At 38.4% G+C, this 72089-nt stretch overlaps 1 protein-coding gene across 2 annotated transcripts; it reads left to right on the forward strand.

The window, feature by feature from the left end:
* Nucleotides 1-5379: 5379 nt before the first annotated feature.
* UTP25 (UTP25 small subunit processor component) lies at nucleotides 5380-52042 on the forward strand. Of its 2 annotated transcripts, none has more exons than XM_031937297.1 (12): nucleotides 5380-5707; nucleotides 7725-7764; nucleotides 9258-9528; nucleotides 11675-11860; nucleotides 14856-14944; nucleotides 16545-16958; nucleotides 25164-25383; nucleotides 28377-28579; nucleotides 30142-30324; nucleotides 30794-30906; nucleotides 37379-37624; nucleotides 50917-52042. In XM_031937297.1, exons 1-12 carry the CDS (start codon nucleotides 5595-5597, stop codon nucleotides 51158-51160), a joined length of 2322 nt encoding a protein of 773 aa, XP_031793157.1. In that variant the 5' UTR covers nucleotides 5380-5594; the 3' UTR covers nucleotides 51161-52042. The 2 variants fall into 2 exon arrangements, with proteins under 2 accessions (XP_031793157.1, XP_031793158.1); XM_031937298.1 differs by lacking the exon at nucleotides 5380-5707 and adding an exon at nucleotides 6274-6443.
* The last annotated feature ends 20047 nt before the right edge of the window (nucleotides 52043-72089 follow it).

The raw sequence follows: 72089 nt of genomic DNA on the forward strand, positions 1-72089 counted from the left end.
TCTAGGCCCTCAAGCTAAAATTTAAGTAGGGCTCCCTTATCCTTTGTTAACCATTAAAAAAAAAAAAAAAAAAAAAAAAACACACACACACACACACACACACACACACACAAAAACACTTGATCATGTTGGGGAGGGAAGGGGTAGCTTCTTAAATCTGCTTAGGTGGTATTTATTCTTTTCCCTGAGGCTGTTCTCAGACCTCAGACAGGAAGTCCAGAGATGAGAAAATTAAGAATAAGCCCACCTCCAAGGATGCTGAGAACTCAGTTTAAAAAAAAAATATATATAGATATATTTTTTGTCATAGCTCACTTAGTCTGAGGGTTATAGCCTAAATGGCATTAGAGAAAATAGCCAGTTCCTAATTTATCAGATTGGATTTTAAGATGCTTTTCAAGGGAGAATTTCAGAGACAGCATCCTAATGGAAAGCTCTGATATCCAAGTGCTTTTAATTAGATTTTCAGTGATGTGAAGTGAAAAAAGCTGCCTCCTTGGAATCAGAACACCTAGGTTCCAGATCTGGCTCAGATATTCACTAGTTTTGTATATATCCTGAGCAAATTACTGTATTTCTCTGGACCTGGTTTCCTTATACATAAAAAGGAGAAAATAATACATCATCTGCCTCCTACTTGGGAAGATATAGGTTAGATACTCTGTAGCTGTGTGACCTGGGCAAATTACTCAGCCTCAGTTTCCTCATCTGTAAATGGGGCTATTAATAGCACTTACACAGGGTTGTAGTGAGGATCAAATAACACATGCAAAGCACTTTATAAAACTCAAAGCCTACAGAATTGCTGGCTAACTAGTGCAGTGGAGTCAGCAAGATTAGAGGTCAAATGTGACCTCAGTTACTTGCTAGCTGGGAGACTGCACAAGTCACTTAAACTCTGATTTGTCTCAGTTCCTCCTCTGTAATATGAATTGGACAAGGAAATGACAAACCATTCTAGGATCTTTGCCAAAAATATGCCACGGAGTCATATAGAGTCAAATATGACTCAATAACATCATTTATTATATGTTTTTCACTTGATAGATTTATCAGAACAACTTCCTTTTATTTATTTTTTATTTTTATTTTATTTTTATTTAATAGCCTTTTATTTACAGGTTATATGCATGGGTAACTTTACAGCATTAACAATTGCCAAACCTCTTGTTCCAATTTTTCACCTCTTACCCCCTCACCCCCTCCCCTAGATGGCAGGATGACCAGTAGATGTTAAATACATTAAAATATAAATTAGATACACAATAAGTATACATGACCAAAACGTTATTTTGCTGTACAAAAAGAATCAGACTTTGAGATATTGTACAATTAGCTTGTGAAGGAAATCAAAAATGCAGGTGGGCATAGATATAGGGACTGGGAATTCAATGTAATGGTTTTTAGTCATCTCCCAGAGTTCTTTCCCTGGGCGTAGTTGGTTCAGTTCATTACTGCTCCATTGGAAATGATTTGGTTGATCTCATTGCTGAGGATGGCCAGGTCCATCAGAACTGGTCATCATATAGTATTGTTGTTGAAGTATATAATGATCTCCTGGTTCTGCTCATTTCACTCAGCATCAAGAACAACTTCCTTTTAAGAGATATATACAGAAGTGACTATGTCTATTTAACTAAGAGAAGGATAAAGTTTCATTATAAATTTATATTTATAAATTTTTCCCATAGGCATGAAAATTCAGAGTTGAACTAGGTCAGGTAGGACAGTGGGAGAGTACAGAAGCCCAATTGTAATGTACTAAGACTTTTGGACCACTCTATATCACACACACACAGACACACACACACACACACACACACACACACACATGCACAAAATCCTATAGTAATCCCAGATGACATAATCCATATGTCTGGACCACACATATCTCTATCTCATACACTCCATCTTCTGGCTTGGGGCATTTTTACTAGCTGTATCCCATTCTGGGAATGCTCTCTTTCCTCATTTCTGCTTCTTACAAGTCCAAGCTAAAATCTCACTTCCTACAGAAAGTAATTCCCTGATCCCTCTTAATTCCTGTGCCTTCCTTCTGGTGGTTACCTGCAATTTATTCTTCATATAGCTTGTTTGCACAGAGTTCTTTGCATATCCTCCCCCTTATTCACACTAGACTGCACTGCTCCTTAGAACTTGGGATTGGCTTTTTGCCTTTATTAATTTTTTCCATTACTTTTAGTTTTTAATTTTCCCCAGTTACATATAAAAACAACATTCTCCCCCCACCCTTTGCCATGTTTTTTTTAATTATAATAACTTTTTATTGACAGAACCCATGCCAGAATAATTTTTTACAACATTATTCCTTGCACTCACTTCTGTTCCGATTTTTCCCCTCTCTCTCCACCCCCTCCTCTAGATGGCAAGCAGTCCTATATATGTTGAATATGTCGCAGTATATCCGAGATACAATAAATGCGTGCAGAACCAAACAGTTCTCTTGTTGCACAGGAAGAATTGGATTCAGAAGGTAAAAATAACCTGGGAAGGAAAACAAAAATGCAAGCAGTTTACATTCATTTCCCAGTGTTTTTTCTTTGGGTGTAGCTGCTTCTGTCCATCATTGATCAATTGAAACTGAATTAGGTCTCTTTGTCAAAGAAATCCACTTCCATCAGAATACATCTTCATACAGTATTGTTGTTGAGGTATATAATGATCTCCTGGTTCTGCTCATTTCACTCAGCATCATTTCATGTAAGTCTCGTCAATCCTCTCTGTATTCATCGTTCTGGTCGTTTCTTACAGAACAATAATATTCTGTAACATTCATATACCACAATTTATCCAACCATTCTCCAATTGAAGGGCATCCTTTCATTTTCCAGTTTCTAGCCACTATTGCCATGTTTTTTTATGCATCATATTGGGAGAAAAAAATCAGAACAAAAAAAAAAGTCAGGAAAAAAAAAACAAAAGAAGAAAGAGTGAACATAGCATGTATTGATTTACATTCAGTCTCCATAGTTCTCTGTAGTTGGATGGCGTTTTCCATTCAAACTTTTTTGGAATTGTCTTGGATCACTGAATCCCTGAGATGAAATAAGTTCATTTGTCATAGTTGATCATCATACAATCTTGCTTTTGCTGTGTACAATGTATTTCTGGTTTTGTTTGTTCCCGCTCAGCATCTGTTTATATAAATCTTTCTTAATAAATCTAGCCTTTCTAAAATAGCTTGCTCTCATTTTTTATAGAACAATAAAATTCAATTATATTCATATACCACAATTTGTTCAACCATTCCCCAATTGACACCACCACAAAAAGGGCTGCTACCAACATTTTTGCTCATGTGAGTCTTTTCCCCTCTTTTATTGTTATGCCAAAGTTCCCTTTTAATGGGGTGACCAGTTCCTCCAATTGTCCTATTTCATAATTCTGCCTTAGGTTAGAACCATCCCCTCTTAATGGTTGAGATAAAGGTGGTATAGACATTTCTTAATGTCATTAGAATATCAGTAACCTCTCTCTATCAGGTTATCCCCACCTAGGTCCCTCCATTATGTCATTGTTCTTGTTATTCCATAAAAGGCTCCTAGCCCCCGATACTTGGGGCTAGACTCTTTGAGATGATAGTCTCGTCTAGCCCTGGGATCCACTAGTCTCAGTATTTCTCTCCATTTAATAAACTATTGAATTGGTCTCTAATCCCTGTCTTGCTCAGTTTCTTTGGTATTACATTATGATCTCTTTGGGATACAGACCTAGTAGAGACTCTGCTGGATCAAAGGGTATGCACAGTCTATAGCCCAGGAGTATGCCTTTCTTTAAATGCCCATCTCAATACAGAACTAATTAGGTGCTTTGTAGAATTAAGCATATAGTAGGCTATGTGACCCCTTCTTCCCTTTTCAAGTCACTTAACCCTATCTCAGTTTTCTTATCCTTAAAACGAGCTAGAGAAGGAAATGACAAACCACTCCAGAATCTGACAAGAAAACCCTAAATGGAGTTACGAAGAATTGCATAAGACTGAAAAAACGATTGAAGAATGACAACAAGGTGCTTAATAAATGCTTGCGGCTGACTTGACAGGGACATTTGCCGGAGCCAATGAAATGTCAGGGCAAGCATACATATTCAACCAGAAGTATACACATTCAACCAGCTCTCACAAATGGGGGGAGGGGCACATAGGATACACTTTAAAGTTTAATTTGCATTATTAACATTTTCTCCATCACTTTTTTTTCTTTTCTTTTTTTTACTCAGATTTTATTGACTTTTTGACTCCAGGTCCAACAATCTTAATAACCATGTCATTTAGCCCATTATGAGTCAATGAGTTTGACTCTGATTTCTGGAAAAATTTTTAAAATTCTTAAAGAGGGTAGTTAGTGAACATCTAGAAAGGCGAACAGTGATTATCTAAAGCTATCATGATTTATTTATTATTTTTTAAAATTAAAGCTTTTTGTTTTCAAAATATATCCACGGATAATTTTCCATATTCACTCCTACTAAATCCTGGGCTCTAATTTTTTCCCTTTCTTCTCTCCGCCCCCTCGGTAAGTGATCCAATATATGTTAAACATGTGCAATTTCTCTCTATGTATTTCCACGAATATCCTGCTGCACAAGATAAATCAGATCAAAAAGGAAAAAAAAAGATGAGAAAGAAAACAAAATGCAAGCAAACAACAGCAAAAAGAGTGAAAATATTATTGCAGGCGGCTTTCTTCATCCCAAGACCATTGAGTCCCCGTATTGTTGAGGAGGGTCACTTTCCATCAGAATTGATCACCCTATAATCGTTGCCATGTACAATGATCTCCTCCATCTGCTTATTTCATGTAAGTCTCTCCAGCCCTCTCTGAAATCATCCTGCTGATCGTTTCTTATAGATTAATAGTATTTCATAACATTCATAGACCATCACTTATTCAGCCATTCTCCAACTGAGGAGCATCCATCTGCATCAGTCTCTTTTGATTGACACTTCCTGACCCGATGACCCCGTGGACCATTGCAGGCCAATATTATTATGGGATTTTCGCGGGAAAGAGAGAGCCGATTTGCATTTCCTTCCCCTGAGGTAAGTGACTTGCCCAGGGTCACGTGGTCTGCATTTGAATTCGGCTCTTCCTGGTTCCCCGTCCAGTACTCTAACCACTGAGCCACCTGACTGTCTTTAGCAATGCACACGCACACACACACACACACAAATCAGACCCTGATTTTTATTTAGCATTGCGGACTCCCCCTGAAAACGAAGCCATCCGCCTGACTGCGCAAACTCCCAAACCAAAACAGACTCCGACCCAGCGCCGTAGGTTCTGCGCAGGCGCACATCAATAGAACGGAGGCGGGGCTGAGGGAGGGAAAGAGGGCGGCGCCACTTCTGCGCAGCACCCCCCCCGTATCGCGTTCCCAGTACTAACTGTCCGCCAGGGGGAGACGGCGACTCCGGAAATCCCCGCATGCCCTTCGCGGCGTCGCAAGATAACGCCAAGCGGGCTTTACGGTAGCCTCGCTTCCGCCGCCGTAAAGCGGCGGAGGAGACTCCACGTGGGGATGTGATTGGGCTCCGTTTCCCGCTCGGAAGTTCTGGAGGGAAGCTTGTAACGATGGGGAAACGTCGGAACCGGAGTCGGAGCCAGAGCCAAGTGCTGAGTAGCCTCAGTAAGAAGCAGAAGAAGCATCTGCGGGACTTTGGGGAAGAGCATCCGTTCTATGACAAGTACGCCTGGGCTCCGGGAGGTGGGGGTGGGGAGGGGGGAGCTCCCCTGACGGCTTTTTCTTCCGGGCCCCCGCCTTCCTCTCAGAGTTTTATACAGAGGACCCTGAGGCCGTCCCGAGAGAGGGGGCGGCGCTGCGCGCGGACTGGCTTGGGCGGCGCTTTCCCTCACGCAGTCGGGCCTCCCGCCGACCTTGGCGCTGCGGGCACGGCCTGGGCGAGCTCCCCTGCTGCAGTTTCCTTCCTGACCAGACTAACGGGGTCCCGAGCTTGCCGCAGGCCGCAGTTTGTCGCCCCGCCCCGAGGGCAGCGCCTCGTTTCATTGGCTGGCGCGTCCCCCCGCCCCCGGGCTCCCGCCGTTATTTTGCGTTTGCTCTGCTAAGGGCATATGGTTGGGGGTGGGGGGGGGCGTTGGAGATTAGGGGTTTGCCTTTGGCTCAAGTCCTCCCTTTGATGCCCGTTCTTGTCCTCAGACTTTTTAAATAGGGGCCAGTTCCTGTCCCTCAGACTGTGGGAGGGCCGGACTAGAGTAAAAACAAAGACTTTGTTCTGTGGGCCTTTAAATGAGGAAACTTCCTCGCCCTGGGGGAGGGGGATCATCGTCCTCAGCGCCGCTTCTCGTAGCGTGAGGACCTCTGTGAGTGTCAGCTGGAAAACATTTATGCGACAGCTTCTGCTTTCAAGGCGCTCACAAGCTCATGAGAGAGAACGTGCGAACCGCGGTCTATAAACTAGCTAGGTAAACATAACGTAAGGTAAACGTAATCTGATAGATATAAATAGGAAATAGCAGAGGGAGCGCACCAAAAGCAAGAGCCTGAGAAAGGCTGGCTGTGAAAGATGGGTTTTAGCTGACATTTGAAGGAAGCCGGGGCAACCCTGTCAGATTCCTTTCAGTTGCTGGAGACAACTTTCTAGGCTGTACACCCGGCAGAGAAAGTGCAAACCTACTTGGATAATGGGAGTTTCCTTATGATAGTGGTTCTTAAACTGAGAAAATCACAGGTTCCACCCCAATCCCTATATTATTCTTATGCGGTTATTTTTTTAAAAAAATTTTCTCCCAGTAGAATGTAAGCTTTTTGAGGATTTTGTCTCTAGCGCTGTCTACCACTGTGCAGGTACCAGTAATTATTTAACGGGAATGGGATAGGAAAGATATGAGTTTTTATTCAAAGCAATTTGTACTACTTCTGAGAAAGTAATGTATGCTAAAAGTGTCCAGCTGGCAGTCAGGAGACCTGTTCCAGAGGCCCCTTCCACCTCCCATGGAAGGTATTTTTTTTGGGGGGGAGCAAGACATTTTACTAGGTGCTGGTGATAGAACCATAAAACAAAGATGCTCCTTTTCCCAAGGGGTTTGCATTTTTGTGGATCTGGTACCCAGTCATTTTGATCTGAAACTGACAAGGGTTTCTTTCTTTTCTAAATTTCCATAAGACATTTTGTGTACTTTTTCTGTGGTACTTATCATATATTGCTTTGTAAATGAATTTGGTCATATTGCTTTGTAAATGAATTTGGTCACTCTATTATTATACCATTTGTACTTTTTCTGTGGTACTTATCATATATTGCTTTGTAAATGAATTTGGTCACTCTATTATTATACCATTTGTACTTTTTCTGTGGTACTTATCATATATTGCTTTGTAAATGAATTTGGTCACTCTATTATACCATTTGTACTTTTTCTGTGGTACTTATCATATATTGCTTTGTAAATGAATTTGATCACTCTATTATTACACCATTTAATCAGTCACAGGGCCAGTTCCCTTTTTATTTCTCCTCTCTTTGTTGATAATTATTCAAGTCGGCACCAGCCCTGAAATCAGGAGGATCTGAGTTCAAATGTGATCCCAGACACTCAACACTTCCTAGCTGTGTGACCCCTGGGCAAGTTACTTAACCTCTAATTGCCTCAGCCAAAAAAAAAAAAAAAAAAAATTAATTGTTGGGAAAGTTAGGTAGGGCAATGGATAATCATTTGAATCTTATGTCAGCTTTCTTTTTATAGGGTTTCTGGAAAAGATGCAAAGCCTCAAATCTGCAAGCTGGTAATGTTCTTTAACTTTTTATTTTTTAAAATAAGTATAGGGTTGGTTATGGAGGGATTTTGTTTGTTTGCTTGCTTGTTAATTTAATGATTATATAGCTGATTAATGTAGTTTGGCCTGTCTGTCCATATAAGATCAACTGGATGAGTAACATCTGTTGTCCAAATTTCTAAATACAGTTGGTTGACCATCCTATAGAGCTTGCCCAGGGTTGTGTATGTTTGAGGCAGACAGCACAGATGAACATGACGCAAGTATTGGCCTGCATTGCTTTTAGGAAATTATAAAGATCTTTACTGACCCCTGTTTTCCATGAAACCAAAGACTTAAAAAAGACTCTAAAATTTTGTTAGTGTCTCTGAATTGCAGCTAAACACGGAACATCACTGTCTCCAAAGAATTAAAAATTAGTTATCACACAGGGGGCCAGGAAGAGAACATGGAAGGTTTGAACAGACAAACCACATCTGACTAATACAAAATAAAGTTGTCTAGATAATTTGTTATCTACAGATAGAGAAGGATGTCAGGTAACAGCCAGAGAGTTCAACCAGTACCCTTGAGATGTCATGAGAAAATGAGGGAGGCACCTGTCATGCTGGATGCACCCTCTGTGGTGAGCCCTTGGAGTTTGAGCATGGACTTGAGTTACACAACATGTCTAGCTCTGGGGTGGAAATCTACATTGTTGGAAGGAATTTTCAACCAATGAAATCATGTGAATGTGGAAATGTTTATGGGATATTAAAGAAAACTAAAGTCTCAGTTTTCTGAGATTGGATTTCAAACCACCCTATATAATAGCCTGACAGGTCCTCTGAAAGACAGTGGATCTGCTTCCTGATCACTGGTCTCATTTATAAAATAACCATTGAAGGAATGTAGAGATGACAGGAGAGTGAGAGTTGGAGTTTTGGAGTTTGAAGTATAATTCTTTTTTTTTTTTTTCTTTTTTTTTCAATCTAACTTCTCCCCTTCAATATTTCTTTAAGTAAGCAGGCCATTATCTGGGACGTTGGGATTTTAGTCTTAATGAGATTTTTTTGACCCCTTCTTTGAACCAGTTTCATCTCTTAGCTTGGAAAAATATGAAGCTGGAAAGCTCCTAGCTCTTGAGATTAGTAGTTTTGCAGAAGGTTTGGTTCTGGGTTAGGTGAATTCAGGATATTCACACCTGTTGGAAAATACCAACTAGCTGGGCCTGAACCTGTTACATTGGTCTTTCCAATCAGTTTTTGGCCTAGTATGGGATTGTATAAGATAGCAGTGAAAACAGTGCCATTTTGTTTCTTATCAGAGAGTGGCCCTCTTGCTCAACCCCAGTTCTGTTGGGTCCTGCTCTGTAGCTTGAGGCAAGTCTTTAAACTTCAGCTTCATGTCTTGTGGAATAAGGATGGTATTTACATATCCTGGCTCATGGGGCATCTTGCAGAAGATTCCATAATCCTCAGTGTTGTTATGACTTTTTTTCGTTGTTTTATTTTTCCTTTTAGTCAGAGAATTCAGATCATTCAAGTTCAGAGAATGATTCAGACAGTGAACCAGAAAAGGTCTCTGAATACCATAAGTTACTTGCCACCCTGAAGAATGTTTCAGAGGAGGAAGAAGAGGAAGAAGAAGAAGATGAAGAGGAGGAAGAGAATGCTGTAGAAGAAGAGGAAGAAGTGGAGAGTGAAGGGGCTCATAGTGACAGCAGTTTAGAAGAGGGGGAGGAAGAAGAGGAGGAGGAGGAAGAGAAGGAGGTACAGGAAGGAATGAGGGGAGGTAAGGATCTCTAAGGGGATCAAAATTTGCCAGTCCTAGGGTCCTAGATGTGTGACAATCTAGGCTGTGTACCAATAAGAGTTTGGACAGGGGATGAATAGCATGCATGGAGGATGTAGGGGAAGGAAATCTTGTTTTGGGGAGCCCCCATTTTTGTAGGGAAGTGGAGAAAACTCCTAGGTTAGAAATGAATGTGGAGCCATTAAAAAAAACCATTCTGAGAAACATTACCTTTGTAAAAGTAACCTTTATCAAAGGGATCCTAAATGTTTACACATAGCTAGAGTTGATTGTGGACAGCTTCATGGATCAGGTGAATATTTATGCCTGAATGGGTTTTGGTTTCACTCAGAAGTGTATGTGACTTTTTATTTTGTGTATTAATGTTTGTTTTCTTAACAGCTCAAGATTTTGTATTTCCCATTTTACATTATCTTGCATGTCATATCAATCATTTGAAGAAAGTAATTTTCTGCAAAAGCTATCTCTTGAATTTTTAGATACAAATCCATTATAGTGCTAGAAAGTTGTGAATCTTGCTTTTGGTACCTGGATCTCCTCAATCAGTTAGCAAACATTTATTAAGGATTTCTAGAGTCTGGGGGAAAAAAAGGCAGAAACAAATAATCCTTGGTCTTGAGGAGTTTACATGCTACTCTCGAAAATAATCCATTAAAAGGATGAGTTCTTGACTATCTTTTGAATTCATAATGTCAGTCAAAAAGCATTTGCTAAGTGCTTATTGTGTGCCAGACACTGAAAATATAAACAAAGGCAAAAATATGGTTCCTGTACTCAAGGAGCTCACATTATAATGGGGGGAACAGTATCCAAATTACTTGATACAGACTAAACATATATAGTTTTTTTATTATAGCTTTTTATTTACAAGATATATGCATGGGTAATTTTTCAGCATTGACAATTGCAAAACCTTTTGTTCCAACTTTTCCCCTTCTTCCCCCCATCCTCTCCCCCAGATGGCAGGTTGACCAATACATGTTAAATATGTTAAAGTATAAGTTAAATATAATATACATATACATGTCCATAAAGCTTATTTGCTGTACAAAAAGAATCGGACTTTGAAATAGTGTACAATTAACCTGTGAAGGAAATCAAAAATAGAGAGAGTGGGAATTCTATGTAGTGGTTCATAGTCATCTTCCAGAGTTCTTTCCCTGGGTATAGCTGGTTCAATTCATTACTGCTCTATTGGAACTGATTTGGTTCATCTCATTGCTGAGGATGGCCATGTCCATCAGAATTGATCATCATATAGTATTGTTGTTGAAGTATATAATGATCTCCTGATTCTACTCATTTCACTCAGCATCAGTTCGTGTAAGTCTCTCCAGGCTTTTCTGAAATCATCCTGCTAGTCATTTCTTACAGAACAATAATATTCCATAACATTCATATACCACAATTTATTCAGCCATTCTTCAACTGATGGGCATCCACTCAGTTTCCAATTTCTGGCCACTACAAAAAGGGCTGCCACAAACATTCATGCACATACAGGTCCCTTTCCCTTCTTTAGTATCTCTTTGGGATATAAGCCCAGTAGTAACACTGCTGGATCAAAGGACATGCACAGTTTGATAAATTTGAATATAGTTCCAAATCGCTCTCCAGAATGGCTGGATGTATTCACAATTTCACTAACAATGTATTAGTCAGACTAAACATATTCAGAGTACTTGGGTGGTGGTTGGAGAAGTAAGGCACTGGTAATGGAGAAGGGGGAGAGTTTAAGTTCAGAACAAGGAAAGGCAAAAAGGAATTAGAATAAGCTTTGAAGCAGACCATGATCTTTATGAGATAGAGGGAAAGCCTGCCAGGTGTGAGGTGAGGGGGAGCATGGCCAGTACAAAGGCTAGGAAGTGAAGAGAGCCCAAAGGGAAGCAGAGCAAGATCACAGGAGGAGCAGAGAGAACTCAGTGTAAGAGGCCTGGGAGACCAGGAGGGGCCAGACTGAAGGTCCTTCATTGCCAAACAGAGAGGTATATGTTTGGCCCTGAAGATAATAGGGCACCATTGAAGTGCACTAACTAGGGAGAGCCAGGGGTTGAAAAATGATTGAGAAATTAAGCAATGTCTGTTGTCCAAGAGCTTGAGCTTTTATTTTAATACATGTAAATAGGCAAAGAAGGGGACCCCGAGGATAAAGATGAGGAAGCGCTTACCCAGCAGAGAACAGCTGAGGACGAATTCACGGACATGCAACATGAATCAGCCTTCAGCCTGGAAACCAATTTCCTAGAAGAGGAGAATGGAGATCACAAGGCCCTGCAGAAAGACAGCAGCTCTGCGGTGGAAGTCTCAGGAGGTGAGACTTGAGTGTCTGGCCTTGGTGATGGCCAGATACCTGCAGAGAGGGGGACGATGGTAGGAGCCACTGGTGGCAGAGATGAACAAGCACCCGTAGGAAGGGGGAGGATTGCAAGAGTAGAAGCACTCCCCTTCCAGCTCCCCTAGGCCCAGCTTTTTCTTCCTACATGCATTGGAATGGAGGTCTTTGTTGTTGTTGTTATTGTTGTTGTTATTATATTGTTATTATGTTATATTGTTATGATCTATAGTAGTTAGTTATCCTTTGAAAAATCTTAATGTAAATACACCCATATAAACAAGTCTGCATTTGTTCAAGGAACAATCAGGATATTATGATGACCCACTGATGTGCATAAGTACTTCCACATTTGAACGTTAACATCGCAGAAAAAAAATACATGCTTTTACATGAATTTCTTTGACATTTTTTTTTTTTTTGGTTATATATGCACATTCATTTTTTAAAAAACATACTTCTTATAAGTCATGTTAGGAGTGAAAAAATTAGAACAAAAAGGAAAAACCATGAGAGAAAAATAAAGCAGAAGAAAAAGAAAAAATAGTGAACATAGCATGTGTTGATTTACATTCAGTACCTATAGTTCTCTCTCTGGATGTGAATGGAGTTTCCCATCCAAAATTTATTGGGATTGCTTTGAATCACTGAAGTGATGAGGAGAACCAAGTCTTTCATAGTTGATCATTGCACATTCTTGTTGTAATTATATACAATGTATTCCTGGTTCTTTGCTTGTTTTATTCACTATCAGTTTGTGTAAATTTTTCTAGGCCTTTCTAAAATCAGCTTGTTCATCATTTTTATGGGAATTTATATAATTCAATAATGTTTCATTACTTTCATAAACCATAACTTATTCAACCATTCCCCAATTGATGGACATTTAATCATTTTGCAATTTTTTGTCATCACAAAAAGGGCTGCTACAAACATTCTTGCACATGTAGGTCCATTTCCCTCCTTTATGATCTCTTTGGGATAGAGACCCAGCAATGGCACTCTGGATCAGAGGGTATGCACAGTTTTTGTTTTTGTTTTTTTAAAATTATAGCTTTTTTATTTACAAGAATATGTGTGGGTAATTTTACAGCATTTACAATCGTAAAACTTTTTGTTCCAATTTTTCCCCTCTTTCCCCCCATCCCCTCCCCCAGATGGCAGGTTGACCAATACATGTTAAATATGTTAAAGTATAAATTAAATACAAAATAAGTATATATGTCCAAACAGTTATTTTGCTGTACAAAAAGAATCAGACTTTGAAATAGTGCACAATTAGCATGTGAAGGAAATCAAAAATGCAGGTGGACAAAAATATAGGAATTGGGAATTCTATGTAATGATTCTTAGTCATCTCCCAGAGTTCTTTCCCTGGGTGTAGCTGGTTCAATTCATTACTGCTCCATTGGAACTGATTTGGTTCATTTCATTGTTGAAGAGGGCCACGTCCATCAGAATTGATCATCATACAGTATTGTTGTTGAAGTGGTATGCACTTATGACCCTTTGGGCAAGTATGAAGGAAGCTTCACCACATGCACCTTGGCAGCTTTTTTGTAGCCTCAGCAGTTACTGGTGGCCCCTGAGTCATAGAGCCAGGGATGTTGAGGCTTGAGTCCTGAATCTCAGCCACTTTGCCCCCTTGTGCTGACTCTGTAACACTTAATTATAAGCACAGACTGAAGCCTAGGGGAGTGGGCTGCCTTAAAATGTTTGCATGGTCTGTATAAATAAAACATTGGAAACATTTGGACCACAGTCTGCAGGTCATTGGGTTTGGAGCAGAAAAGACCTTAGGATCTAGAACTACTGACTACCGTGTTTAGCACATCTGGAAATTGAGTCCACAGGCAGAAAAAGCAAGGACTAAGATCCCATAGATTATTGATCCCAAATCTAGTGTCCTGTCTACCCTGTTTCACTTTGGGATCTTAGTTCTCTGTTTTTGCTGAGTTCCTTCTGGGCTTGAACTGGGAGCAGCAGACCCACACTTGTTTTTCATATATATATATATTTTTAAATAACTTTTTATTGACAGAACCCATGCCAGGGTAATTTTTTTTTTACATTATCCCTTGCACTCACTTCTGTTCCGATTTTCCCCTCCCACCCTCCACCCCCTCCCCTAGATGGCAAACAGTCCTATATATGTTGAATATGTCATAGTATATCCTAGATACAATGTATGTGTGCAGCACCAAACAGTTTTCTTGTTGCACAGGGAGAATTGGATTCAGAAGGTAAAAATAATCCAGGAAGAAAAACAAAAATGCAAACAGTTTACATTCATTTCCCAGTGTTTTTTCTTTGGGTGTAGCTGCTTCTGTCCATCATTAATCAATTTTCATATTGTTTTAAAGTTCATATTGCCCCTCTGCTTGTGCTGCTGCTTTCTGAATCTTTATTTCTCTTCATAAAATCTTAATCTGATTAGCCAGGATAAAGGGATTCTGCCATTTGTGGGCCATTTCATTTGCCATTTTGCACATCCTCATTGTCTAGCCACCCCGGTTTGTTCTGGCTAGCCTTCTGCTAACAGGAGATAGTGACCGTTCAGTAGTTGAGAGGGCTTGGTGGGTAATATAGCCATCCTCACCCTAGAAATACATGAACAGCATTGCCCTACAAGTAGGCCACTAGTAAGTTATTAACTACTTATTAACTAAAGGCAGCCTATTTATTTTGGGAAACCTGTCATAGTCACTTGAAAGTTTATCAAGTATTTTATATATATGCACTTCTTTGTGCCTCAGCAGTCCTGTGAGAGAGACCATTTTACATATGAGTAAACTAGAGCTTAGGAGACATTTAATGACTTCTCTGTAGTTTCTCAGCTATTAAGTATCAGAGGAAGGATTTGAACACAGATTTTCCTGGCTCCCAAATCCAGTGTTCTACTTCTGTGTGTCTATGTCCTATTAATATTTTTTTACTTTCCTGAATGTACTAATGATGATTGTTTCTACTACAGACCCATTCCTACAACATTTGAACAAAGAACTGAAAGAAAAAGAAATCCAGGCTGTCGCCACAAATCCCAAACTTACCCAGCAACTAAAAGTAAGTACTGCTGTCCATCAAAGTTGTGAATACAAGCTTGACACGGACAGGCTTCTGTGTTCAGAGTGAGTTTTAACAACACATTGATAACTCATAGTATTAAAGAGCTGGTTGTCATAGTTAAAACATCACTAGTGGGTTTAGAAGAAGGCACAGTTAAGTTGTCATCAGAAAGTTCTGGCCATTTCCTTGGCGTAGGGATACTGGGAATGAAGGCTCTCTGAATAAGTGTATTACCCCTCAGAGCAGTCAGAGGAAGACCTGGGAAGCCTTCTCTTCTTATCTTACCTTGTTCCTCAGGGGTGAGAAGAAGCTGGATTCACTTCTTTAGTCTTTCTGTATCCCTTGTCAGTTAGCACAGGGTCATTTCTATCATTCTCCTCTGCTTCCAATTCTGAGCTGTGTATTTACATCTATGCATTTTTATCTATACATTGAATATTTGTGATAATTATTTGAAATAAGTTCAGCATGATCCAACCATTCTGAAGAGCAATTTGGAACTATGCCCAAAGGGCTATTAAACTGTGCATACCCTCTGATCCAGCAATGTCTCTATTGGATCCATATCCCAAAGAGATCATAAAAAAGGGAAAAGGACTCAACATGTGCAAAAATGTTTGTAGCAGCTCTTTTTGTGGTAAAGCATTGAAAAATGAGGAGGTGCCCATCAATTAGGAAATGGCTGAATAAGTTAGAGGGATCCTCAGACTATGGCCTGTGGGCCTGATGCAGCGACTGAAGACGTTTATTCCCCTCACCCAGGGCTGTGAAGTTTCTTTATTTAAAGGCCCACAAAACAAAGTTTTTGTTTTTACTATAGTCCGGCCCTCCAACAGTCTGAGGGACAGTGAACTGGCCCCCCATTTAAAAAGTTTGAGGACCCCTGAGTTATGGTATATGAATGTTATGAAATATTATTGTTCTATAAGAAAAAAAAGATCAGTAGGATGATTTCAGAAAAGTCTGGAGAGACTTACATGAACTAAGTGAAGTGAGTAGACCCAGAAGAACATTGTATACACTGACAAGATCATGTGATGATCAACTCTAATGAACTTGGCTCTTTTCAACAATGAGGTGATTTAGGTCAATTCCAATAGACTTGTGATGAGGAGAGCCATCTGTACCCAGATGGGGACCGAATAATAGTATTTCTATTTTGTTGTTGTTTGCTTGCTCTTTGTTTTCTTTCTCTTTTTTTTTTCTCTTTTTTTCTTGTATAGCATAAGTGTGGAAGTATGTATAGAAGAATTGCACACATTTAACAATATTAGATTATTTGCTGCTTAAGGGAGGGTGGGGAAGAGAGGAAGAAAAATTTGAAACACAAGATTTTGCAAGAGTAAATATTGAAAAGTATCTTTGCATGTATTTTGAAAATAAAAAGCTATTATTAAAAAAGAAAGAAGTTCATCTCTAGATTATTTGAATGCAGAGGAGTTTTTTTTATCACTCTTATTTCCCTTAAGGACACTAAAATGAAGACCTAACTTTAGAGTAGAGGAACCATGGAGTAGCATAGAATGGAGAGAGACCAGGAGGAGTTACCCAAGCAGAGTATGGTTCTAACACAACTCTTGTCTTCTTTCTTTCTCAGTGGTCAACTCTGGGTCAGCTTATCTTTACAACCCAGTTTCATACGCTAGAGACTTTCAAGCCTCCGAAGGACATTGACTTGATGACTCTTCATCTCCAGAAGCCCTTGGATTCCACATGGCCCAAAGTAAACAGCCAGTTCCTCTCTGGTCCCTCAAAACCCAGTGGGCCTTTCTCTCCCCTACAGAAAGAGCTCTTCTCAATTATGAACTCATACCGGGACTTGTTATACCCAGAAAGGACAGCATTGGGGAATGGGGAGGAGATCCGTCATGTGTACTGCCTACATGCCATGAACCATGTTCTCAAAGCCAATTCCCAGGTGCTCAGCAATAATAGCAAACGCCGGGATAAGAAACCAAGAGCAGGTGATGATGACGATGACTTCAGGGACCAGGGCCTCACTCGACCCAAGGTAAGAGCAAGAAGATTGGTCAGACTCCCAGGGTGATTCTTCAGGATTTTTTTGATTTTATTGCTATCTTTTGTTCTTAAATTTTCTTACATTTCCCCCTTTGTCCTTCTCCATACTCCCTCCCAGTCAGTTGCTTATCCAACATAGTTGCTTCAAAAATTCATTATTTATTTTTTAGCATTTAAAAACATTTTTTTGAGTTCCAAATTCTCTTCCCTCATTTCTCAACCCCATTAGAAGGCAATTAAGAAAATGAGAAAATTTATATTTCAGTTTGTACTCAGAGTTTATCAGTTCTATCTCTGAAGGTAGATGACATTTTTTGATCATGAATCCTTGCCATTGTCTTGGATCACTGTATTCATCATAATAGCTAAGTCTTTCACAGTTGATTGTTCTTACAATATCACTGTTACAGTGTACAATGATTTCCTAATTCTGCTCACTGTACTTTGCATGAATTCTTACATATCTTCCTAGGTTTTTCTTAAACTATCCTCTTTGTGATTTCTTTGTCATCTCCCAGGTTTTCTAAGTTCACTTTATATTAGTTCATCTCAGTCTTCAATCACTTCCCTCAACAATAGTACTCCATCACAATCACATGCTACAGTTTGTTCAACCATTCCTCAATTTTTTGGCACCCCCTCAACTTCCAATTCTTTGCCTTCACAAAAAGAGTTACCCTAAATATTTTTATGCGAATAGGCTTTTCTGTATTTTATCTCTTTGGGGAACGCCAAGGGTATGTATAGTTTTGTAACTCTTTGGGCACAGTTCCAAATTGTTCTCTAGAATGGTTAGCTCAGTCCACAGCTCTAGCAGCAGGGCAGTAATGTACCTGTTTTCCGTCATCCCTTCCACTAGTTGTCTTTTCTGAGGGATGTTTAGCTCAGTTATTTTAATTTGTCTATCTCTGATCAATAGTGATTTAGAGCCTTTTTTCATATGACTAGTGCTATCTTTGATTTTTTCTGAAAACTGCCTGCTCACATTCTTAGACTATTTATTATTTGGGGAATGTTTCTTATTTTTATAATTTGCTTCCTTATATAATTTTGAGAATTAGGGCCTATCAGGGAAATCAGGTATAAAATTTTTGATACGTCTAAGGTACCTTTTAGCCAAATGTAGTTTTCTTGATGATCTCTTTTAATTAGATCTGGTTTTGTTTTTGCTTTATCTGAGATCATGTTTGCTATCTCTGCCTTTTTTGCCAGTTTATTGTAACTGAATCATAATAGATTGTATTCCAGTTGCTTATTTTAATTCTTAGTATGTCTTACCGTTTCAAGTATGTCTTTTATAAACATGTTGGATTCTGGATTCTAATTCATTTTATTCTGTTTCTGTTTTATGGGTGAGTTCATTCCATTCATTTCACAGTTATAATTATTATATATTGCCTTCCATCTTGTTTCCTTCTGTTTAAATTTTTCTATTTTTATCCTGTCCCTCCTCAAAAATCTGTTTTGCTTCTGATCATTGCCTCCTTTAATCTTCCTTCTTTTTTATCATCTTTCCCTTCTTCTCTTTCTCTTGTGCCTTTCCCTTACTATTTTCCTTTTGGGCAATATAGATTTCTATATCCAACTGGATGTGTATATGTATTCTTCCCTTTTTCTGAAAAATTCTGAAAAGAATGCAGTTCAAATATTATCAATTTTTTCTCCCTTCCCATTTTCCCTTTTACTATAAAAGCTCTTCCTTGCGTGCTACTTCTATGTGAAATAATTTTTTCCATTCTTTCTCTCCTCTTCCCTTCCCCCCTGCTCTTAATGTCTTATCCCCCTCCCCCCCCTTTTTTTTGAGATCATCAGCTCATATCCATGCCATTTGTTTATGTAGACTGTTTTAGGAGTTACATGTATTTTCAAGTTATTTAACCTTAAAGTCTTTTATTTCTCGTTCATGTTTACCTTTTTGTGCTTCTCTTGAGTCTAGTGTTTGAATGTCAAGTTTTCTAATCTACTGTGATCTTTTTATCAGGAATCTTTGAAAGTTCTTTATTTCATTAAATATCCTTTATTTCTTCTGATGGATTCTATTCAGTTTTCCTGGATTTATTATTCTAATCCTAGTTCGAGGTAGCTAGATAATGCAGTAGATAGAGCTAGAGTCAGGAAGACCTGAGTTCAGATTTGTTCACAGATACTTACTAGTTGTGTGACCCTAAGCAAATCATTTTTTTAACTCTGTTTGCCTCAGTTTCCTCATTTGTCAGATGAGCTAGAAAAGGAAATGGCAAACCATTTTAGTATCTTTACCAAGAAACCACTAAAAAGGGTTGTGAAAAGTTGGACATGACTAATCTATAAAATATCAACAACAATGAATCCTAATTTCTTTTTCTTCTATACTATCATATTCTAATTCCTCCCCTTTTTTTTTTTTTAACGTGGAAACTGCTAAATCTTTTTTTTTTTTTTTTTTTTTTGTAATTAAAGCTTCTTATTTTTATTTTTTGTAATTTTGCCTATTTTATTTTATTTTTTATTTACAAGATATACACATGGGTAATTTTTCAGCATTGACAATTGCAAAACCTCTTTTGTTCCAATTTTTTCCCTCCTTTCTCCCACCCCCTCCCCCAGATGGCAGGTTGACCAATACATGTTAAATATGTAAAAGTATATGTTAAATTCAGTATATGTATACATGTCCATACAGTTATTTTGCTATGCAAAATGAATAGGACTTTGAAATAGTGTACAATTAGCTGGTGAAGGAAATCAAAAATGCAGGCAGACAAAAATAGAGGGATTGGGAATTCTATATAGTGGTTCATACTCATTTCCCAAAGTTCTTTCGCTGGATGTAGCTGAAAGCTTTTTATTTTTAAAACATATGTATGGATAATTTTTCAACATTGACCCTTGTAAAACCTTGTATTTCAAATTTTCCCTCTCTTCCCCTCCCCCCCATCTCCTTTCGATGGCAAGTAAGCCAATATATGTTAATAAACATGTTAAATCCAACATATGTATGTACACACATGCACACACACATATACATACATATTCATGCAATTATCTTGCTGCACAAGAAAAATCAGATCAAAAAGGGAAAAAAATGAAAAAAGAAAACAATGCAAGCAAACAACAACAAAAAGAGTGGAAATGCTATGTTGTGATCCAGACTCAGTTCCCGCAGTTCTCTCTCTGGGTTTAAGATGGCTCTATCCATCACAAGATCATTCCACTGTTGAAAAGAGTCACGTCCATCAGAACTGATCATTGTATAATCTTGTTGCTGTGTACAATAATTTCCTGGTTCTGCTCGTTTCACTTAACATCCGTTCATGTAAGTCTCTCTGAAATCATCCTGCTGATTATTTTTATAGAAAAATAATATTCCATAACATTCATATACCAAAACTTCATCAGCCTTTCTCCAGCAGATGGGCATTCACTCAGAAATTGCTAAATTTTGTGTGATCCTCCTGACTGTGGCTTTACAACATTTGAATTGCTTCTTTTTGCCTGCTTGCAATATTTTCTTCTTGATCTGGGAGCTCTGGAATTTAGTTATAATAGTTCTGGGAATTTTCTTTTGGGATCTGTTTTAGAAGGTGATAAGTGGATTCTTTCAATTTCTGTTTTACTCTCTGGATCTAAGATATCATGACAGTTTTCCTTGGTAATTTCTTAAAGTATGATGACTAGTGTCTTATTCTCCCCTATCCCCTCCTTTTTTTGATAATGATTTTCTTTCGGTTGTCGAAGAATTCTTAAATTCTCTCTCTTTGATCTATTTTCTAGGTTATTTGTTTTTTCCAATGAGTTATTTCACATTTTCTGACATTTTTTTCATTATTTTGACTTTGTTTTAATGTTTCTTGATGTCTCATGGAGTCATTAGCTTCCATTTGGCCAATTCTAATTTTTAAGGTATTATTTTCTTTAGTGAGGTTTTGTACCTCTTTTTCTACTTTTTAAGTAATTCTCTTCATTGATTTTTTTTGGTGCCTGTTTCCAAATTGTTGATTTTTCTTTTGTAGTTTGTTTTTCTCCAGTTTTTTCTTTACCAATTCTTATCTTTGTCTTGTAGAAGTCTTGTTCTTGTTGGGCTTGTCTCCATTAGCAATTTTTCCTTCAAGGTTTTGCTTGTAGCTGTTTTCCCATTTTTTTTTTCTTCCCAGTTTATGTGTTAGCCTTCCTTGCAACCATTTTAACTTTTTAAGGGCAACTTCATTTTTTTGCTGTTTTCAAATTTTTCTAGCCTATTTCTTCATGTTGAACTTTGTATTAAAGTTCAGTTCTGCTCACCTGGGGGAGGGCCAAGTTTTAGGCTTTTTCGTGGTGTTTTTAAAGCTAATTCTGGGGGTCTGCAAGTTTTTGGTGCTTCCAAGATAGTGGGGTATAGTGACTGCTCTCTTGGTTTACGCCTTAGTCTTTAGCTAGAAAGGGACTTTGCTCTCCTCCAGCTGTACGCACTAGTGTTTCTTTTGATCCAGGAACTGTGAATAGGGCCATTTTTCTCTTGTGATTGATTGCAGGGTACTCTTCTTCATCCTGGGACTTTTTCTCCAGAACTGCTTAGGGTCAGTAGAGTTGTCAGTCAATGCCAGTTGCACTTAGGCCCACAGAGTCTCTTTCCAACCAATTGTTTGACCTTTTTACCATCTCTGGGTTAAGAGCTCCCTAAACTGCTGTTGCTGTAGCAGCTACCTCCAACATCAATGACTGGTGTTGCCCTTACAACTTAATTTCTTAAAAGAGAAAAAAAAAAGTCCAGCAAAACCAATTAACACACGAAATAATGCTAGCATTTTTCTGCAGGATGATGCTCACATCTATCTTATAGTTCCATTTTGGGGACCTGAGTCTTGCACGAAAGATGCCACATTATTGGGTCAGAACAGAAATTCCACCTCAGTGTTTTGTGTCTGATGGTGGTACCGTGGCATATTCTCGTAGAGTGAGCCCATGACTCCGTGATATCATATAGAAATGGAAAAGATGTTCTTTGAATTTTGTTGTCTGCTTCCCTTCCTCTCTAAATTGTAGAGCTTTCTTAAAATATAAAAAGTCATTTTGTCCAGTCTCCTCATTTTAATGGTGATTGTTGCTCAGTGAATAATTTAAAGCAGACCAGCACATCAGCAGATGCAGTGTGACTTTGTTGCCCTTGTTGGTGCCACCTCTTGAGGGCATTAAGTTGGAGAGAAATTAAATGCTTGGGCTACTGTCACTCATCCAGTTTATAGCAGAGATAGGCCCATAGCCCAGATCTTCTGCACTCCTCAATCCAATCTTTCCCTTACACTTAGCTCGCTCAAACACAACTTATTGAAGTCCCTTCAAAAATAATTTTCTTTTGGCCTCTTAGGCAAAGTAGTTCTTGTTTTAATTTCTGCTAAAGGTACCTCCCCCTTCAAGTTCAAAACATTGAGCCACTTAGCGCTAATATTGGGGAATTTAGTTTAAAAATCTGTGTTTACTCTCCCATATTGTTTTAAGGATTTTTAAAAAATTAAGTCATGTCACTTAGATTTTCTGGTTTTGCTGTGGTGTATGAATTTGTTGGGATGATATAAAATAATTAAATTTATTGCCATAACATAAAAATAAACTTCACAATTTTTGTAATAAAATTTTAAAAATATATTCATATTTTCCTTTTGTTGCATCCACTTATACAGTTTAGCACTGAGTACATAAGATTTTGGCATTCTTTCATGAAACTGCTCATTTATCACATTGGATAACTAGGCTTACATGTGACAGACAATCCAATTTTCCAGGCCCAACCTCAATTATGACCTTTAGATTTTCAGATAGGCAGTGAGAGAGTGTGGCCACCTAGAATCCAGAAGAGCTGAGGTTAAATCCAGGTGACTGTGATCCTGAGTGAGTCACTTCATTCTGTTGGCCTCAGTTTCCTCATTGAAAAAGTGGGGATAATAATAGCATATACCTCCCAGGGTTCTTGTGGCAAATGAGGTAATAATTATAAAGCAGTTAATACAGTTCCTGGTACATAGTAAATATTATGTAAATGTTTGTTGCTGCTATCATCCTCATCATCATTTAAAAAATTTAATTCAAGCCAGTTACCAAGCAAAAAAATCTCCAAACCATGTTTTGAGGTGGACTTTTGAAAGTGTGACACAAATTTTCCTAGATCTTACAGGATCCTGGACTTTCTGATGATAATTTTGGTGTTGTCATGAATAAAAAAGTGCCTTTGCTGCATCTCTATTTAGGACCCAATAATGATTCTTCAGTTGCCAGGTCACTGGATCTTTGTTTTCTGAGGGTTAATTGTGCTATTTTGTAATAATAGTTCATTAATTTCTTGCTTTATTTTCAATCATGGTTTTCTTTACTCTTCATTGCAATTGATTGTATTTTTTGTTATGGGCTTGACTGATCCTCGGAATGTTTGACTTTTTCATTCTTCTTGGTTCTCCCTCCTCTTCTGCTTTCCTATCACCCTAGAGAGTCTCTTTCTGACTTGATTATATATTACAAAATGGCCTACTTATTTCTCACAAAAGGTTTTTCTCATCTATCTACATACTTTGCTCAGGCTGTTCCATAACTAGAAGGCACCCCCTTCTTACCTCCACCTCTTAGAATCCTTAGTTTTTTCAAAGTTCAACTCAAAAGTTGGTTTTGCTACATGAAACTCTGTGATCTTTAGAGATTACTGACCAACTCCCCTTCACTCTCCCTTTCCCTTACTTCATATATATTTTCTATATACTTTTATGTACATATGTTCTTTCCCCATAGAATATAAGTTTTTGGAGGGCAGGGAAAACATCACTTTTGTTTGTTTCTCCAGTGCCCCATACAGAGCCTACCATGTAGTAGAGGCCTAATAAATGTTTGTTGTGTGATTGATAGCTCAGAAGTAGGAAGTAGAAAGCCTCTGAAGCAAATTTATGCTAAGGAAAATTGCTTGAAGGGAAAAGATACATTTATTCAGGTGATTGCATGGGTGCTTCCAAAAGATACTCTATTAGTTAGCAGATATTTATTAAATTTGTTCTGTAAATATATCACTAGTTCCTCTTGGCAAAATTCTAGAAAAACTATTTGCTTTAAGCAGTAGATGTCTCCTAATAAGTAACACATAAATTGAATTTGTTCATCAATTAACATTTTCTCATTTACCTATGTTCTGATTTCAAGGATATTTTATCTTGATTTCTGTGGAGAATTGCACCTACGAAGCCGTATTATTTTAAGGAACCATGTATTCATTCTTTTGTAGTAATATAAATTAATCACCCATTACCACACAGTTCATCTGTTGTACGAGTCCTGATGATTATGCCCTTGAGGTATCTTGGAGTGAGCACCCCTAAACTAAGGAGTATTGCCATCTCCATTAAGGTACGTCCCCAGGATGTGCTTCAACAGATTCTCTGGGGATGTCATTAAAAAGGACTTCTTTGGGAGAGAAAAATCACCTTTTCTCCATAAGGACCTCTCCCTAGGAAGACATTGGACTCATGAGATTTGCAAAGTGAAAGAAGTCTAGAGATAAGTGTTTGCTTGTGGAAATAGTTACTTGATTTAATTTTTAATTTAAAAAAATATTTACATTGATTATTTATTGAATTTTACATCACTTTAATTTCCAGATACATTTTTTCTTCTGTCTTCCTGACTAGCCAGTTCTTATAACAAAAAAAGTTAAAAAAAACAACCAGATCAAAAAAAGAGGAATTAAAAAGTAATTTAGCAAAACCAGTCAACTGAATCTGAGAGCATATACTGTGTTGTGTTTTCCACTCAAAGTCCCCACTTGTGTAAAGAATAGAATGAGGTACATTTTCTTATCTATCTTATCAAGATTATTTTTCTTTATCAATCTTTTCCTTTTTTTCTTTTTGCCATGCATAAGCAAATGTTTTCTCTCTCTCTCATCTCCAGCCTTGGGGATCAGAATGAAAAACAAAATTCTTATAACAAATATGCATAGTTATGCAAAACAGATTCCCATTGGCTATGTCCATAATCAGACTTGGAGACCACAACCTTTCTCTTGGGGCATGGGGAACATGCTTTCTCTGGAATTGTACTAACTCCCTCATTATTGGAAATGTGGAAACTGGAGTTAAGCAGGCCCAAGTGACTTCCCGAGGTCACACAGGCAGTAAATAGAACAGCTGGGATGGGACTTGGGTCTCCAGATCCAATACTTATTTTTCCTTCTTTGCCAAAAACATGGCCTCTTCTCTCTCCTCAGGTGTTAATTGTTGTTCCTTTTCGGGAGGCTGCTCTCAGAGTGGTCCAGCTCTTCATCAGTCTGTTGGAAGCAGGAAGCAAGAAGAAAATAGATGTGAGTAACAAAAAGCGCTTCAAGGGAGAATATGGGTCTGACCCAGATGAGAGACCTCCCAATCTGAAGAGGCCTGAAGACTATGATGCTGTGTTTGCTGGCAACATTGATGACCACTTTCGGATAGGTAGGTGGGAACACTGAAACAAAATTGGAACCACCTTATTTTGTACATCCAGCATCCCAGATCCAATCAGATAAACCCAATCATTCCTTTGTCCTAGTAAACAAGCATCTCTTTGTCATCTTTTAAGAGACCTGTCATTGATGTCTAATAGTTATTTCCCTCTAGTGGAACCCTCCCTAATCACAAGAGAAGTACCTATATCCATCAGCAAACTTGCAGCCTTGCACCCAAGAGGAAGGGAGTGGGTTTTGTTGTGATCAGAGCTCTAATAGGAAAGATGCCCCCTTGGGAGGCACTGACTGTGGTGGGGAAGATGCTTTCTAGCCTATGGTAGGAATACTTAAAATACCTCATAGTAAAAGCCCTTTTTATAATTGTGGGAAGAGGTTCTAAGAGAAATTGGAGTGACTGGAGCTTGTTGGCTTGGTCTGCAGGGGGTGTTCGTGAAGGACCTCCAAGACAGATGGCTGGGCTCCTCTTTCCTTCTCATCCCTGAGGTGGCTGTAGTACTTCTTGATAGTCTGTGCCTCCCTATCTCAGTCCATGTCTTTCCTGCCTTGAAAAGCCAGTTCAAAGACTACTTTTTCTAGGAAACCTTTCTGGGTGGAGCAGGTAACTATTTTTATTATTCTTCCTGGGATGAGGATTATTTTTTTTTCACATTTGTCATTTCTTCAGGACTTGGTATTCTCTGTTGATAGTATAGACTTGCTGTAAATGTAGTTTTTCCTGTGTATGTTCTGATTTATCTACATGTTCTTTGTGCTCTGCAGTGAGCAGTGTGGCCTATCTTCATGGACTGATGACCATGTGTCCAGATACTGAGTCTGTCCTAGGTGGGCCCTGCTGAAGAGGGCCTGCTGGCTCTCGGAGCACGAGAGGTTTGCTCCATTGACCTCCCTGTGTTAATGGCAGCAGGGGATTAGGGAAGTTGCAACAGAAGCAAGAGGCCTGCAGGAGGTTGGCTTTCTGGCCAAAAGAAAACCTCTGCAGTTCTATTGTGCTGAATAGGCCGACTTGATGGAGGAGGCCATCAGTTGTGTTTTTGTAGTGGGAACCCTCCTTGCAGATAAGTAGAGACATGGCTGAGATGTCCCGCAGTGGGACGTTCTGGCCAAGCGAATAGTGCAATTGTTGTTTACTTCTATCCTTTCCTTCCTGGCTCAGCTGCCAGTGTATTGAGAGCTTGCTTGTGGGCTGATTGTCAGGAGTTCCTGTGGTGAGGGAGATGGACAGGCTCAGCAGGGAAGCTGCAAGTTTGCTTGGGAGGAAGGTTATTATCCTGATGCTGTGGAAGGCTTGCATGGGGGAAGGGAGGATGTACACAGTCATTTTAGCCCAGGGATGGAAAGGTTATTCGTTGTTACAAGATGCTACATGTGTCCATCTGATCCATGCAGGGTGTGAAATAATAGTTTAGTGGCAACCTGGGGTTATGTTTTGAACAAAGATGCCGTTTTTGTCCACAAAATCCTGTTTTCATTTTTTATTACCATGGGATATCCTCCAAGCAGTGCTTAAGTTAACTAGTTCCCTGGCTGCCTGTAGAACTGTGAAGTCAGCCCTCTCTTTACAAGCGTGTCTGTGTGTATTCTTGCCCCAGGGTGAACAGGATGCTCTTCGCTTGGTTGCCCATAGAGTGTTAGACTGGGAGCCAGAGCATTTGGGTTCACATCCAGCTGGGGGCACTTACTACTTACTATTTACTTACTTCTGGGAGCAATCATAACTCTTCTGGGCCTCAGTTTCTTCATCTTTGAAAAGAAGGGTTGTGGGCCATTTTCCCTTCCTTTGTAGAGAAGTGTTGAGAGGGACTTTGGGTGGGGAATACTATGTGTAATGTTAGGCTTGGGTGATGTCATGGTTCATTTTGCAGAATTGCTTTAAAAATATATATATTATATGTAAGAGATGGTTCTCTGGAGGACAGAGTAGGAAGGTATATATATTGAGGAATTAAAAATAAAGTATATCTTGTGAGCATTTTTTTTAGAGAGGGCATTGAATTATGCTTTCCTTTCCCTCTCTAATCTGTGCTATTAGGAATATTTATGACAATCTTTTTTTTTTTCCACTTCTGATCAACCTAATATAAAGAACCAACAATTGACAATAAGATTAAGAAAGAAACACAGCCCTCCTTAATTGGTAATAAAGTTGTTAATTTTTATTTTTATTAATGGGCCAGTACAGAGGATAATAAATTTAGGATGTGGTTTAATAGATGGCAATAGATAGGACACCTGACATCTTCGACTTTGGGCACTGCCTGGGGTGTAATCATTCTGTAACCTACTGGGGAAGGCTCCCAGCTATATTAAATGCTCTGTGTGGTTCTTATCCATCTTTTTGTGGTCTCACTTAAGAATGAGATTAGAAACAAGATGAATCACAGGGTCATCCATTAGTATACTATACTATAAATCATTGGAGATATAGAGATGAAGAATGACTTGTTTCCAAGTCTCATGGAACATTTTGTTGGAGGATTGGATCTATCAGATAGAATTAGAAGAGACCTCAAACACTAACTCTTCCAACTCCTATTTTACATTTGAAACCTGAAATCTGTTCCTAATTAAATCAGAGTCATCCAGGTAGCAGCTATGAAAGGTAGGATTTGAATCAGATCCTTTTACTCAGGAGCCTAATACTCTGTATCAAGTCATAAAGAGAGAGGGTACCCCTCTGAGAGCTTCTTGGGGTGATGCTTTTTCAAAGAAATTAACTGGTGTTTCTTTAACAATGTAAGGGTTGTCCCTGTTGGCAATGTATACCTTTACCATGGGCAGTCAGGAATAGGGTTGAGCTCAGTAGCTGCTATCATAGTGCAAGGCTGAATAGGCATCCCTGATGGGAGGCTAGACCTAAACACCAAGGCTTTGTGAAAGTTACGTTCGAGATCATCTCTCCAGCATACAAATGACTACTAAACAAATGAACCAATCGCAATGTTTGTCTCTCTTTTTTTTTGTGTGTGTGTGTGTGTATAGGAGTTGCAGTTCTTCAGCGAAGCATCCGACTTTATGCTCCGTTTTACTCCTCAGATATTCTCATTGCCTCCCCTCTTGGCTTGAGGACTATTATTGGTGCAGAGGGAGAAAAGAAGAGGGACTTTGACTTCTTATCTTCCATAGAGATTCTCATTATTGACCAAGTTGACATTTATCTGATGCAAAATTGGGAGCATGTCCTGGTAATGATGTTTTCTCCAAATATGTACTATGTAGCTTGCTTTCTGGTGTAAATACTGCGTGATAAAGAGATCCAACTTGCTATATATTCAAGAGAGGCCATTTCTACAGGGGAAAAAAATTTCCCAGCAAAACACTTTTTGCCTCCTTAGAAGCCAAATTAAATTTATTCAAAGAAAGATGGGGAGGGGGACACAATTTGATGAATTCATTGAAAAAGAATCTTAGTTCTATATAATGTTGCATACCCCTGGATCCATCACATCTGCAAAAGAATTAGGGGAGGTGTTGTCTTAAATTCATAGGTTTAGTGTTCTGTTATTTTGCCACATTTTTCTTTATTTTTCCATTTATCTTATTGTAGTCATTGTACATATTATTTTCTTGGTTCTTCTTTCCTCTGTATTAGTTCGTATAGGTCTTGCTTCTGTGAATTTATCATATTAGTTGTTTCTTCCAGCATAGTAACTGTTTATTATGTTCATGTTCCGCATTTTGTTTAGCTATTCTCCAGTACTAAAAAAGAGAGGGCTAATGATTTGGTATTTAGAGAACCTTTTCCCAAGACCCTCAGGCATGGACATTTTGGCTTCTTTATCTGCACAGTTCCAAATTTTGTTCCATATTTGTTCAGCCAATTCAATTGTGTCTGACTCTTCATGATTCCATTTGGGGTTTCCTTGGCAAAGATACTGGAGTCGTTTGCCATTTCCCTCTCCTGCTCATTCTATATATGAGGAAACTGAGGCAAACAGAGATAAGGAACTTGCCCAAGGTCACACAGACAGGTTCTGAGGCCTGATTGGAACTTCTTCCTGACTCCCGAGCCTTGGCTCTCCACTGTGGCGCCTAGAGGATTTCATGTTTGATCCTGTCGATGACAGGGGGTCATTGAGCGAAGGTGTTAGGATGAACACTTTGTGACCTGGTACTGCTTTCATCATGTGTGGTAGCTGTGGGATTTAAGGTGCCCCTTGTGGGCCTGGGAAACTTTTTTTTCCTGTTTTGGTGATGAAATCTTTGACTCTGGCCAAGGCCTCATTAATTTAATGTCAGGCTTTTGGCAGGGAACGTGCTGGTCACATCCTGGTAAATGTCCAGATGGTCCTGGACTAATGATGAATTTAACAAGGTGGATACTTCTTTTCACAGAATTTGCAAATTTTTTAAAAATTAAGAACTTAAATACCAAATGAAATGAGCATTTTTGTATATAAAGTTAGGCAGAAAAAGATGATTGACCATGAAACCATGAATTTCTTCTATACAGTTTGATATATAATTAATTAGCTTTCAAAATTGCCCTGCTTGTTTCTGTTTCCTTCTGCCTTCTGTTCTCTTTTCATTTTCAAAAGCTGCTGCATTGATGAAGTTTTCTTTTGGGGGACAACTATTTTATTACTATCTTCTTTCTCCCTTTTCCTCACCCCAATTGAAAAAAGAAAGAAAGGGGGGAAAAAACAAATTAAAACCTTTGTATCAAATGTACGTAGTCAGGCCAAACAAGCTGACATTCTGGCTGTACCTGACGTTACGTGACTCATTCTTTACCTTTTGTTTATAGCATTTGATGAACCATATGAACTTACTTCCCTTGGATTCTCATGGAGTGGACTTCTCCCGAGTACGTATGTGGAGTCTGAATAACTGGTCCAAGTATTACCGTCAGACGCTGGTGTTTGGCGCCTTGCAAGAGGCCCAGATCAACTCGGTCTTCAGCAAGTACTGTGTCAATTACCAAGGGCAGGTAATAATAGAACCTTCCATTCTGTGATGCTGCCTTGGATAAATTGTGGGAGCAGAGTCAGGAAGACCTGGGTTTAACTTTGCCCTCCCTCTGCTTACTAGTTGGGCAAGTCACTTCATCTATGTTTGCCTCAGTTTTCTCATCTGTACAGCACCTACCTCCTAGGTGAGAAGCAAATAATAAAATAATTGTAAAGTGCTTAGGCATGTTGAAGATGCGCTATAAATGGTATCTACTATCATCTTTGTTCTCATCATTAATATGATTTAATATTTAATAATGAAATAGCATTATTTCATTGGGGGTGTCAATGAAAAGTCAAAAGAAAGAGGAGAATACTAAGCTTCCACCCAGACAGAAAAAGATTGTGAAGAAACTGCGAGAAACACCCACAAAGAGAAGTCCACATCTAGTATTCTGCTACGCTGCATCACCCTTCCCTTCTAAACCTCTTGATGACTTTTTACAGGTAGCCGTGAGGAGCATCCCGATGACTGGTTCCATTAGTCAGGTTCTGGTGCAGCTCCCACATGTTTTCCAGAGACTAGAAGCCGAAAACCTCCTTTCTGTAATAGATGCCAGGTAAGTAATTAGCTCTCTATGGTGTGCCTGGGTATTTGGCCTTCAGGAGGCATCTACAAGTCTAGACTTCCAGCTGATTTTATTGGATTTTGTTGACCTAAATAAATTATTTCCTCATTAGCCCCCTATGACTGGCAGACTTTATTCTACCACTATTGTTATGTAGAACAATCTGTGTTGGTTGGCTCATTTCTAACACTAGCATAATGCTATGCAGATAACATTTAATTTTTATAAATATGTTTTTCCCATTTCCCAGAGAATAAGGTCTTAGACCTTATAACAAAGGTTAAAAAAGAATGAGGGGAAAAAAACCCAGTGTATCAAAACTAACCAGCAGAAGGGAGGAGTTTTATATTATGTATGGTTTTCCACAATGGTAGTCCCTCACCTCTTGAAAGAAGTGGAAGAAGGTGTTTTCTTTTACAGCGTCTTTTCTTTGGGGCTAAATCTGATCATTGTGATTTTGCAGCATATCAATTTCAGTTTGGATTTGATTTTTGTTGTGGTTCTTTTCATTTATAGTGCTGCAGCCATAAATATTGTTTTTCTGGGGTCAGCTAGGTGGTACAGTGGATAGAGCACCACCCCTGAACTCAGAAGGTCCCGAGTTCAATCTGGTCTCAGACACATAACACGTTTTAGCCGTGTGACTTTGAGCAAGTCACTTAGCCCCAATTGGCCTCAGCTAAAAAAAAAAATTTTTTTTTATTTTCCTGATTCTGCTGACTTCACTTTGCTTTTTTTTATGAAAATCTTCACATGCTTCTGTAGTCATTATACACATTGCTTCTTACAACACAATTATGTTCCATTCCATTCATGTTGTACAACTTGATTAGTCATTTTTGGCTTGATGGACATCTACTTTGTCCTGTTTTTTTGCTTGAGGAGGGTACAAGGGACCTTTCTGCCCTTGACTTCCATGGGTTTTATGTCTACCAATGGAAAATCAGGCTTAAAGGTTATCAACATTTTAGTCCCATCCATAATGTTAAATTCTGTGCATATCATATTCTAAGAAATATTTGTTAAGTGATTATTAAACATATAGAGTCTTGTCACTGCCACTTGCTATGTCTCAGGACACTTTTCCCATCACTAGTCAGTCAAAGTCAGTTTATTACTGTGCTAGGTATCTAGGGTATAAAGACAGAAATAAAACAATCCTTGCTCTTTGGGAATTTACATTCCCTTTATAGAAACAAATGGATATCTATAAGTAGAATGAATAAAAGATAAAATGTTAGGTAGCAGGGAAGGGAGGACACTTATGGTTGAGGGATCAGGAAAGATTTTTTAAAGATGATAGCTGAGTCTGGAAAGAATTGAGGAATTGTGCAAGGCAGAGATGAGGAGTCAGAACATTCCAGGCACATAGGACTGCCGTGTGTGAGGAAGAGAGAGACCTGTGTGAATGGACTCTGCAGTGAGCCTAGAAAGCTAGCTGGGGGCTGGGTTATCTGTAATGCCTAGGGTTCTTATGGAGCCACTGGAGTTTCTGAACAGTGGAGTGATGTGGTCTTATCTCTGCATAAGATAAATTACATTGGCAGTAATGTGGAAGGCTGAGCTGGAGTGGGGAGAGGTCTGAAGCCAGGAGACCAGTGAGGTGGCAGCGGGCAGCTCAGTGGGTGGGAGGCCATAACTGTGAATAGAGAAAAGGTGTCAGGTGTGAAAGATGGGGGAGGCAGATTCAGCAAGACTTGGTGTCTGTGGGGACAAGTCAAGGACCTGAAGAAATGGAGGCATCTTCACAGATACTCTTCTTCCTCTTTGCTTTTTAAGAGTTTAAGAACCTTCTCTTTTTTTATGGTCCAGCTCAGGTACCACCACTTCGAGGAAGCCTTCCCTGATCCATCTTTTTCTGAAAGGATTATCTCCCTCATCAGTTTTTTAGAGCCCTTTGAATATATTAATTAGTCTTTATTGAAGTCTATCTTTTATGTTATTGTATGGGTTCTTTCCGTATTTCATACTTTCCCTCTCTTTAAATTGTCCTTTGGGGGCAGAGCCTGTCTATCCTTTTTTCGTCTTGAGCCTCCAACACTCACACACTAATTAAATTGTAAAAGGTTTCTGTGCTGTTCTCTCTAAATAATAGCTGTTGCATTGAAGAGTTGGTGATGGAGAGACCAGCCAGCTAGCTGCGCAAGCCATTCTGGGAAGGACCCTTTGGTTCAAAGACAGGTCCTTCATTTCCCAGGCTCAGGGTCTTTATTTTACTCTCCAGTGAGAGATTTTCAGACTCTGAGGAAGTGATTCACTACCTACACAGACTCAAAAGATAGTAGTCAGCTGACAAATTCTCTACTATGACAATCACCATTTTTAACATTCCTTGTTCCTCACCAAAGCCTTGGGTCCCTTACAAAGAAGTCAGTATTTCCAGTAATGGGATTGTAGCTATAGAGCTGGAAGGCATCTAAAGCGCTGTTGATTCCAGTTTTCTTATTTATAGGTGAGAAAATGATGCAGCTGGCAGCTCTCTGAGACAGAATTTAAACCTAGGTCTTCTTGACTCCAAGTCCAGCACTATTTCTTGCAGCACCCAGCTGCCTCAAGTTCATTTTCCATGGGTAATATTTTAAATTTGTGTCTTTTAAGTGCCCTCTAAGATTTATACTGAGATACAAGAAAACCACCAGTCTTAGAAGCAACAGATTTAGAAACATTTTCTTTTTAATGGGCTACATTTAAATAAAATAAAAAAAAATTTTTTTTAATCAGCAAGCATTTATTTTTCTTCCACATGAACCCCCAATTGAATAAACAACAAAACCCATATAACAAATATACAGTCAAGCACAATCAGAACTCTTGAAAATGTTGTAATTCATTCTTCATCTTGAGTCCATCTCCTTAGCTAGGAGGTGGGTAGTGTTAATGCTCAGGAATCATAGTTGATTGTTGCATTACTCAAAGATATTAAGCCTTTATTGTACAAATGGTTCTCCTTGTTGGGCTCATAGGAATGAGCTATATAAAATGCTATATAAAGCATTTTATATAATTCTCAGATTTCTCTTAAACCTTCTGATGGGTTACTTCTGCAGAGGAATAATCAAATCCTATTTATGTGGGGTTTTATTAGATTTAATTTCAGAAGGTGATATTCCTCTGACATTATTTCATATTATTTTAGGAGATTGTCACCACGGGGCTGGTAACTCTCTTTGTAGTGACTGTTGATGTTATGATGAGTATTAAGGTCTTTGTCAGACCTTGGTTTTCTCTAGGCATCCCAAAATGAACTTGATGAAATCCTAGAATTATCCTTTTTTTTCATCCTCGGTTCAAACCTGTCTTTAAGAAGACTTCCCAGTTCACCCCATACCATGTTGATCACTCAAAATGTGTTTAAGTTTCTTCTTGTCTAAATTGTCTGGACTTGCAGGAATCCTTAAATATTGAACTTGGAGAAGGATCATCTGGTCCAGCTGATCTCATTCATTAATGAAAAAGCTAAGACCACAAATTGATAAAATGTGCCAGACAGTAAATAACAGTCAGGACTAAACCCTCATCGCCTGATGAGCTGTACCTGGGTTGTACCTTATTTAGATATTGACTGAATTGTGTGATTGAATGAGAATGAAATACTTGAGTTTGAATTTTGGCAGTGTGATCTTGGGAAAATTACTTCTTCCCAAGAAGAAAGGAAACAAGCACTTAGTAAGCACCTACTGTATATCAGGTATTGTTCTAAATGCTTTACAGATATCCCTTTGGAGATTCACAACAACCCTGAGAGGTAGGTACTCTTAATATACCCATTTTACAGATGAGGAAATTGAGGTTAAGTGATTTATCCAACGTCATACAATACATACAGAGACCAGATTGAACTAAGGTCTTTCTAACTCCAGACTCAACATGCTAATCTACTGTATCACTGAGCTACCTCTTGGACCTCATTTTCTTCACCTATAAAATGAGAGGTTTGGATTAGATCATAGTTTGGTAAACTATGGCCTCAGGGTCCAATCTGACCACCACTAATATTTGTATGGATCAAGACCTAAAAATGGTCTTTATTTTTTTTAAATGAAAAAATCTTTAAAATGTACACATATTTAATTTAATGTGACAAAATATAATTTCATAATATAAATATTTTTGATAACATAAATGTATTTAAGTAAACATTTATTTTAAATGACAAAAGCTCCTCTTAGCTGACAAGCCATAGCAAAACAAGTAGTGGCTGGATCTAGTTGTCAGACTATAGTTTCCTAACCCAGCACCAGATATCCTGGTTTCTTAAGGTCCTTTTCAGTTCTGAAATCCTGACTTAACAACACTTTCAAATCATGATTATACATGTGAGTTCTAGGATGCATTGGGTCCTATATTGGTTTCTCCAATGAATTGTGTTGTCACTTTAAAAAATAAATGTTATTTTAATTTCCATTGAAAACCAGTTATTCAAAATAAAAACAAGCATAAGAAATGTTAAGTTTACTTGATAAACTCTTCCCCCTTCATCCCTTTTCTCTCTAGAAAAAAGATTAGTTAAATAATTTTGTCTTGATCTGCTATTTGCTTCTAAGTCTCATGCCCCGTATGTATGTTATTGATTGTTTTTATTTTTGTGATGCTTTTTAACTTTTTTTGCGTATCTGTCACAGGTTTATAAATGTTATTTTTCCTTCATAATTGCTACTCTGGCCATTCGGTTTTTGGTTTAATTTCTTTATTGTGCATCACTTTGTATCTTTTCTAACATAACTTTGAATTTATATTTGTTATTTCTTATGGTAAAATAATATTTCATTATATTCATATACCATAATTTGTTTTGCCATCCTCAGTCAGCTAACATCTAGTTTATTTCTACTCATTTCTTATTATAAATAAGTCTATTAAGACTATTTTTACACAGATAAGGCTTTTTTTTTTCTATCATGATATCTTTGGGATGTAATCTCAGTTCTGGGTCAGACAATATGCACATTTTTCTAAGTTTTATAATTCCATTTTGTTGTTCATAAAGTTTGGATAATTTGCAGTTCCACTAGTATGTAATAACATACCTGTTTTTACCACAACTGCATTGGCTTCTATTATCTTTGCCAATTTGATGAATGTTCAATGATTTCTTAGTTTTAATTTTTATTTCTCTAGTTATTAGTTTTTTCATGTAGTGGCTAATATTTATAATTCCTCTTTTTAGAATAGTCTGTTCTTATTGTTTGAGCACATAACAGTCAAGTCATTTTGGATTTATAGAACACTTATTCTGTGATAGTTACTGTTTAGGTCTGGGGATGCAAAGAAGTCCCTGCCCCTAGATGCTTATCATCTAGCCAGGGAAAGGAGCAGATACACATTTAGATGCAGGTGGGGAGAGGGAACTGGCAGGTGGGAGGGAATGGATCAGAACAGGCTCCTGCAGAAGACCTTGAGCAGAGGAACCATATGAGGTAAAGGGGAGGAGGATGGACATTCCAAGCATGGGGGACAGCCAATTAAGGCTTTGTGAGGAATGATAAGAGGGCCAGTGGTTTGAACTTTGTTCAAAAAGAGGTTTATTGTAGAATAAGGCTGGAAAGGGACGTTGGAGCCACACAGTTTTAAATGCCAAATGTGTCTAGGGTTTTAAATGCCAAATGTGAAGAGCTGGAGTTTGAATGGGAGACTCCAATATCTATTGGAGAATGGCTTCTTGTCTTTTGTGTTAGGTCCTCTTCAATGCCTGATTCACATGGCTTAGTGAGTAGAGGCCTGGACTTGGACGGGATAAGAAGTGGGACCCAATGCTGGCTGGCACTTAGTGGCCTCCAACAACTACATAGGGTGTATTTATTAAGTCATAGGTTTGGATGGGAAGTGGAGTTCTATACCTGGAGTTATCTCCCATGGTGATACTGGAGCAGGTGCTTCTATGAGTTTGGTACAACCTTTATGTCTTAAAGTTGGTTTCTTTCATTATTCTGTGCATTGCTTTGTGGCAGAAAAGCCTTCTTTATATAATCAGATCTTAAGTTTTATTTCAGGTATAATTTGTCTTAACTATTTACTGAGTCATTGTTTAGAATTTGTCCTCTCTCCATAATTATGAAAGATGTAAAAAATTTTCCCCAGATCTGGGAAAGACATCATAGATAGAAGGACAGAAGGACCAGTATCATTAATGATTACAGATAAGAAAATATCAAATAAAGTAACAACAGATAGCAATAGAGTAAAGAATGAATTCTTCATGATCAAGTGGGACTTAGAAAGATCAATCTATATTGGAAAAAAACTTTGCATATAAATAAAATTCAGAGTGCTTTCAAATCTTTATTCTTATTTTTTGACTTTGTAGCAGCCCTTGGGCTTACCCTATCTTGGGTATTATTTTGTCTTTTGTCCACTTTGAAGAATGTGTAATACAGAAAAACAAAGTAGCTTTCTGAAGATCACATGGGAAGTTAACTAGTGGTAGAGTCCCTGATTGTTTTTTTTTTTTTCTTTTTTTAACCAGGTTTCATTTCTTTGTGAATAAGATCTTACCTCAGTATCAAGATGCAGTCATGTCTCACACTCTCATCTATGTCCCATCCTACTTTGACTTTGTGCGGCTCCGAAATTATTTCAAAAAGGAGGAGTTAAACTTCACCCACATCTGTGAATACACTGAGAGGTCTGGGGTCTCCAGGGCCAGGCACTTCTTCCTCCAAGGAGAGCGGCAGTTTCTGCTTTTCACGGAACGTTTCCACTTCTATAAGAGGTAAGACAAGGTCAGACTTGGCAGCTCTTTCTTTCCTGGAGAGAGGCACGCCAGCAGACTATTGGAGGAATGGTTTGTGGTGTTCCAAAGCTCCCACTGCTTCCCCCTGCCTTCTCCTTTCCAGAGTGACCAGGAAGCTTCTCTGAGGGTGAATGAGGTCTCACCCTCCAGCTCATTCATTTCTTTTTCTGGTGTGGCCAAGAAATAAAAGTTTCAAAGATTAAGAGACGTAGTCCAATCCTCTCATTTCTTAGGTGAGGAAAACTAGGCCAAGAGAAGCTACCTGACTTTTCCAAGGTCACATAAGTTGTAAGGGCTTGTGTTTTGGAAGCACAGTTGCCTGAAATAATGTGCAACTTTGACAGACTCAGTGATGTTGGGAAAGGAGCCAAATAAAGAGCTACATTGATTTGTGTAAGCATCACCTGGTAGAAGTGGTCAATGTGGTTGTCCTAGGGGATGACAGGGCAGAGAGAGGGACATTAGAGTAGAGTGTAATGGAACAGATTTGGAATTGGTTAAATGACCATACCAGTGGCCCAGAAGAATAGTCATCAAACATTTATTGAGCCACTACTACTTACCAGGCTCTGTGCTAAGCATTGGGGACACAAATTGAGGCAAAAACATGGTCCTTGCCTTCAGGGAGATCACAGTTTCCAAGAATGCTGCTCTGGAAGTGTTCTCGGAAGTGGGGTTGAAAACTTTCCAGGCCAAGGCAGAGTTGTTAGTTAGGAATGTGGATTCAATGAGATGAAGAATCCTGTTTACTTTGGTTAATCCTGCTTAACTTGTTTGTAGCATTTGGCTCTGCTCATCTCCCTTTCGTCCTGGATCTCTCTCTTTTTGGATTTAAGGACTACTTTTGCCCTATAATGTTGTCTAATTGCTTCTCAGTTTACTTTGTTTGCTCTTCATGGGTATGATATCCCTAAGGCTCAATGGGGCCCTTTTAAAACTTTTTCTCTATATACTGACTTAATCTCCTCTTCAGCACACCTAGGTTTATCATCTTTGTTACAGATGACTCATAGATCTAGATATCCAGAGCTAATATCTCCCCATCACCTGTCTTACCTCCTTAACTCCTTATTTAATTGGTTATCTAGTAGGCATCGAAGGCTCAGCAGATTCAAAACAGAAAAGAGTCTCTTTGACCAGACCCATCTATCTTTTGAACTTCCTTATTTCTGTTCAGTATATATGTGTGTGTGTATGTGTGTGTGTAACTGATATTTTGCACATAATGGATACTTAATAAATTTTTATTGATTGATTGGTTGGAATAGGGTATGGACAACTTAAATTCAGACTCCTGATGAAATCTAGAAAAACTAAAACTCCAGTGGGCCCCTTTTGAAACTTGAAGGATATTGTTATTAAACAAAAAAAACCCAAAACACTTTTTTTTTAAATACAATCAGTAATGATAGCGATTCATATTTAAGTAGTACCTTAAGGTTGATAAGATTCCTTCCTCACAACTACCCTGTGAAGTAGACAGTACTAACATTTGTACAATTAACTCCATTATATATATGAAGGCAGCTAGGTGCCCTATTGACTAGAGGGCTGGATGTAGAGTGAGGATGGGTCTAAACTCAAATCTTGTTTCTGACCATGTTCATTTTACTTTTGCCTGCCTTGATTTTTTTCATCTGGAAAATGAAGATAATAATAGCACCTACCTCCCAGAATTGCTGTGAGGTTCAAATGAGGTGGTATCTGCTTGATGCTTTGTAAACCAGAAGGCTATTATATAAATGTTAGAAGAGGAAAAAAATGCTTATTCCCTTAGAGGTTCTGTCACTTGTTTTACCTTCAGTAACCCTAAGAAATGCCACAGCTGGCATTTGAATCCATGTTATTTGGCTCTAAGAATAGCCTGTTTTCCCAGGAACTTGACCAGATGGAAAGCAAATAAAATTATAAAAGGTTTTGAGGTAAGAGGTCTAAAAATCGGATTATAGAGTTTTTGCATTCAGACCTGTAATGGATTTGTTAGATGGACCTTAGGGAGATATATCACTGACCTGTTTAAGAAAGTATAAGGAAAACTCACTCTCATTTTCTCCTACCCTGTGATGTAATAACAACATTAGCCAGAGTACTGCTGAGAGCTAGGGGACCTAGCGTTACGGGCCCTGCTCTGCCATTAAAGGACTGGGGGAAGGTCTACAGTGGAGGGTGGGGAGAGGGGAGGACCCTGGGGACACTGGTGTCACTGATAGTCTTAATTCTGTGGGAAAAGTCCCACTGCCAGAAATAGAATATCATACTAAGCAGGAAATAGTGGTTTGACTTAGAGGAGAAGCCAAGCATCCCATTCCCCTTCTCTGTCTCTCCTCCTCCCTTTGTCTACTTTCTCTCTCCCCCCCACCCCCACCCCCATCCATGTGATAGAACTGATCTGGTAGGGAAGGAGGGGGGAGCATATTAGGAAACTTACCTGCCCCTGTAACTTTGCTCTCTTTGATACCATCTTCCTCAGAGGTGATCTTAAACTCCTGGTGGTACATAAAATTTAGATTGCATCCAATTTCCCTAATTCCTTCCCTCTGTCTTTCTTTATTCCTCAGAGAGACATCCATAGAGGCACTACTTTAGGAAATCAAAGAATAATTTCTTATCAACTCCCTCAGGGTCCAGTGCTTGCTTCTTGCCCTTCATAGCAAGCCAAGTAAATTGCATTGGGTTGGGTGGCAGGAGAGTTTTTGGAGTTTTGTTTGTATTTAAGTAAATAGATAGTGGGTGCCTTGGTTCTGTGCTTGTTAAGGAGAAGGAGGTAACATGTTTGTGGTTTTTTGACTTTTCCCTATGCCTCCTAATGCCTCTAAGGAGTAGGAAACATGAAGAATACCCTGTGGGGTATGTTCTGTGAAGGGAAGCAGTTCTAAAGTCACCTTCTGGGAAGTCCACCAAGATTCCCTAGACAGAAATGAACTCTTCTTCCCTTGACTTCCCCTACCATTTTGTTCATAATTGTTTTATGACACTTCCATTTTCCTTTGTATAACAGTTAATTAATCATATATGTTTCTTATTCTTCTGGAGTGCTGCAGAGAGCTTGTATTGTATTTCTGTCTTCATACCTCTCATATAGTGTTTCAGTTCGAGAGTTGTTGAATGAATCTCAAACACTGGGTAATTCATAATTCTTTCTAGCTCTGTTCTCTGCCATGCCTTGGTTTTTGGCAGCAGCATGCTTTTCCTAATTATGTTTTGCATATGCTATAACAGTTGCATTCCCCAGGTACACACTAATTGTGTCAATGGGGAGTAGGATCCCAGAAGTGTGCTAAAGGCCAGGGAAAAGACAGCCTAAAATTAGAAGTTTGCCTGATTTGGTCTATTTAGCCAATAATCTATTCATGGATAATTGAGAGTTGATTCCATTACTGCTGCCTGGGCTTCATTCCCAGGTAGTCAGACAAGACTGGTTAGCATGAGAGCTGATGAAGGATCCCAGGATCTTTGCCATTTTCCCTCCCCTCCAGTAAGTATATCTTTTCAATCAAGTTTGGAAAATGTAATGTTTTTTATGAGTCTTGTAACTAGATCACATAAGTGAAGTGGATGGATTGGAAAATTTCCCAGTGTTATTGTCAGAGAAAGCATAAATGATACTTAAAACTAGGGATTATTCCCAAACTTGGCCTGCAGTTCTCCAAATTCCTAGGTGACTTTATAACTTCGTTGATTTACCTTAATTGGGAAGGAAAGCCTGTCATTTATTAGGTCCTTTGCTGGGCTACAATGTTTTAGGGAATACTTAAAAGTCCTTTAACTAATAGATATGTCTTGTTTTTAATTAGCACATTAATTATTTGAATAAAAACTCTTGCTGTGCTTGAGAAAGCTGTCCTTACTCTTAAGTAGGCTAAGCACTTCTTTTCTTTGTTTTGCTAATTATCTTAGCCTCTTTTTCCTAGAGCTTTAAAGTAAGACTGAGTTTGTCTCTGTTACTATTGACTCTTGATGGGAGTCAGAGTTTAAATTACTGGAACTTTACTTAGAACTGTTTTGAATTACACAGAAAACTGGCTAAAACATAATTTTCTTCTTGGATCAAAAATAGGCATATTCTAATTTGAATATATTTGTGGTGAGCACTTTTGACCTGGGAAATGCATTTGGTTTGATTTCTGAGTAGTAATCATGTCTTTACGGGCTTAAGTTTTTCTTACATTGTAGAACATACTTCACAAAGGATTTGGGTCCTCTCAGCAACTCTGTGAAGCAGGTGGTTCCTATATTATCATTCCCATTTATTATATATGGAAACTGAGGTTTCTGATAGGGGATATAATCTGCAGATTGTCTGTCATATACCTGGAATCCAAATCTATTTCTTCTCAAACCCCTTAAGGACTGATGTTCTTTCCTATGTGCCAACTTTTTTGTGAGGTTATTATAGAGAAGGAGTTAAAGAGACTAGTGGTATAGTCAAAAAAATGGCATGAGAAGTACTTTGACAGGAAATACAAATATTTAAAGTGGAACTGACCAGTTGTTTAAATTAATTCTACCCTGAATATGGACCAGATATGGAATCTGCAGGTGGGAAGGGCCCTCAGAGGCTGTCTTGGCAAACCCAAACTTGAACTTGTGTACTTGTGTACTCCCTATGACATACTCCAGATGCCCAACCTTTGTTTGAAGACTTCCAATTAAGAGAACCTACCACTTCCAAGGCAGCCCATTCTGCTTTTTAAATAGCTTTAGGTAGGAATCTTTCAATCAGGCCTAATCTTCCCTCTTTGCCATTTCTTTTTTCTTTTTTTTTTTTTTTAATCCCGAATAATAAACTTAATAATAATAAATGTAAGTCTTTCCAGGCTTTTCTGACATCAACCTTAGAGTGCTTTTCCTACATCCTAGTCACAGACACTTGTATCTATATTGATGTAATTTAAGATTGGGCTTGCATTATTAGCTGCCACATTACAGTTTATTCATATTAAGCATGGTACTCCACTAAAATCACATTTTTTTTTTATACGAGAAATATCCCCATTGAATTCATGTGGTAGGTTACTGCTGTTGAAAAACCTATGACAAAATAGAAATTATAGAGGTAAAAGCCCAGGTTTTAATATGTTTAAGCTCATGTTCAGGTGGTGTAGAAATAACTCTGAACCAAGAGTAGGATTCCTATGGGGTTTTTATAGTTAAAAATTCCTTCAGAAAGACAAGAGAAATAATTTTTGGTGTGCAGCAATCTTGTACATTCTCTTAGGCCATAAAAGTTGGACAAATTTAGTTAAAACAGAATCATAATCTTATACCTCTAAAGAAACAAATTTTGTGAAACAGAGTGAGATTAATATTAACTGGAAACTGACTTCAGAGAAATGATATAATAAAATTGAATAAAGGGGATATTTAAAAAAATTCCCATTATGCCTTCTGCAGATCTGTTCTTTTCCAACCATGTCTCCTGTATATGATATATTTGAAGTTAGTTTTGGATTCTAAACATACAACTTTACATTTAGGATCCTATGTCTTGTTACAATTAAGTTTTATTTTAATAGATTAAGCTAAAGTTCTTTTTGAATCCTATTACCTAACATTAGCATTCTTTTTTAGTTTTTTGACATCTGTAGATTAATAAATATGCCAGGCACAAATCTCTCCAAAGGGGCAAGTACAAATCTCTTAAACCCTCTATAGGAGGCTGACTTCTACTTTTGGATCCTATCAATTAACAAGGTCTGAATCCACTTCATGGTGATACAGATTTTTATCTTTTTACACAAAATAGCTTGGGAATTTTTTCTTTCTTTTTTTTTTTTTTTAAATTAAGCTGAAATGATATGAATTATTTATTAAGAATATCCCCCTTGAAGTTTAAAAAAAATTTTTTTAAATTAAAGTTTACGCATGGATAATTTTTCGACATTAATCCTTACAAAACCTTGTGTTCCAAATTTCTCCCTCCTTCCCCCCACCCCCTCTCCTAGATGGCAAATAATCCAATATATGTTAAACATGTTAAAACATTTGTTAAATCCTATATATGTGTGTGTGTATGTGTGTATATTTATATATATACACACACAATAATCTTGCTGCAGAAGAAAAATCAGATAAAAAAAATGAGAAAGAAAATAAGATGCAAGCAAAGAACAACAAAAAAAAATGAAAATGCTATGTTGTGGTCCACATTCAGTTCCCACAGTCCTCTCTCTGGTTGTAGATGGCAATCTTCATCACATTGGAACTGGCCTAAATTACCTCATAATGAATTGCCACATCCATCAGAATTGATCATTGTATAGTCTTGTTGTCATGTACAGTGATCGCCTGGTTCTGCTCATTTCACTTAGCATCAGTTCATGTAAGTCTCTCCAGGCCTTTTAAAATCATCCTGCTGATTGGGAAACTTTTCTTTAAAAAAAAATTTCTTTATTGATATTTTCAAACTTTTTCTGGTGTTCAATCCAAGAAAGACCAACAGATTTAGGTTTTTCCCATGCATTTATTCCTCCCTGTGGACATGTATACATAGGATTACAGTTAGAACTGAACTCAGGGTGGACAGAGGCAGGAGGGGTGTTAAAGTTAAAAACCACAAAAGAAATGGATGGGAGGTATAACCACAGAGTGCTCTTTTCAGGTTCTCTCGGGCTGGGCTGTTTTTCAGAAGGTGTTTTGTGGCTGTATCAGGTTTGGCCTCCAGGCTGAGGGTTGACATGAGCCGATCTGATTTATTTATCTGTAGCACAGCAGGGGGAGTTCTAGCTTCAACAAGTCAATACTGAAAGGAATTTATAGGGAAAAATAAAAGAAATCAATTGTTTCATGTCATTGCTACGATAATTTTAGGGCTTAAAGGTGGTATTGGGGAATGGTCTGATTTTGTCTTTGAGTGCAGGTGCAGTACCCACAGTTCCCTTTGCAGAGCTGAGGATGGGGTTGGAGAAATCTAGAGGTGTGTTTTTAGGCCTGAAATTTTAGGTTCTTAGGTTAAGTGGTGGGCATCCAATTTTGTTTTGTACCTTCATTAACTTCAGGTACTTCATTATGTTGCTCATTAGTCTCAGAATTTCTGTTATCACTGACCAGTAGTAGGCTGATATCTGATAGCCAGCCATCTTTTGGACTCAGCATCCTGGCTGTATAAAGTAAACTAAGACAAGATAGTAGGAAGAGGTAACATTATTCCTAACTATGTCATTCTCAAGAGCAGGTAGTCTTGGCCTTACTCCTAAGGGCTGCACCACATTACTACCGACATCCTTGCCTCTGCAGAGAAGGACGACTGGGGAATATGTCTTCTCTTTTATTTGGGGCCAGGTTTGGTCATTATATTTGACAAGATTACTTGGGGGGGGGGGGGTTGCTTCTTTGAATTTGCATTGTTGTCATTTTGGGTATAATTTTCCTAATTCTGGATACTTCATTTTTAGCAGTTCACATGTCTTCTGCTTTTCTAAAAATCTTCCCTAGTCATCAGATTCAGAATATTACATGCAACGTATATAATATGTATACAATGCATGCATATTTTGTACTATAATTTGTTTAGCCATCCTTCAATGAATGGGTTCCCATCTTTGTTGTTCTTTTCCAGCACAGAAAGTGCCACTTCTTTATTTTATAAATTTATTTTGGCATAGATGGATTCTTTAGAGAGAGGCAATGTGTCAAAATGGTTAAAGATTTGATCTTGAAGGGCTTACACCAAGCCCTGACATTGATACACATTCATATAGCCGGTCAATACTCTAAGAAGCTTCAGCCTTTAGGTGCCTACTTGCCTCAACAGACAAAGTGGCCTGAACTAGCTAAATCATTATTTTTAAAATCAGCAAACAATTCCTTTATGTTGACAAGGTTAGAAGCGGAGTAGTAATTCCCTAGTTTTCTTCTTTTCTTCTGAAGGATAAAATTATTAAAGCAAGTTAAGAATGTATTAGGTGTTCTGCCTTTGGCAGAGAGAGAGAGAGAGCTTGATGTATCTGGAAAATTCATATTCCCATTGAGGTTTGGAATCACTTTCTGAATTCTTATTTCTTATTCTTTTTCTTTTCCCTTTTTTTTTTTTTTTTTTTTTTTTTTTTTTTTTTTTTCGGTTTATCTTTGTGATGAAACATACTGTGTCTGCATTGGTCTCCCTTGAGCTTCATTCCAAATATTCTCCACCTTATTTCTCCCACTGTTTATGGTTGGGTCCCTGTCTCAGTAGATAGAGAGTTGTCCCTGGAGTAAGATCTGAGTTCAAGCCCCCTACCTCAGGCACTAACTAGTTTGTGACCATTGGTGGACCAGTCAACTTCTGCTTGCTTTAGTTTCCTCCTCTGTAAAATAGGGTTAATAATAACACCTAATTTTGAGGCATGTTAGAAGGTTCAAATGAGATAATTTTTATAAAGTGATTAGCCTAGCACCTGGCACATAGTAAAAACACGGTATCTGTGCTTTTATTACTTTTGTGTTTTCTTAATATACAACACCACTTATCCAGCCCTTCTCCCCTTTACCTATTTCATTTCTTTGGAATAATGCATACCTTCTTTGAGCCATATTCTAGTCAGGGGTCCCATCTCATCATATCTCAGAAATTTGGCGCTTTTCATTTAAGTTTCTAATTCGTGCTATACCAGCCCATTGTACATTTGTATGTAGATTTATTTTAGAGATTACAGGACCATAGTTTTAGAGTTGTGTGAAAAGATAAAAATTAATATTTCCTCTGATTTCTAAGATTCATATAATTAAGTCAAACCCTGCCTGAATTCACTTTTCTGAGGAATGCAGTTTTTCCTCCAAGTTTAAAGGTGTGATTGAAGAGGTGATATCATTGATGTTGTTAATCCCTGGGATGTTTGCAAACCCCAGCCAGCTTAACCTGGTGCCGCCCCCCCAGAAGACATGATGTCAGTTCTTGGGCAGTGGGGAAATTTGATCTCCTTCAGGGGGAAGCAAACCTGGTGGTGCTAGTCCCCTAAAGGAAATTATAGAGGCATAGAATCCCAAAAAGAACAGACATTTCTTGTCAGTGAGGGCACCATTAGTCCCGCCCAAACACCAACCCACTTTTGCTAGTATAGTCTGTTTGCCTCGGTTTTCTCATCTGTCGGATGAGCTGGAGAAGGAAATGGCCAAGAAAACCCCCAGTGGGGTCCCATAGAGCCAGATACCAGTGAACAACAAAAAAGATCCCAGCACCCCCCCAGCTTTTTTAGGTGGCGTGCAGCATTTGGAAACTTCTTCTCCGTTACTTCTTTTTTTTTTTTAAGGTATGCACTGATTTATTGGTTGTTTTTTTTTTGGTTACTTCTTAAGCCAAGATTTGCTTCCCAGGTCCTCCTTTCATAAGCTAGGGACCCAGAGGTCGGCCCAGAGAGATCCAGCTCCCCTGGGCAGTAAGCCTCAGAGGTGGATTGGAGCCCAGCAAGCACAACTGGCACTTACCTGTTCCCTTGCTCTGGTTTGATTTCATCCCGAAGAAACCTTGGGGCCAAGAGCAGGGAGAGCCCTTGCAGGAGCTCATAACCAAAAAGGATCCCGATCTGCCGTTCTCTCCTTTAAGCCAAGTGCCTCCTAGGCCTTCAGGAAACCTTTGTATCCCTCTCTAAATTCCTCCTTTTAATATCCTCTGTGCCCTCTGAAGTCGTCTTTAGATGGGACGAGTCTCCAGAGACCTTCTCAGTCATATCCCCAATTAATAGCCTGGGGAGACAACAGACCTTCCTATTCATTAACAAGCACACCCGGCTCTAACTCGAGGAGTTGGCGTGAATCCATCTGTGTCAGCCATGGCCTAAGAGACATTGTGCCAAGGTCAAGATAACATTCAGAAGTACAGCTACTTTTCGTCCCTGTTACTGTTCCCTGTAGGCCAGAGGGCCAGCATCCTGGTCAGTGACAAGGACTAGTATTTGTCCTGAAGCTTTTCTTTTGGGGGTGGGGAGTAAGGGAGAAGAAAAACCTATTAGCATAGTCTAACTCAGTAGTTCAGAAGTTGTGTTTCCTCAGAATAAGCTTAATAATTCACATTTATGGAGCTCTTTTAAGGGTCATGAAATTCTTTCTTCATTGTCACCTACTCTAGGAGGCAGGCAGTGTGAGTATTCTCTCCCTGGGACATCTCAGAGAAATTAACTGAAGTAATAATGATGGGCTAATAAGTCATGGTTCAAAGGCTGCTTTGGATTCCAAGTGGAACACTTTTCCTCCATACCACACTGCTTCAAAGGCTGATAAAGTTGACTTGAAAGCTGTCACTAAAGATTGGCAAATAAAAATATCGTTCTATTGTGAAGTTTTCCCCAAAATGGGAGGTAGAGGATGAATTCAGTCTCTTTAGATTTAGAATCTTACCTAAGGGTTAAGCCTTAAGTGTCCCTAGAAATCCTAAGGCAAGAGAAAAAAAACAGGGGGATAGAGGCCAGAGTAGAGAGAAAAAATAGCCAGAAAGAGGCATTTGTAGGGGATGGCGGGTGGTACAGAGCCCCCTTGCAGCCATCTCAATTCCCAGTGTGGAATGCGACTCCTCAGAGGTACACGCAGATGAAGAACGATATGTGGCTGGGGAGATGAAAAGAGTCTTGGGGCTAGAGTAAATCTGGGAGGAGTAGGGAAGAAGGATCTCTTAGGGAATTTGTGGTCAAATACATGCTGACCAAAGGGCAGGAAGGCAAGAAGATTTCCCTCTCTGACATGTCCAGAAGTTATGGGGTGTAAAAAGAAGGGCAGAAGGGCTTTGGTGGAGAAGTCAAAATGTGCCCGGAATAGAGCCTTGCTATTGGTAGGGCTCAGGTGGGAGTGGTACAGCCCTAACCTGCCAGGTTGTCCCAAGGGAATTAGTTTCCTCGCTGCATGTTGACTTTGTACATGGGAGCATGATGATCCAAGAAAAGCACTTGAATTGCTCAGGCTGTTAAAACTAATTGCTTTCCTGTCATTTCTAATGGGTCCTCTGGCAGTTTTATAACTGGATGGACTTGGGATGTCTGCCATGAAGAAAGCTGAGCAGCGTCCTGGTCATTAATTGGGGTGGGGGGGTGGGGTTAAACTTTGAAGAGGGATTTTTTTTTTTTAAATTTTGAAGAAGGGGGGGGTGAGGAGCTAGTGTCTTATTCTCATCTCCTTATCTTGTTCTAATGAATCTGATAACTTCCAGGTACATTTTATTGCTTCTCTGTGGCAGATTTTGAACTCTGATCCCCTCTTCTTGGCCCTAGCCTTGTGTAGTTCAGTGAACAAAATTTATTTCATGAATAGCTTTCCATTTTTTCATTATCTTTCATTTCTCAATTTCTGCCAAAGGAGTAACTGCTGTACCAATTTTACCAATAGGTACCTGCTGTACCAATTTTAACCTTTGTTATACTGAATCATAGATTACAGGATCATAGAGCTACCTTAGAGGCTGGTTAGTCCAGCCCTCTCATTTCCTGCATAAAAAAAATTTAAAAAGCATTTATTGTGTGTTCAGTATAGATTGTCAGTGTCTTATGGTGATACAAAAGAAAATAGCTCCTCCCTTCTGGGAGTCTCATAATCCCCTCCAGGAATATTATATGTGTATGCAGATAAACACACACAGTGTTTGCAGAAAACTTCTAACTTGTGCATCACAGAAGGCCTCCTATAGAACAAAGTTTTACTTTGAATAAAAGAATAAATTCTATGATCTCTATTATTTTATTAGATTTGAAAAAAAAATTAGTTTCAGTTGACACAGCTTGGTTCTTCAAGATGTTCTTAAATCCTGATCCTCATCAAAGGAAACTAGAAGTACAAGATAGAGGTGAAGTAGGAGTTCATTCTGGATATTAAGAAATACCAGGGCATAGGTAGCATATTATGTGTAGAGAACAATTGGCCCCAGCTTGACTAGAAGGGAAGGAGGAGGCTGCTTCGGGGTAGAAGGGAGGAATAATATGAAATAAGCCTAGAAAGTGAGGTGAGACCTAGATTGTAGAGGGGTCTAGAGTTGGTATTTTGTATATAATCCCAACCATTAGCTAGCCACAGGAAATGTTGGAATTGAGGAGTGATATGGTCAGATCTTCTCTTTTTCCTAACCAAATCAAACTCTCAAATTTAGTGTAGTTTCTTTACCCCAACCCATCCTACAATACATCTAGGTTCTTCTGATTCAGCTTCCAATACATTCCTTTTATATTTTTAATTTTTTCACTCTTCATTCCTCTGGCCTCTCAGACTAACAGAAACTTTGTGCTCCCTGAAAGTGTACTCTTTACCAAATGCTGCTGCTCTTTGCTTTTTGTTTCTGCAAGAAATTTTTTTTTGACCCTTTTAATGATAAATTTGCCAAAAATCTAAAACATGAAGATTTATTTCCCTGTTCAAAGAAAAAAGAGAAAAAAAGGACTGCATAGGATACTTGAATCTTTGTGGGAGTTTAAAAAAATAGTTTTATATTATATCTTTTATTATATATATATATATATATATATATATATATATATTAGGCATCTCATGCTGCCTAAATTTCTCCCCATTCCAAATGGCCATTCTATATAGCAAAAAAAAAAAAAAAAAAAAAAAAAAAAAAAAATTAAGAAAAAGGAGAGAAAATCAAAACTGATCAATATATTGGAAATTTCTGTTAACATATGTATTGTTACATATCTGTGGGCCTCCGACTTCTTCAAAGGATTAGAAAGAGGTATCTTCTTACATCTCTTTTTGGGGGCCATGTTTGGTGTTTGTAATTTTGCAGCATTCATCTTAGATTGTTTTGTGGTTGATGTGGTACTTCTAACACTGCCTGTGTCCTCTTCCAAACTTCCTTCTGAAACCATTTCTTTTCCTTTCTCCCAGTTGGGATTTGTGTATTTTTTCATCAGTCTGGAACTTTCAGAGCTAGCCTGCTTTTCTGGTCTTTTTTATATTTGCACCCCTTTTCCCCACTCTCCACCCCCATTCTTTTCTCCCAGTTTAAAAAAAAAAAAAAGCTGTCTTATTGACCTTCCTTCTTACAGAAAAAATTGATATCCCTACTAATCCTTCTTTCTGACCTCTTCCTTTTTACATTTCTTGGGCTCCTATTCCATTAGTCATGCTTCTTAAATTCGTTCTGATGGCTCCTTTAACAAACATGATCAATTATTGTACCCCCTGCTTTTTCAGATGAAGAAACCAAGTCCTCTCTTTCTCTTCACATATGCACACACAGTTATTTACATAGTCATGTATGCAATTGAACATTGACTATTTTGATGAGAGAAACTCTTTAGTTTTTCAAGAAGTCTTTCCTATTGATGTGCTCAGTACTTGCCTTTCTGACTATTTCTTTATCTTTCCAACAGGTACACGATAAAGGGCATCAGGAATCTGATTTTTTATGAATTGCCAACCTATCCTCATTTCTACAGTGAAGTCTGCAATATGCTGAAAGCCACTGGTGGTGGGGAGGAAGCCACATGGACCTGCACCGTCTTGTATTCAAAGTATGATGCCCAGAGACTGGCAGCTGTTGTGGGTGTAGAACGGGCAGCCCAGATGCTTCAGTCCAAAAAGAACGTTCACCTCTTTATTACTGGAGAAAAATGAATTGTACTTTGGTGACTAGGGCATAAGTCACCTGATTTGGTGCTGAATGGTTGTGATTCTGGAAGGCTGATGTTGAGGAAGATCTGGCATCATTCATGCCTGAAATACGTTTGATACATCTGAAACACATCACCTTCTAATAGCATGTTTTAAAAGTTTGTATAAACTGAATTTTTGTAAATCAAAGACTGTTTTAAATATTTTGGACTGGGGTTTGAGGAAGTTTAGAGGCTTACATTTAAAAGAAGTACATAGTGGGATTTTTCTGTAAATAATAGAGTATTTTTGTAATTGTTCCCAATTTAATTTAAGTTGGTAAGTTTATACATGTTGTCTAGCAACTTGTTAGAACGCAGGGCATACCTAAAATTTGTTGTGCCAGTCAGATGAGGGCAAAATGGCATGTGGTAGATAAACCCTTTGTTATTATATGTGAGGCAGAGAGGTGATGCATATAGAGCACTGGGCTCAGAGTCAGGAACACCTGGGCAAATCACTTAGCCTACCTCAGTTTCCTCAGCTTCAAAATGAGGATACTAATAGCATTTGCCTCCTAGGGTGGTTGTGAGAATCAAATGAGATAATGTTCAATTCTGTAAATGTTTATTAAGCCTCTACTATCTGTCAGGTACTGTGTGTAGGATGCTGGGAATACAGATAAGAAAAAGAAAGAATCCCTGGTCTCAAGGTTACAATCTAATGGGGGAAGACAGTACACAAAAGGAAGCTAGAAGGGGAAAGGGGGTGAGGTTACTTGGATGGAAATCTGGTTTCCTGAAAATGAACCGAGCAAATGTGCAGGTAGAAAGTAATTATATGTATTTAATAATAGCTTTTTATTTTCAAAATATATGCAAAAATAGTTTTCAGTATTCACCTTTGCAAAACTGTGTATTTCAAATTTTTCCTTCTCGCTTCCCCCACCCCCATCTCTAGATAACAAGTAATCCCCAATATGTGTTAAACATGTGTAATTTTTGTATTTCCACATTTATCATGCTGCACAAGAAAAATCAGATCAAAAAGGAAAAAAATTAGAAAGAAAAAAAGCAAATAAGCAAACAACAAAAAAGGTGAAAATACTATCTTGTGATCCACATTCAATCCCCATAATTTCTCTCTGGGTGTGGATGGCTCTCTCCATCACATAACTATTGGAATTGGCCTTAATCACCTCATTGCTAAAAAGAGCCATGTCCATCAGAGTTGGATCATCACATAATCTTGTTCCAGGTGCAGTGTTCTCTTATTTCTATTTACTTCACTCAGTATCAGTTCAGGTAAGTCTCTCTAGACCTCTCTACAATCATCCTGATGATCGTTTCTTACAGCGCAATAATATTCAGTTACATTCATATACCATAATTTATTCAGCCATTCTCCAACTGATGGGCATCCACTCAGTTTCTAGTTCCTTGCCACCATAAAAAGGGCTGCCACAGAAATGATCTCTTTGGAATACAGATCCAGTAGTAACACTGCTGGATCAAAGGGTATGCACAGTTTCATAGGCCTTTGGGCATAGTTCCAAATTGCTCTCCAGAATGATTGGATCAATTCATAATTCCACAACAATGTATGTGTCCTAGTTTTCCCACATCCCCTTCAACATTTATCATTTTCTTTTTCTGTCATCTTATCCAATCTAAGAGTTGTGTGACGGTACCTCTGAGTTGTCTTAATTTGTTTTTCTCTAATAGTAATTTAGAGCATTTTTTCATATGACTAGAAATGGTTTTGATTTCTTCATCTGAAAGTTGTTTATATCCTTTGATCATTTATTAACTGGGGAATGGCTTGTATTCTTATAAATTTGAGTCAATTCTCTATATATTTTAGAAATGAGGGTCTCTATCAGAACACTTGGATGTAAAAATTTTTTTCCAGTTTTCTGCTTCCCTTCTAATCTTGGCTGCAAATGTTTTGTTTGTCCAAAAACTTTTTAATTTAATATCAAAATGATCCATTTTTCATTTCATAATGTTCTCTAGCTCTTTGGTCATAAATTCCTTTCTTCTCCATAGATCTGAGAGGTAGACTATCCTTTGTTCTCCTAATTTCCATATAGTATCAAAACCCTTTATGTCTAAATCACGAATTCATCTCAACCATATCTTGGCATAGGGTGTTAGGCGTTAGTGCCTAGTTTTTGCCATACTATTTTCGAATTTTCACAGAAATTTTTGTCAAATAATGAGTTCTTATCCCAGAAACTGGAGTCTTTGAGTCATCAAACACAAATTACTATAATTATTGACTATTGTGTCTTGTGAACCTAACCTATTCCACTACTGTTTCTTAGCCAGAAACAAATGGTTTTGATGACCACTGGAAAGTAATAATATTTGTTAAGTACTTTTCACTGTATCTCTCACACATAGTAAGTGCTTAAAATGTGCTTATTTCCTTCCTCTACTTTTTCTGTATTTATCACTTTTAAAAATTGTTGTTGTTTATAACTTTTTTATTTCCCAGGGCTATATCCCTAGCCTAACCTCAATAGAACTGTTCCTGTAGCAAATTATGATTTAGCAAGACAACTCAATATGTTGGCCAAATATAACAGTGCCTATCTTATTCTATTTCTATAGTTCACTTGACAAGTGTTTTATCAGTTTTCTGAAATCATGAGTAGTCACTACGTTGATCAGAGGGCTGATATTTTTCAGTAACTTCTTTTATATTATTGAGGTCATTGTATAAATTACTTTGGTTCTACTTACTTTTCTGTGTTTCTGTTTAAATCTTGCCAAATTTCTCTGAATTAATATTAGAATTTTTCTCAGTATTTGCATTTCTGTACCATAATTTGTTTAGCCATTTCCCAATTAATAAGCACTTATATATCTTTTAATTCTTTGACTTCCTCTAAATCGCAGCTAAAATTTTTCCTTTTACAAGAAACCTCCATCAGCCCCTCTTAATTCTATTGCCTTCTCTCTTTTAATTATTTCCTATTTATTCTGTCTATAGCTTGCTTTGTATATTAGATTATGAGCTTCTTGAGGGCAGGAACTCTTTTGCCTCTTTTTGTATTGTCATTGCTTAGCATAGTGCCTGCCCATCATAGGCATTTAATATGTGATTGATGTTATGACAAAAGATATTGTAAACATTTTGTATGTTTGGTTGGACTCTTGTATATGATCATTAGTGGTATCATTGGTCAAAGGAGATATTTAGGGTTTTTTGAGATTTTTTTTTTTAACACTAACACACACACACACACACAGACACACCTCCCTCTCTCTGTCTCTTTCCCCCTCTCCCTGCCCCTTCTTCTTACCTCCCTCCTTCTCTGTCTCCCCTCTCCTTATTCCTTAACACTTCTGTAAAAGTTCACCTGCAGGAAGCCTTCCCCAAATTCTCTTAATTCCAGTGCCTTCCCTCTGTTAAATATATACTATTTATCCTATACATAATTTGCTTTGTTTACATCTTGTCTCCCTATTAATTTGGAGCACGGAGTATCTTTTGCCTGTCTCCAGTGCTTATCACAGTGACTATCACAGAATAGGTGCTCAATAAATGTTTGATTGATTGCTGTCAGCCTTTCTCTCTTTGCTAAGCTTCAGTTCCGTATCACCAATCATCTCTTGGATCCTTCCACTTTGATATCCCATTGGCACCTCACAACATAAAGAGGCAGCTAGATAGGGCACCCAGGTGGTGCCATAGTGCACAGAGTGCTGGGTCTGAAAGACTCATCTTTCTGATTTCTAATATGTCCTCGGACACTAGCTGTGTGATCCTGGCTAAGTCACCTAATCTGCCTTAATTTCCTCCTCTGTCAAGCTGGAGAAGGACATGGCAAATCACTTCAGTATGTTTGCCAGAAAAACCCCAAATGGGGTCACAAAGAGATGGACTTAACAAGAATCTCAAACATTTCCAAAACAATTTATTATTTTTCCTCTAAACCTGCCTCTGTCTAACGTAACTATTTTGTCAAAGGCACCCATATGCTGCTGAAAATGTCTTTCCATGATGGGAAGGCAGATGATAAACCAAAAGATGAAAAAGTAGATGTTCTCCTTGGAGTATAAGCCCTTCAGGGATTTTCATTGCACCACAGAGGCTGACATGATGCCTAGTATACTGCAGGCATTTAAAATGCTAGCCAAATGAATGAATGAAAAACCAGCTAAGAGGACTCAAAGTGAACAATCAAATAAGAGAACTTGGGGGAAGAAGTGGCTTGAAGTTAAGTAATCCCTGAAAAGGGGTGATCAGCAATGTCAAAAACTACAAGATGATCATAGAGGGTGTAGCTCAATGTCATAGGATTTATCAATTGATTTCTTTTTTTAATCTTAAAGAAAAAAGTCAGAATAAGAACAATTATAAGGGGCTAAAAGGTGAGTGGTGAGGAAATGGAACATAGACTTGTCTAAGGTTTGCTTGCATTTACTGGTTTGACAACATAGGTTAAGTCACTTTTCTCACAGTGTTTCTTTCCCCATGAAAGTAATTTCCCATTTCCCAAGATAATCTCCAAGGTAACTTTGCCCCTCTTTCCCTCTCATATTCCCCAACAAAATCTGATCATTTACATTAATGAGGCCTTTGACTTTGGAACAATTTAAGCGAATGGATGGTCAGTTGAGTCTCCTTGATATTCCAGACACTTGAGTCCAAGCAGAGTGGCTAAGAGATTGGAGCACAATTCATTTTCAAACCTAGTCCCTTGAGCCTTTTTAGTGATCAGCTTGCTATTCAGTGCTGGGCTGTTGCTAACCCAACAGACTCCTCCTCTGGAATAAAAAGCCCTTTTGGGAAAAAAAGGTGTTAAATGATGCCCATTTATTCAACATAACATTGTTGAAAGAAAACCTCTGCACAGCTCTCTGTTTAAGGATTCCAAGGGATGCAAATGAAAAAGATAGTCTTTTCCTTTTCAAAAGCTTAAAGTCTTTATCTAAGAGAATAGCCTGCATCCATGGAGACATGTCACAGTAGAAGGATACCAGTATATTCATGCATATATTAAGTACTCTGGGAAATGCAGCATGGTGTAAGGGAGAGAGCATTGGGACTTGTAGACAAGAGACATCTGAGTTCAAATTCTGCTTTGGGACTTAGACATTGTGTTTATGGTGACATTTTATTTCTCTAAGCCCAAATTTTCCCTTTGGGAAAATAAGAATAATACCTGTAGTGTTTACAAAGGGAAGCAACATGGATGGAAAGTAGGAAGGGAAGCCAGGATACCTAAACCCACTTTCGTATGACTGGACAAATCATTTAACTCTCCAGTGCTCAAGACCAAAATTTCTTAAATCGTGGGTTGTAACTCTATAGTAGGTAATATAACTGAATGTGGGGATCATGAATTTGTGATTTATTATCAGTGAATGTTTTATTTGTATATTTTCTATACCTATATACCCAAGGTCACATAAAAATTTCTCAGGCAAAAAGGAATAGTGAATGAAAAGAATTTAAAGAAGCCTTGATTTAGGCATTTTTCTGAGTTGCAGAGATGGTGCTGACTTGCAACAGAAGAGGAAATTTCCTATACCTCATCTGGGAGTTTCCTATACCAATAAAATCACAGAGCTAATCTCTATCATCCTTGCTTTTTTCACTGAATTCTGAGAATTAAATGAGATAATGTAAGCAAAGCATGTTTTAAACCCAAAATCTGTATATTTGTCAGTTATAATGTGAAAGCTGAGGGAAGGGGAGTGATTGGTAAGCTATAGTTAGAGATACAACTTCAAAACTGGACACTTCAGGGACTGATTTTATCAGAGTAGTCCTTCCACCAATGCTAATCACCACTTCTCTGTACCTTAGCAAGTCACAGAATCATAGATTCAGAGCTAGAAAAGATTATTGAGGTCAGTGAGTCCAGCCTTCTCATTTGACAGATGGGGAAACTGAGGCAGAAAGGCTACTTGTCTAGATAGTGTCTGAGGTAGGATTTGAACTCATCTTCCTGATTCCAAGATCGGTGCTTCAACTGTATACAGGTGCCTAGAGTTACTATGGTTTAAAATTTTTATCGTCCAGTAGCTAACCTAGTACAAGCATCTTGCCATAGTTTATTTAGATTGGTCCCGAAATACACATACAAATGAGCCCACTTGCTGCTCTCTGCAGGATGCTATGTCTCCCACCTTTCTTGCCTTTGCACAGGCCCATCTCCCGTGCAGCATTCTCCCTCCTTACTCTTAGAATCCCTACCTTCTCCAAGCCTTACCTCAAAATGTCATTTCCTACAAGAAGGTTTCTTTCTGGATTAGTGCTCTTCCATGCCCCTCCCTACCAACCCTTTGTGTATGTTTTGTATTTATTTTTATATGTGTGATATTCCCCTAGTGGAATAGAAACACTCTGAGGGCAGGGCCTAGGACAGTGACTGGACCATAATAGGTGTTTAATGTATACTTGTATTGAATTAATTCAAAATTAATCTACCTTCTGTAAGAGAGGGGGAAAATATTAACTGGCCCGAAGCCTGAAAATGAAACATTTCCTCCTCCCAATAATAACTTTCTTTTAAAAACTACTTAGTTTGGAATTTGTTTTTTTGAGGGGACAAAAAGGACTTGAATTGTAAATGTCTTCCACAGCTGGCTGCTCCATATGCAATATTTAAAAGAAAAAAAAGAAGGCACTTAAGCCTAGAGAGACCAGAAGCTAAATAGCCTTCTCTGGTGGTTTCCAGTGGATTGGTAATTGAATGCAGATGTCCTAAGAAAAGGGGGAAAACCTGGCACTGCTGATTGCCTACACTGAGAAAGCACCATCACTCTAATTGCCACCTAAGGGGTCAGAGCAGCCAGCTAAGGAGCTGGTGGAGGAGAGGGCCTGGGTTTCACCGTCTGTCCTATCCTAAGGCTAAGGGAGGAGATCTCTGGCCGGCTGGAGTCCAGGATTTATAAGGTCTGGAGCAGAGGGGAGCCACTGAGAAGGGAGAAGAGGCATTGGAAGATGCTTGGAACACTCTGAAAAGCCTCAATCTGTAATTGAGAACAGCCGGCAGAAGGCTGAGACCTGTTTGCAGCAATAGCAGAGAAGGAAGCAGAAAATTGGTGATTTGGCCCTGTTTCAGGGACAGGCCCTCCTACGCTTAGAGCTCAGGGCTCCCTGGGGCCACTGGCTTCAGCACTTCTCCGGTTCTGGTTTTCCTGAGATCCACAGAATGTTACTTAGGGAGAAATCTTATCATCCGGGCCAGCCTCCACATTTTAAGAACAAACAAACAAAGCTGAGGGGAAATAAACTTATTGGGTGATCCAGCCAGGCACAGAACCAGGCTCTCCTGACCCCCATCCAGTGCTTTTCTCCTTGTCAGATGAGAATTTGGGGAAAAGGAAAAGGCTCCCCCCTAGGATCACCCCTGGGAGAAAATGAAAAGCTATTAGAAAGGAGGGGGTGGTTGGAGAGACAGTTCCATTTAGGGGGGAACCAAGGACAGTCTTAAAAAAAACAAAAACCAAATCATTTATTGATCTCTGTAGTGCAACTAACTCCCATCCCCGAATCCCAACACTCCCTCCCTAGAATTTGCCATTTTGCTCTCACTCTCCCTTCCCACCCCAACTTTAATTTGGAATTTTTTTTGTTGCTAAGGTGTTTTTTTCTCCTTGGAGCATAGTCTAAACAAAATCGGAGAGAAAAACCACACAGCCAGCTCTTAATTACTTGCAATATAAAAAAGGGACATCTTGTTTGCATACTTAAAAAAATAACTTTAGAAGGCAGAAAATCACTCATTTATATGTATATATATTCCATCCTGTATGTATAATCCCAGATTAGGCTTGTTACTTGTATCTGGCATGCACAGGCAGGTACTTTTCTTCCCCTTTTGTCTTCCCTTTACAAAGTATCAATTGCTTTTGATTTGTTCTGAGTCTTTTTTGCCTTTATTGATTAGATTTTTTTTTCCCTGAGACTAACTCAAGAATGAGTTCAGAGTCCAGAGTTTTGGGCTTGATCTTTCAAAAGGAGCTATGTGTGGTTTCTAACAGAGCTAGAGAAAAGGTGGGATGGAGAGTGAGTCTGATGGAGAGGGGGAAAAAAATTATACAGAGACCAAAAGATTTCCTGTAGAGAGGCCTTTGTAGCCATGGAGATGAAAAGGGTAAGAAGGATCAGCACAATGGGAAGTCGAGTTGGGGGAGGTGTGAAAAGGGGCAAATGCTCTCGATATAAATTTGGAATTATGCAAGAAATACGATTAACTTCTCCATCTTTGGCCCATTGATCCTAGTACAGGATCTCCAAAGATGTCAAAGATGGGTACAAAGATATAATGTACAATGTAACATAAAGCATAACATAACATAACATCTAATTTTACATACCAAGATATTTAAAGCAGCACTTTTTATGGTTATAGAGATTTGGAAACAAAATAAATACATGTTGACTGGTAGCTAGATGGCTCAGTGGAGAGAGTTCTGAACTGGAGATGGGAAGTTCAAATCTTAGTTCTGACTTTTACTAGCTGACTTAGATTCCTCATCTGCAAAAAGGGCACCTCATTCCTTAGGATTGTTGTGATTTTAAATTAGATATGTGTAATATACTTTGAAAACCTTAAAAGGTTTTATGAATGCTAGCTATTGTTGGGGGCATGGCCAAAAATACAATGGTAAAGAATATTGTGCAAAAAAGAATAATAATTATGAGCAACTCAAAGCAACATGAGAAGATTCATAGGAATAGAAAACGCAAAGTGAGCAGAACCGAGAGGATTATATTTATAACAGTTTAAATAAAAAGATTATTTAAAGATGAATTCTTAGTAAGTGGAAAGACCAATGAAAGTTGTGAAGAATAGATAATGAAAACTGACTGAAGCAGAGATAGAATGTTGTCTACATTGTCAGATGTGGTCACCATATTGGATATTTCTACCTAATTGCTTTTTTTTTTTTTTTTTTTTTTTATGCAGAGACGTCTAGGTGATAGTGGGTAAGGTGATGGGTTTGGAGTAAAGAAGATCTGAGTTCGAATCCAGTCTCAGATACTTACTAGCTATGGGACCCTAACCTAACTGCTGTCTCAATTCCTCATCTGTGAAATGGGAATCATAATAACATCTTTTTTCCAGGGATGTTTCAAGAATCAAATGAGATAACATTTGTAAAAGGCTTAGCATACTAGCATAGAATAGGCATTTGATAAATGTTTCATTTCCTTCTTCATGGGAAGTGTGGGGGTATAACAGATTTGAAGGAGGGCAGTTGTTACTTGGATATAAATACAAAAGACATCAAAGAAACATTTTTAAAAATAAATTAAACCAATATATGCCAAGTTTCCCAGAATATGAATCTGGGGAAGAAAGGGTAGAGTTGGAAAGAGAAGAAACAAGGGAAAGGATCTTAAGAGAGATAAGCTTTATTGTAACAAAGAAGAAACTCAATTATTTTAATGATTTGTTAAAAATATATACCTAGATTTGTTTTAAAAAGGAGGAAGAAAAATGTGGAGGCAGAAATCTAATGGAAAAGTGAGTATTATCTGTCAATTCTTTCCCTTTGTGATTGAGTGCCCACCTAAAATAGTATTTAAAGTCTAGATCAATGTATTTAGATACTTAAAAAATGTGGACCTCCTTTGGAATTCCCTTAACCACCTAGATGTAGATTTGAGTTATTTGTATTTTCTGTTGAAAATAGAACTCTCCGTATCTTTGACATTTTGTTAGCCAGAATGCTTGCATTGGTACTAAGGTCCCATAGAGAAACATAAACTAAATTTTGATATGCCCAAGGTGAGCCAAATGAGGATGCTCCCAGAGGAAAACCAGAATGGCAACATAAGCCAAAATATACGGTTACTAAAAGCTTTCAAGATTAAACCTGGTCTTTGTGAAAAGTTCAAAACTGAAAGTCTTTGACCACAAATTACATATATTTTAGTCTGGAGTTCAACTGTAAAGTGAAAGAATAATCAAAGTATAAGATATATTTTTCCTTAAAAGGCACTTTTCATAAGTGAAATAGTATAGTAATGAAAAGGAGAAAATTGTTTTTATGTACATTAATTAATTATGTAAATATTAATCATTACATTATATAAGATAGTATGACTGTTAGAGATTAACATTGTTTTACCTAAAAGGAGTAGGACAAGAACTTTGTTTTGGTAAAAACTTCTAATAAATGTGTGATGAGGGTCTAGCACTTACACGGTAGTATCTCCTTCCTTAGAGAGACTAGGAAATCTATTGGGGGATGAGTCATGATGGCATATGGTGGCAGTTCCTGGGAGAGATGCACGTCCAGTAGCTGGTTCTAATCTACTTATACATGTCTATGCTGGACTTTTATTGGATTGTATAGCCAGTATAGCCAGAACTACAGGTGCCTTAAAAAAAATCAGAGACTAAGGTGTTTTCTCTTTGGCTACCTCCTTTTGATTGATGATTGGACTTAGCTGAAAGCATTTGGTGAAACACAATGTTATGAGAAGTCTTAGACCCTCCTCACCACAGCCAAAATTGGTCTTGTGAAAAATGGACCTTGTTTCTTGGTTTCTATGTTTGTTTTAGTGTTGGATGAGGGGAGTGGAAACTTTTGATTTGGTGAGTTCTGAAATGTCAGGAGAGCATCGTCTTAGAGTCTGGATTTTGCAACTACTTAAGCATTGATGTCTGAAGGAGGAAGGAGTGATTAGTAGTGACATTTGAGACCCCATCTTGAAGTAGCTCAAGATAAAACTCATTCATCAGTCATAGACTTGATGGGACCAATTCTAGGTAGGAACTGAACTAAGTTCTCTTTCCAGAGATTGAGGTGGGATAGGAGAGAATGTGCCCTCAAGAAGCTAGGAGAAGTGTCTGTACTTTTGCTATTGTTATATCTTTTAAATAAATATCCTTTTGTAAAAATTAATTGATATTAAATAGTTTAATGGAACTAGGACTTATTGGAACCTAACAATAGGGAGAACAGAGCCAGTGGTATCTTGAGCTGATAGCAATGGAACAAAAACCACCTCAATTCTTTTCAGGCTATCCTAGAACCCTTAGGGACAGATGTGGCAAGCCTTGGTCTGGGAAAGTGTAATATTTTCTGGGAGCAAGTTTCTTGGGGGGCTTCTGGAGGCAGCCTTAGTTTCAGTTCAGTGTAATCACCCCAAATGCAACCAGGAGTTAAAGTCCAAATCCTTTATTGTCTCTTTCCAAGTATTGTCTCCTTCCTTGGGCGTGGGTAGCTTTCTTAGAGGCCTATCTCTCTCAGTTCCGAGAGCTCCTGCTGCTAGTCCTTTGCCTCTGCCATCTTCAGCCTCCAGCCAGCACAAAGGTGGAAGATGGAATGAATTGTCTCCTCCTCTGAGAGCTTCTATTGGGCTTCTGTTCTAGTGGGCTTGTCCTCTGGCCCTGAAAGCTTCTAGCTTATGTGCAGTACACTGAGTACACATCAATCATTATATCACTAGGAAATTATGTCACTAGGAAATCATTATTTGTTATAGGATTTAATCAATTCTAAACTAGATTTAATCACTGTCTCCTCAATTCCACTTACTTAGCACCTTGTAAGAATCCAAACAGGAAAGTGAGGTCAACATATATTTGTTACATGAGTATATGAAGAAACAGTTTTCAGATAGACTACAGACAGTTTTGTAAAGAAAATTAACCATGGCACAAAATATTAAGACTGAAATACATTTGTGAGTGATGCCCTTGTGTGTGAAACACACAAGGTGTTATCAAGAAACAGAGATATTTATTTATTTATTGATAATTGCAGAAACCCTTTGAATGACACCAAATATGTAATATGACATCCTGTAGACATCAGAACTCCAAGTATTATGGTCACTTTAGCTCCTTTGCACATAATTGTTTCGTAATTAAAGGGAGTAAAACAAAAATAATGTAAAATCCTATTAATATTTAGAGACTGAGATATGATTTTTTTTATAGGAGCATTGATTTGATAGAGAAAATTGAGGGAGTTGTATTTAAGTAAAGGGTGAATCATTGAGAATTAGGAGGTTTTAAGGTAAACTACAACAATGCAGAGGATTTTAGAAGAACTGATGAGTGAGAGAGAGAAGGAAGCAAGAGCTAAAAAGCTGCTCTAGCTATAAAAAGTCTGAAGAGAGATGACTTCAGCTGCATGGTTCCTGATTGGTCCAGAAATGCCTGTTACTACAGTACATGGGATTGTCTTCCGTATGTGCTTCCCCACAATGGTTCCCATAATTTTTGGGGAATTGAATGTATTGCTGGGAGATTGTGATCCAGGTTTATTGTACATGGTTTTTTATTATTTAAGAATTTCAGTTTAATATATTAGTATCTGTGATATTATTATTATTATTAATTTTGCCTTATTGTCTATTTATAATCTGAAAGACCCTTAGTGCAATTGCAGTTTGCTAGTAGTACATATCAAGTACCAATTTGGTGAGTTGCCATGTGAGTGACTGTCACATGAGAACACATTGGACAAGGTCTCAACAACTAGAGTATGAATAGGGAAAATGTAATTTTTAAAAACCGGATTACCTCCAGGGGCCTTGAAAGACTGTGTGTAACTAAATGATAATGGTCTATTTATGGGAAACTACTTGCTAATGTAAGAGCAGATTAGAATGGGTGGAAGTGAAAGACAAGAGGCTTCTACAGAATATGAGATTTGATTATACCCTAATGTAATGAAGATGAAACTTTTGTAGTATTACACAAAGAAGTGAATGGTCACTTGATATAATTATAATTTTGTTGACCAAATTCAATTCTTTCTTTTTCCTATTAGCTCACATTCTCATTGCCCTTTATAATCTTCAAAGCAAGTTTCTCACAACAATCCTTGAGGTGGATAATGCAAGTATAGCAAACAGGTCCTTCAACTCCTAAGTGTCAGATTTAGATCTCAAACCCATTTCTTCTTTGCTCTTCATAATGATTTTCAATTGTTACTCTAATGATTTCCTGCCCAAATTTCAAATCTGATTAGGACTGTTTTGTTATGCCAGAAACAAAAAATAACTCTTTTCACCTTCATTTTTTGTTTCCCATTTGTTTCCCATTTCAATGGTTTTAATTTTAGGAGATGACTAATCAAATACATATATAATACACACATGTATTATAAATACACATTTGTATATAAACATGCACCTATATACACACATATTATATGTATATGAAAATGTAGGATAGTATAGGGATAAAGCCTGTACCTGTGATTCTGTTGCTCTCCACCCATGCAATTACTCTGCAATATATAGTATAGACCCCTGAGAACCTAACTTGCCTAGGATTAATCAGTCATTTTTGGGTCAGAGGCAAACTTTGAATTGGATCTTCCTGGCTACAAGTCTAACTCTCTTTTTAGGACAGCATGCTGCCTGATCTCAAGCTTCTTTCTAAAATATTCAACATCCTAACCTTGAAGAAGCCTGGTGTCATGGAAACTACACAGCATTGGCCATCAGAAGACCTGGATCCAAGTGCCAGAAAGTCATATCCTCTCTCAGATCTTCAGTTTCTTCATCAGTAAAATGAGAATGAAAAGGTCCATATATTTAAAAAAAGAAAAAAGAGAAGAGAAAATGGCCAAGTAGCGGTAGTATTATCTTAAGGTCCAGTCCCATTCAGGTTTAACCAATTTTTTCTTAAAAGATATTCATTGGAACTCAAAAAAATTTAAAAATGAATGTTAAAAATTGGTTTTACGTGTAATTGGGGAAAAAAACAATTTTAAATTAAAAAAAAGAAAAAGTAAATATATTTAAACTGGAAGATTTAATTGTCTCAAGAGGCTAAGGCTAGTCTGTGAAGATGGTTTCCTGGTTATCTTAGTACAAAATCCAGGAAGAGCTCTTTCCTGCCCCTGACATTTAATTTAGATGAGCAATACAGAGAGAGGGGATCTGTGCTCAGCTGAATCAATGCACTGTCTTCAGCAAACTTCCTTGTTGAATATCCTTCCTCTACTACGAATATCTAAATCTCCTTTTGAGAACTATCTAATCTTCTTCAAGTGTTTCCTCTTGTTCCACAATCAAAATTGAGGTATCCCACTACTCATATTGCTCCTGACCTGAAATATGAAAAATTAATTGTGAAGAAATACTATATAAAAGTACTGTCTCAAAACTGTAATTCCCAAATGAGACTATAACCTGTTATCTTTCCATTTCCTGACCTCAGTTTTTCTTTACCTGATGTAACTGAGTGAAGGATGGACTGGAATAGGGAGAGGCTTGAGGTCGGAAGACCAGTTAGAAAGTTGTTGCAAAAGTCTAGACTAGGTGATGATGCTCTGACCTAAGATGATGGATGGTCTTATAAGTGGAAAGGAAGGATTGGATTTTACAAGAGACCTGTTGTGGTTGATAAAAATATAAATCTCAAAGATGAGGGATTTTTTTTTCCTTAAATTTTTTTTTGCTACTTATCCTCTCAACTACATGTAAAAACAATTTTTATAGTATTTTATTTTTCCAAATACAGACAAGATAGTTTTCAACTTTCACCTTTGCAAAACTGTGCATTCCAAATTTTTCTCCCTTTCCCCCTTCCTTCCTCCCCAAGAGAGCAAGTAATCTGTTATAGGTTAAATATGTACAGTTCTTCCAAATATATTTCCATGCTGCACAAGAAAAATCAGATCAAAAATGAAAAACATGAGAAAGAAAAAAATTCACACAAACAACAAAAAAAGGTGAAAATACTGTGCTTTGATCCACATTCAGTCTTTATAATTCTCTCTCTGCATACTGAAGGCACTTCCCATCCAAGTCTATTGGAATTGCCTTGAATATCCTCATTGTTGAAAAGAGCCAAGTCCATCACAGTTGATCATCACATAGTCTTATTGTACAATGTTTTTCTGGTTCTGCTCACTTCACTTAACATCAGTTCACATAAGTCTCTCCAGGCTTTTCTGAAATCAGTCTGCTCATCATTTCTTATAGAACAATAATATTCCATTACATTCATATACCAGAACTTATTCAGCCATTCCTTGGGCATCCACTCAATTTTGAGGGATTATTTTCAATAATTCTGACTGGCCTAGCAAAGGATTCGATCCTGCACCACTGCAACTGGCTCTGATCTGGATAATACCTTGGTCCAGACTGGCACCTGAAATGACTGCAGACAACTAGCTTGTGGTTTGCCTTATTTGGAAGCTGTGATGGAATGCCAGTCCATCTATTCTCTCAGCTGAGCCAAAGCCAAGAGCTAATACACATCTGGACAGCCTGGAAAATGCTGAAGGGAGTCACCACGGAGACATCTGTGCTCTGGCTCTTGTCCCACTGATAACTGAGGGCTCTTCACCCCAGAAAAATGACCTTTGAGAGAGAAGGTACCCCTGGCTCACAGCTAGTGTTTGCCCAAGTTAGCCATGTGTTTTTATGATATGGATTTTAAAAACCAGTTTTTCACATTGGGATTGTATGGTCATCTGTGGGAGAGATCCTTGACCTGAGTCAATTGACCTGGCCTTTAGATTCACCTCTGATGTGGTAGATAACTTTGGGAAAGTCACTTTTCCGCAAGCTATATTTTCCTTATCTCTCAAAGTGGAAAATTGATTCCTGTCCTTTAGCTCACAGGAAAAGTATGAGGGTGGATTTTAGCATGGGACTGTGCTAAACATGGTTTCCCAGCAGATTGCAAAGTTCTCAAGGAGAGAAATTGTCTATTCAACTCACTAAACTTACCTACCACGTCTAGTCTAGAGCTCTGCATAAAGCAGACTCAGGCCAAGGAAATGCAAATAGTGGTGACATAAAAAGATTTCCCCCAGTTTTAAAATATTTATTCTAACTTAAACACAAAATAAAATGGTTGTTTGCATATGCAAACAGGAGAACAGAAAAAGTACTGTATATGGAACTGTGAATCTATTATGTTCAGCTTTTCTTTTAAAATCTCTAATAAATTTAACATGTAACTTTTAAAATTGTCCTGCTTACTGTGATTTTTCTGCTTTCTTTTTTATTTTCCTCTACTGCATTTAAAAAATTTCCCTTTCCTTTCCTTTCTCCCATCCTCCCTTCCTTCCCCCTCCTTCCTTTTATCCTTCCTTTCTTCTTTTCTTCCTCCCTCCTTCTTTCCTTCCTTCCTTCCTACTTCTCTTGCTATCTCCCTCCCTCCCTTCTCTCTTTCCTTCCCTACTTCCGTCCTTCCCTCATTGCTTCTTTCTTTCTCTCTTTCCTTTTCCATAAGGAAAAAAAAAACTTGCTTTGTTTTCTTCAAGAATCTCTCTTTCTCCTTGTGGTGATGACTCTGCTGCTAGAAATGCAAATCATCCTTGACAGTTTTATTAAAAATCCTTCAGTTCCTGAAACACCATGGACAGTTCTAAGACTGAACATCCAACTAGGGGGATCAATAAGAGGCCATCCAGATTAGATGGCCCAGATTAGGTCAGTTTTTGAGAACACTCTGATTTTAGGGTTGATATCCTGGAACATATCAGAAAAAAGTGATTAGAATGATGACATCTTATCTTCCTTAAGTAGTCATTCTCAATTGTAGGACACTAATAATTTGGAGGATATTCAAAGAAAAGCCAAGATTTTCTATAGAAGAGCTTCTTTAGAACTGCTGAGTTAAAAGAAATTGCAAGAGGAAACAAAGACTTATAGTAAGATCTTTAAATTTTCAAATCCTTGAAAAACCTAGTTGAACCTTGGGGGATCAAAGCCTCATCCTGACAATACACCATATTTCCTTCCATTCTATTCCCAGCAGAAATAGAAAACAAATATTCTTTACCTCACTTTACCTAGCCTTAATCAATGAATGAGTGTTGCTTCAGACAAATTGAGATCTGTGAAAGACCTTAGCTCAAAAAGATCAAGATCTCCCATTGCATCCAGGGCCATCTCCAGTCATCTTGATCTATGTCTTGCCACTGGACCCAGATGGCTCTGAAGGAGAGTGAGGCTATTGATCCTGCACAGCTGTCCCTCACTTAAATCTGACTTACTTGAAAGTCATGACATCTCCTTCCTGTGTTATGGTCCTCTTCAAGAAACACCAACAATTTGTCCATATCCCTCCTAAATGAGATGCTTTATAAATGTGGTCTGATCAAGGCAAAGTATGATCAAATTTTTAAAAAATTAAATATTTTATTTTTTCCAATTACATGTAGAAACAATTTTTTTGCATTCATTTAGCTTTCACAGTTTTGAATTCCAAATTCTCTTCCTCTCACTCTTATCTCCCCTTTCCCTGAGACAGTAAGCAATTTGATATAGATTATCCAGGAACAGCAATGGAAAATATTTTTCCGTAAGAGTCATGTTGCAAAAGAAAGCACAGACTTCACCCCCTCAAAAAAAAAAAACCATAAAAAAAGTGAAAGAATAGTATGCTTCAATCTACCCTTGCACTTTGCTGGAGCTACTCATCATGAGTTCTTCAGAATCATCTTAGATCATTGTATTGCTGAGAATAGCTAAGTCATTTGCAGTTTGGATCATTGTACAATATACTATTATTGTGTAAATACTGATTCTACTCGCTTCACTCAGCGTCAGTTCATGTAAGTCTTTCCAGGTGTTTCTGAACTCATTTGTCATTTCTGTTTGTCATTTCTTATGACACAATAGTATTCCTGCTTATCACTACTTATTCAGCCAATTCCCAATTGTTGGATATCTTCTCAGTTTTCAATTTTTACTGGTATAATGGGATTATTATCTCTTTTGATCCAAAAACTATTTCTGTTAACATAGCCTAAGATCACATTGGCTTTTTGGCAACAACAGAATACTACTACTGCTATATATCCAGACTAAAGTTTACCCCAATCCTTGGATCTTCTGCATATAAACTATTATTGATTTGTAGTTAACTTTTAAACCTAAATTTCAAACTTTATGCTTCCTCCTATTAAACTTCATCCTGCTAGTTTCTTCTCATTATTGTAGCCTGTTGGGATTTTCTTTTATCTCGATTCTATTATTTAAAGAATCAATTCTCTCTTCCAACTTCATGAAATCGGAAAATTTTATGGATATGTCTCCCAAGTTTTCAATGTGTCATTTTTTGATGAGTCTCAAGTCATCAGGGTCTGCGGTCTGAGTTCCCCTCCAGCTGAGGGGGAGGGTGTGTGTTTGTGGTTTTGTGCCTTTTAATTATAAAAATATCAAATAGCATAAGACTTTGGAAAGAGATTTTCAGTATGTATATTTCTATCCTTCTATCCAGATCCAATTTGAAGCTAATATATTAGATGCTTGAAGAAAGAACAGAAGTAAAATGTGGGGATGTGGTGGTTGAGCATTAGGACAAGTGAATGAAAAAGGTTGTTGCATCTTTCCTAGAGATGACTGAGTGTAGGATTGGCACAAACTGATCTTGATTGATATAAATATAGACTAATATGAATACCGAGATGGCTAGATGATCTCTTGTGGAGCCTATAACATATTTTGCAATATTATCTGTGGCACTTTTAATCCATGGCTGCTCCACACCCATAAATCCCATTCCCCTTCCTTTGCCCTCAAAACCTCAAATCTTTGTCAAGCAAAAATCTCATTTTCAGGCACTACTAGGACTTCTTTACAGGTGTGGGGGCTGCTTATCTGCCCTCCTTACCTTTAATCAGGGAAAAAAAATCTACTGGGAAAATTTGTTTTTCAAAAAAACATCATCTATTTTGTTAAATCTAATCTTGGAAATTTTCAGCTGAGACAGGGGAGCGGACAGTTTGTGGTATTTGAAACACCAGATGGTGCTGTGGTCAAGAGCTGAGAGGAGGATTTTCTGATTTCCTTTGGGAGTGTGTGCTGGCAGGGGGAGGAGGGGATGGAGGGTGGTCTCCATCTTCCAAGTGTTTCTGGATTTTTTTCCGCCCTGCAGAATGTCCTTTCCAATATCCAGTCTTTAGACTGTTGGCCTAAATCTTTATCCCTAAGGTTTGGAAATTTTCCCCAGAGGAAAGTGCTGGGGGCTGGGGGAGAAGCTGAATCTCTAGTCCAGAGAACATGGGCTGGAACCAGCTCTGTGACTTGTGTGATCCTGGAGAAGCCATAGTCCCTTTCTGAGCTTGAATTTTCTTATCTACAAATCCAGCAGATTGGACTCAATGAGCTAAATCTTAAATATATTAAAGTTCAAAATCTGATTTTTTCCCCTGTGCTCAGCCCACTTCTTCCTTTTTCCCTCTTTCTGCCTCCCTGCAGCCCATGGAGAGACATTCATCTCTCTCCACACAAGGAAACACAAATCAGGGAATAGCTTTTCCCTCCCGCATTCTCCTCTGATCTGGGCCTTTTGTTCTCTTCCACCTTCCAAATCCCCTATAAGTCTGGGACAAAATATCCCTAAGCAGGAACCGGGGTGGTGGGAGATTTGACAGGAGATGAGGGAAGGTGACAGGGAAGGTCGAATCTACAAAGCACCAGCTCTTAGCACTATCCAAAAGCCTGTATTGCTGGAGTTTTTGTCGTCATTTGATGGTGGTGATAGTTTTTATTTGTAAATTTAAAAGTATTTTTTACGGTGATGGGAGGAGAGGAGCTGGGGTTCCAAGTTAGTCTCTGGCACAAGAAACCTTGTAGGATATAGGGTGGACATTCATACATATGTAGCATATAGGAGGCAATGAAATGGGTTGTATGGGAAGCCTCATGAATTTAGAGACAGAAACTGGACTTTGACACTTTTGTGTGACCCTGGGCAAGATCCCTCTTAGAATCTTAGCTTTTTTCTTTCTCAAATGGAGACAATAATGGACCAGGTGCTCTATTAGAGATGAGAGGACTCCAGAGGTCCCATAGTCTTTAACAACCTCAGAGGAAGGTACTGAAAGCATGATATGAATGTTATTGTTATTATTTTTGCTGCAACAAAGGTATGCAGTGGGATAGGGAGGGATGGGTGTTGGGGGGATAGGAAAGCCCAGGAATTCACAAATAGGGTATGGATAGATTACCGAGCCTATCAGTCAAAAAATAAAATTCAAAAACGACCCTAGCGTGGAACCTTGAGCAGTTTACTTAGTCTGGACTTGCTTCTCCTTGATTAAAACAAGGGGACTGGACCTCCTTGAGCATCCACTGATGATCCTAGGAGCCTAAGTAGACAGTGGAAATAAAGGGAGAAATGCAATCTTTCTTTTCTGCTCAATCCAAGAAGGCTTCCCGTAGGAGGCAGGATTGGGGGAAGATGCAGAACCCAAGGCAGGGAGCATCCTAGGACGGTGCTTCAGCTGAACGAGGTCAGGCAAGCCTGCCTGCCTCCGGGTGAGCCTAGCAGCTACCTGGGCTGCCTCTGGCACCACAGCTAGAGTGGCAGACTGATGCCTTTTAATTAGACACTCCAGGATCCGGGGCTGCTTCTCCCCTGGGTCCCAATCATTTCCCAGAGAGCGGCCCCGCCTGCCCTGTGAGTGTGTGTGCAGGGCGGTGGAGGAGTAAATGTCTTTAATTTTGATTTCAGGAATCACTGGGGCAGGGGAGGTGGAGGCCGGGAGGATGAAAACAAGTGAGACGTTCCCGTTCCCAACCAAACAGGGAGACTTTCCTGCGTTCTTCTGCCTGATAGGAAACCCGAGGCAGAGACTAAACTTGTCTCATGTATTGAAGTCTCTCGGTAATGAAGTTGCGGCAAGAGCTTTGACTGGCATCGGAAGGAATCTAACCCAACAGTCACCGTGGATCCGCTCACCTTGGGCACTGTCAGGCTCCTTCCCCAGGCCTGCAGCAGAACATGGCGAAGGGGGGCGTTGGTAGTTCCCCCCATAACGGTAAATGGCAGCAACTGGCTCCCAGATGCTGCTCCTTAATTAGCCACGTGTACTCTGGCCCATTTAGTATCCAATCCTGTTGCACCCTTCTTCCATGAAAGGGTCGGTACAACAGGGCAGAATCCTTTGTGCCAGTTAATTTGATGACTAGGAAGTCCCAGCCCAATGTATAGGGTAGAGAAGATAATTCACCCTAGGATTAGTATTCCTTTGGAAGGAAG

The sequence above is a fragment of the Sarcophilus harrisii genome, chromosome 4 (assembly GCF_902635505.1).
Source record: "Sarcophilus harrisii chromosome 4, mSarHar1.11, whole genome shotgun sequence".
NCBI classification, from domain to species: domain Eukaryota; kingdom Metazoa; phylum Chordata; class Mammalia; order Dasyuromorphia; family Dasyuridae; genus Sarcophilus; species Sarcophilus harrisii.

Excerpts from the sequence above, each read along its gene's own strand:
- UTP25 (XM_031937297.1), top strand. The coding sequence starts at position 5,595 with ATGGGGAAACGTCGGAACCGGAGTCGGAGCCAGAGCCAAGTGCTGAGT. Across the intron at positions 7,765-9,257 it reads AGCCTCAAATCTGCAAGCTG|TCAGAGAATTCAGATCATTC; the intron begins GTAATGTTCTTT and ends TTTTCCTTTTAG. Across the intron at positions 25,384-28,376 it reads TGATGACCACTTTCGGATAG|GAGTTGCAGTTCTTCAGCGA; the intron begins GTAGGTGGGAAC and ends GTGTGTGTATAG.